General features: G+C 42.3%; 1 pseudogene; it reads left to right on the top strand.

The window, feature by feature from the left end:
* Window positions 1-48,789: 48,789 nt before the first annotated feature.
* On the top strand, window positions 48,790-59,659 carry LOC103219906 (bifunctional phosphoribosylaminoimidazole carboxylase/phosphoribosylaminoimidazole succinocarboxamide synthetase pseudogene; annotated as a pseudogene).
* Window positions 59,660-72,089: the final 12,430 nt, after the last annotated feature.

The raw sequence follows: 72,089 nt of genomic DNA, 5'->3' as shown, positions 1-72,089 counted from the left end.
TGCAGATGGTTCATGCTGATGGCATCCTTGCGTCTTGGAGTTCTCTCCAGCTGCCAGAAAATGCTCAACCTGTGGGCAGGGCAGGCTGAAAACACCATACAGTTAACACTCACAGGAGTGTCTCCACCAATAAGAAAAGAAAATCAGGAATCAATGTCCCACTTTCCTTATGCCCGGTGTCCCTCTGCTGAAATGTTTTCTGCAGAGTTGCTCAAAGGGTCCTAGTGGGATTGAGCCCTATTACCCACAACAGTAACCACTCAACAATGAGTCCTTTGACAACTTTCCTGTGTCCCCATCTCACTTTCCTATGTCCTCTGGGCTTCCTGCCTTTACCGCCCGGGGAAACCCAAACCAAGACAGATCAGAATCAAGAAAAAAATGCTCGCAGCTTCGCCTCAGGCTATCCACAACATTTCCAAATGCCCTTTCATTTCCTTCCTCCTTCCTTCCTTCCTTCCTTCCTTCCTTCCTTCCTTCCTTCCTTCCTTCCTCTCTCTTTTTTCTTTCTTTTTGACAGAGTCCCTTTCTTTCTTTCTCTTTCTGTCTGTCTGTCTGTCTGTCTGTCTTCTTTCTTTTTGACAGAGTCTTGCTCTGTCACCCAGGCTGGAGTGCAGTGGTATGATCTCGGCTCACTGCAGTCTCCACTTCCCAGGTTCCAGTGATTTTCCTTCCTCAGCCTCGTGAGTAGCTGGGATTACAGACACTCGCCACCATGCCCGCTAATTTTTGTACTTTTAGGAGAGATGGGGTTTCACCATGTTGGCCAGGCTGGTCTCGAACTCCTGACCTCAGGTGACCCGTCCACTTTGGACTCCCAAAGTGCTAGGAATACAGGCATGAGCCACCGTGCCTGACTTCATTTCTTTTCTAATTGCATGTGATTTTCACAAGAACCAACCTCAGAAATAAGATAATTTAAAAAAAATTTTTTTACTGTTTTCCTATTTGAATGACTGATACTGTTGCAGCTTTGTTTTCCACACTTTTCATTGCAGATGTAGTGTTTTAATTATATTATGTATTGAAAAGTTTCTCATGGGCTGGCCTGAGACACAACCAACTTTAACACTGTTTCTATAGGAAAGTGAATTCCAAATGAAAAGGAACAAACTCGGAAACCAGGTTTCGGAATGTGTAAACTGAGTGATGCCTGTGTGCCAAAAAGTTCAGGTGAAAGCAGACTGGCCCGCCATGTCTGCCAACTTTATCTTAAGGTTTTGTTTAGGTTTTTTGTTTGTTTTTGTTTTTTGATTTTTACTTCTTTTAAATTTATTTTGATTGCTTGATAATAGCCACATTCAGAAGCTTCTATCAGTTTCCCTACATCTGCCAGCAACTGGCGTCATTCCATTTTGCTTGGATAATTCAGTAGCATAGCCTCCTGTGGAAATAGCTGCTTCTGGCAAAACTGTTGAGTTTATCATTTAATCAAAACATTTGCATAGTTCCACTCAGTTGGAACGCAAAAATGAGGCTGATCGTTTTTGCATAAAGACAAGTCATAAAGTCATAAAGCAAAGGAATGCTTTAAGCCATGAAATGAAATTTAATTAAATATTGGAAAGACAAACATTTCACCATGAGCAGACACTCTTAAATAATGGTTAAATAATGCACAAAAGAAATTACAGTTTTACATATAAAGAGTACTTAGTGGTGACTTTATAAATGTTTCCAAAAAACCATTTAGAAATGCTGGGCTGTTGTGTCTTGCTGCACCCAAGCCATTGCTCTCCTACCTTTCAGCACGCAGTTGGCTGTACCTCATACGTATTTGACTTAGACGTGTTCTCATGTACAGTAACAGTGTGCCCTGAAAACACGACACCGCGTAGTCTGTGCGATCAGCAACTCATAGGGTCGCCTAAAAACATACCGCCCCCTGCAGGTTGACGAGAAAGGCTTGGGGAAAATTGAAGAATCCAAGCATCACTCAACACGGAGGGGCTCAGAGGCACTGAATGTCACTTGAGATGTGGAGAGCACTTGGAAGGCTGACTGGGTGCTATGGACCAACAGGTTTAAGAAAGGATCTATCCTAAGGGAAAGGGCAATGTTTCTGAAGTCAGCATCCTCAAGGGGGAAAGAGCTGCACAGGAAGCCCTTTGGGATTCAGGAAACATCCAGCAGGGAAGCCAAACTGCTTTAGACAAAAACCACAAACTTGAGAATCTGATCAGGACTCTGGGACCTCTACAGTTTTCTTCTCAGCAGCCTCATTAAGATATAATTCAATATTATGTAGTTCATTCAATTAAAGCTTACAACTCCATAATTTTTAATATGTTGTCAAGGTTGTGCAACCATCATCACAATCTAATCTAATTAGAATATTTTCAGTTTCCACCCCCAAAGACCAGGCACCCATTAGCACTCACTCCTCATAACCCTCCTACCCAGCCCTGCCCTAATCAACACCTAAACTACTTTCTGTCTCTATAAACTTGCTTATCCTGGATATCTCGTATATACAGAATCACAAAATAGGCAGCTTGTGTGACTGGCTTCTTTTCACTTAGCATCATGTTTTAAATTCATTATATTGTAGCATGCATAAGTAATTCATTTCTTTTCATGCCAAGAATATTCCCTTATAAGAATATACCACATGTTATTTATCCATTCATCAGTTGATGGAGAGTTGGACTGTTTCCACTTTTTCACTATTATAAATAATGCTGCTGTGAACATTCATGTCAAGTTCTTGTATACGTGTATGTTTTTAATTCCCTTAGGTATAAATACCTGGAAGTAGAATTGCTGGAACATGTAGTTTAATATTTTGAGTAACTACTAAACTGTTTTCTACAGCATTCCCAACAGAAACAGAGGAGGATTCCAATTCACCAATCTTTTTTTTTTTTTTAATTATACTTTATGTTCTAGGGTACATGTGCACAACGTGCAGGTTTGTTACATATGTGTACATGTGCCATGTTAGTGTGCTGCACCCATTAACTTGTCATTTACATTAGGTATATCTCCTAATGCTATCCCTCCCCCCTGCCCCCACGCCACGACAGGCCCTGGTGTGTGATGCTCCCCATCCTGTGTCCAAGTGTTCTCATTGTTCAGTTCCCACCTATGAGCGAGAACATGCCGTGTTTGGTTTTCTGTCCTTGCAACGGTTTGTTTAGAATGATGGTTTCCAGCTTCATCCATGTCCCTACAAAGGACATGAACTCATCCTTTTTCATGGCTGTCTAGTATTCCACGGTGTATATGTGCCACATTTTCTTAATCCAGTCTGTCATTGATGGACATTTGGGTTGGTTCCAAGTCTTCGCTATTGTGAATAGTGCCTCAGTAAACATACGTGTACCCAAGTCACCAATCTTGTTCACACTGTTATTGTCTGTCTTTTATATTGTAGCCATGTAGTGGGTAAGAAATGGTATCTCATTGTTATTTTGATTTGCATTTCCCTAAGGACTAAAAATGTTGAACAACTTTTCGTGTGTTTATTGGTCATTTGTATATTTCTTTGGAGAAATATCTGCTGAAGTCATTTGTACTTTTGAAAATTGGGCTGTCTTTTTATTATTGAGTTGTAAGAGTTCTTCATATATTCTGGATACAAGTCCCTTACCAGATGTATGGTTTGCAAATGTCTTTTCCCATTCTGTGGGTTCTATTTTTGCTTTCTCAATAGCATCATTTGCAGTGCAAAAGTTTTTAGTTTTGATGTAGAGCAATAATCTTTTATTTTCTTTCGTTGCTTGTGCTTTGGGTATCATATGTAAGATGTCCTTGTTTAATTTAAAGTCATGAAGATTTACTCCTATATTTTCTTCCAGGAGTTTTATAGTTTTAATGTTTCCATTTGGGTCTATGATCCATTTTTAGTTCATGTGTGTGTATGATGTAACATAGGGGTCCTTGTCATTCTTTTTTTTTTTTTTTTTTTTTTTTCTTTTTAAAATTTCTTTTTTTTTTTTTTTTTTAATTTATTTATTATTATTAAACTTCAAGTTGTAGGGTACATGTGCACAACGTGCAGGTTTGCTACATATGTATACTTGTGCCATGTTGGTGTGCTGCACCCATCAACTCGTCATTTACATCAGGTATAACTCCCAATGCAATCCCTCCCCCCTCCCCCCTCCCCATGATAGGCCCCGGTGTGTGATGTTCCCCTTCCCGAGTCCAAGTGATCTCATTGTTCAGTTCCCTCCTACGAGTGAGAACATGCGGTGTTTGGTTTTCTGTTCTTGTGATAGTTTGCTGAGAATGATGGTTTCCAGCTGCATCCATGTCCCTACAAAGGACACAAACTCATCCTTTTTTATGGCTGCATAGTATTCCATGGTGTATATGTGCCACATTTTCTTAATCCAATCTGTCACTGATGGACATTTGGGTTGATTCCAAGTCTTTGCTATTGTGAATAGTGCTGCAATAAACATACGTGTGCATGTGTCCTTATAGCAGCATAATTTATAATCCTTTGGGTATATACCCAGTAATGGGATGGCTGGGTCATATGGTACATCTAGTTCTAGATCCTTGAGGAATCGCCATACTGTTTTCCATAATGGTTGAACTAGTTTACAATCCCACCAACAGTGTAAAAGTGTTCCTATTTCTCCACATCCTCTCCAGCACCTGTTGTTTCCTGACTTTTGAATGATCGCCATTCTAACTGGTGTGAGATGGTATCTCATTGTGGTTTTGATTTGCATTTCTCTGATGGCCAGTGATGATGAGCATTTTTTCATGTGTCTGTTGGCTGTATGAATGTCTTCTTTTGAGAAATGTCTGTTCATATCCTTTGCCCACTTTTGGATGGGGTTGTTTGTTTTTTTCTTGTAAATTTGTTTGAGTTCTTTGTAGGTTCTGGATATTAGCCCTTTGTCAGATGAGTAGATTGCAAAAATTTTCTCCCATTCTGTAGGTTGCCTGCTCACTCTGATGGTAGTTTCTTTTGCTGTGCAGAAGCTCTTTAGTTTGATGAGATCCCATTTGTCAATTTTGGCTTTTGCTGCCGTTGCTTTTGGTGTTTTAGACATGAAGTCTTTGCCCATGCCTATGTCCTGAATGGTACTACCTAGGTTTTCCTCTAGGATTTTTATGGTATTAGGTCTAACATTTAAGTCCCTAATCCATCTTGAATTAATTTTCGTATAAGGAGTAAGGAAAGGATCCAGTTTCAGCTTTCTACTTATGGCTAGCCAGTTTTCCCAGCACCATTTATTAAATAGGGAATCCTTTCCCCATTTCTTGTTTCTCTCAGGTTTGTCAAAGATCAGATGGCTGTAGATGTGTGGTATTATTTCTGAGGACTCTGTTCTGTTCCATTGGTCTATATCTCTGTTTTGGTACCAGTACCATGCTGTTTTGGTTACTGTAGCCTTGTAGTATAGTTTGAAGTCAGGTAGCGTGATGCCTCCAGCTTTGTTCTTTTGACTTAGGATTGTCTTGGAGATGCGGGCTCTTTTTTGGTTCCATATGAACTTTAAAGCAGTTTTTTCCAATTCTGTGAAGAAGCTCATTGGTAGCTTGATGGGGATGGCATTGAATCTATAAATTACCTTGGGCAGTATGGCCATTTTCACGATATTGATTCTTCCTATCCATGAGCATGGTATGTTCTTCCATTTGTTTGTGTCCTCTTTGATTTCACTGAGCAGTGGTTTGTAGTTCTCCTTGAAGAGGTCCTTTACATCCCTTGTAAGTTGGATTCCTAGGTATTTTATTCTCTTTGAAGCAATTGTGAATGGAAGTTCATTCCTGATTTGGCTCTCTGTTTGACTGTCACTGGTGTATAAGAATGCTTGTGATTTTTGCACATTAATTTTGTATCCTGAGACTTTGCTGAAGTTGCTGATCAGCTTAAGGAGATTTTGGGCTGAGACAATGGGGTTTTCTAAATATACAATCATGTCATCTGCAACAGGGACAATTTGGCTTCTTTTTTCCTAACTGAATCCCCTTGATTTCTTTCTCTTGCCTGATTGCCCTAGCCAGAACTTCCAACACTATGTTGAATAGGAGTGGTGAGAGAGGGCATCCCTGTCTTGTGCCAGTTTTCAAAGAGAATTTTTCCAGTTTTTGCCCATTCAGTATGATATTGGCTGTGGGTTTGTCATAAATAGCTATTATTTTGAGGTACGTTCCATCAATACCGAATTTATTGAGTGTTTTTAGCATTAAGGGCTGTTGAATTTTGTCAAAAGCCTTTTCTGCATCTATTGAGATAATGATGTGGTTCTTGTCTTTGGTTCTGTTTATATGCTGGATTATGTTTATTGATTTGCGAATGTTGAACCAGCCTTGCATCCCAGGGATGAAGCCCACTTGATCATGGTGGATAAGCTTTTTGATGTGTTGCTGAATCTGGTTTGCCAGTATTTTATTGAGGATTTTTGCATCAATGTTCATCAGGGATATTGGTCTAAAATTCTCTTTTTTTGTTGTGTCTCTGCCAGGCTTTGGTATCAGGATGATGTTGGCCTCATAAAATGAGTTAGGGAGGATTCCCTCTTTTTCTATTGATTGGAATAGTTTCAGAAGGAATAGTACCAACTCCTCCTTGTACCTCTGGTAGAATTCAGCTGTGAATCCATCTGGTCCTGGACTTTTTTTGGTTGGTAGGCTATTAATTATTGCCTCAATTTCAGAGCCTGCTATTGGTCTATTCAGGGATTCAACTTCTTCCTGGTTTAGTCTTGGAAGAGTGTAAGTGTCCAGGAAATTATCCATTTCTTCTAGATTTTCCAGTTTATTTGCGTAGAGGTGTTTATAGTATTCTCTGATGGTAGTTTGTATTTCTGTGGGGTCGGTGGTGATATCCCCTTTATCATTTTTAATTGCGTCGATTTGATTCTTCTCTCTTTTCTTCTTTATTAGTCTTGCTAGTGGTCTGTCAATTTTGTTGATCTTTTCAAAAAACCAACTCCTGGATTCATTGATTTTTTGGAGGGTTTTCTGTGTCTCTATCTCCTTCAGTTCTGCTGTGATCTTAGTTATTTCTTGCCTTCTGCTAGCTTTTGAATGTGTTTGCTCTTGCTTCTCTAGTTCTTTTAATTGCGATGTTAGAGTGTCAATTTTAGATCTTTCCTGCTTTCTCTTGTGGGCATTTAGTGCTATAAATTTCCCTCTACACACTGCTTTAAATGTGTCCCAGAGATTCTGGTATGTTGTATCTTTGTTCTCATTGGTTTCAAAGAACATCTTTATTTCTGCCTTCATTTCGTTATGTACCCAGTAGTCATTCAGGAGCAGGTTGTTCAGTTTCCATGTAGTTGAGTGGTTTTGATTGAGTTTCTTAGTCCTGAGTTCTAGTTTGATTGCACTGTGGTCTGAGAGACAGTTTGTTATAATTTCTGTTCTTGTACATTTGCTGAGGAGTGCTTTACTTCCAATTACGTGGCCAATTTTGGAGTAAGTACGATGTGGTGCTGAGAAGAATGTATATTCTGTTGATTTGGGGTGGAGAGTTCTATAGATGTCTATTAGGTCTGCTTGCTGCAGAGATGAGTTCAATTCCTGGATATCCTTGTTAACTTTCTGTCTCGTTGATCTGTCTAATGTTGACAGTGGAGTGTTGAAGTCTCCCATTATTATTGTATGGGAGTCTAAGTCTCTTTGTAAGTCTCTAAGGACTTGCTTTATGAATCTGGGTGCTCCTGTATTGGGTGCATATATATTTAGGATAGTTAGCTCTTCCTGTTGAATTGATCCCTTTACCATTATGTAATGGCCTTCTTTGTCTCTTTTGATCTTTGATGGTTTAAAGTCTGTTTTATCAGAGACTAGTATTGCAACCCCCGCTTTTTTGTGTTCTCCATTTGCTTGGTAAATCTTCCTCCATCCCTTTATTTTGAGCCTATGTATGTCTCTGCGTGTGAGATGGGTCTCCTGAATACAGCAGACTGATGGGTCTTGACTCTTTATCCAGTTTGCCAGTCTGTGTCTTTTAATTGGAGCATTTAGTCCATTTACATTTAAGGTTAAGATTGTTATGTGTGAACTTGATCCTGCCATGATGATATTAACTGGTTATTTTGCTCGTTAGTTGATGCAGTTTCTTCCTAGCCTTGATGGTCTTTACATTTTGGCATGTTTTTGCAATGGCTGGTACCGGTTGTTCCTTTCCATGTTTAGTGCTTCCTTCAGGGTCTCTTGTAAGGCAGGCCTAGTGGTGACAAAATCTCTAAGCATTTGCTTATCTGTAAAGGATTTTATTTCTCCTTCACTTATGAAACTTAGTTTGGCTGGATATAAAATTCTGGGTTTAAAATTCTTTTCTTTAAGAATGTTGAATATTGGCCCCCACTCTCTTCTGGCTTGAAGAGTTTCTGCCGAGAGATCTGCTGTTAGTCTGATGGGCTTCCCTTTGTGGGTAACCCGACCTTTCTCTCTGGCTGCCCTTAAGATTTTTTCCTTCATTTCAACTTTGGTGAATCTGGCAATTATGTGTCTTGGAGTTGCTCTTCTCGAGGAGTATCTTTGTGGCGTTCTCTGTATTTCCTGGATTTGAATGTTGGCCTGCCCTACTAGGTTGGGGAAGTTCTCCTGGATGATATCCTGAAGAGTGTTTTCCAACTTGGTTCCATTTTCCCCCTCACTTTCAGGCACCCCAATCAGACGTAGATTTGGTCTTTTTACATAATCCCATACTTCTTGCAGGCTTTGTTCATTTCTTTTTCTTCTTTTTTCTTTTGGTTTCTCTTCTCGCTTCATTTCATTCATTTGATCCTCCATCGCTGACATTCTTTCTTCCAGTTGATCGAGACGGTTACTGAAGCTTGTGCATTTGTCACGTATTTCTCGTGCCATGGTTTTCGTCTCTTTCATTTCGTTTGTGAGCTTCTCTGCATTAATTACTCTAGCCATCAATTCTTCCACTTTTTTTTCAAGATTTTTAGTTTCTTTGCGCTGGGTACGTAATTCCTCCTTTAGCTCTGAGAAATTTGATGGACTGAAGCCTTCTTCTCTCATCTCGTCGAAGTCATTCTCCGTCCAGCTTTGATCCGTTGCTGGCGATGAGCTGCGCTCCTTTGCCGGGGGAGATGCGCTCTTATTTTTTGAATTTCCAGCTTTTCTGCCCTGCTTTTTCCCCATCTTTGTGGTTTTATCTGCCTCTGGTCTTTGATGATGGTGATGTACTGATGGGGTTTTGGTGTAGGTGTCCTTCCTGTTTGATAGCTTTCCTTCTAACAGTCAGGATCCTCAGCTGTAGGTTGTAGCTGTAGGAGATTGCTTGAGGACCACTCCAGACCCTGTTTGCCTGGGTATCAGCAGCAGAGGCTGCAGAAGATAGAATATTTCTGAACAGCGAGTGTACCTGTCTGATTCTTGCTTTGGAATCTTCCTCTCAGGGGTGTACTCCACCCTGTGAGGTGTGGGGTGTCAGACTGCCCCTAGTGGGGGATGTCTCCCAGTTAGGCTACTCAGGGGTCAGGGACCCACTTGAGCAGGGAGTCTGTCCCTTCTCAGATCTCAACCTCCGTGTTGGGAGATCCACTGCTCTCTTCAAAGCTGTCAGACAGAGTTGTTTGCGTCTGCAGAGCTGCTGCGTTTGTTATTATTTACTGTGCCCTGTCCCCAGAGGTGGAGTCTACAGAGACAGGCAGGTTTCCTTGAGCTGCTGTGAGCTCCACCCAGTTTGAGCTTCCCAGCAGCTTTGTTTACCTACTTAAGCCTCAGCAATGGCGGGCGCCCCTCCCCCAGCCTCGCTGCTGCCTTGCCGGTAGATCACAGACTGCTGTGCTAGCAATGAGGGAGGCTCCGTGGGTGTGGGACACTCCCGGCCAGGTGTGGGATATGATCTCCTGGTGTGCCTGTCTGCTTAAAGCGCAGTATTGTGGTGGGAGTTACCCGATTTTCCAGGTGTTGTGTGTCTCAGTTCCCCTGGCTAGGAAAAGGGATTCCCTTCCCCCTTGCGCTTTCCAGGTGAGGCAATGCCTCGCCCTGCGTCAGCTCTCGCTGGTCGGGCTGCAGCAGCTGACCAGCACCGATCGTCTGGCACTCCCCAGTGAGATGAACCCAGTACCTCAGTTGAAAATGCAGAAATCGCCGGTCTTCTGTGTCGCTCGCGCAGGGAGTTGGAGACTGGAGCTGTTCCTATTCGGCCATCTTGCTCCGCCCTCCCCTTGTCATTCTTTTGTGTGTGACCATCCAGTTGTTCCTGCATCTTTTGTTGAAAAGAATATTCTTTCTTTATCGAATTGTCTTGGCACCCTTGTTGAAAAACAGTTGACTATAAATCTAAGGGTTTATTTCTGGACACTCAATTCTATTCCCTTGACCTATGTATTTATCCTTCTGCTGGCACAATACTATCTGTTGTAGTGTATGCAACTACAAACACTACCTTTATAGTAAGTTTTGCAGTCAAGAACAATGACTCCTCCAACTTTTTTTTTTTTTCAAGATTATTTTTACTATTCTGGGTCCTTTGCATTTCCATATAAATTTTAAGACTAGTTTGTCAATTTCTGAAAAAAGCTACCTAGGATTTTGCTAGGAATTATGTTGACTCCGTAGATCAATCTGGAGAGTACTGCCATTTTAACAGCAACAAATCCAAAACAGTGGGATGTGTTTCCATTTATTTAGATTGCTTTTAATTTCTTTTAACAATATTTTATAGTTTTCATTATACAAATCTTTGTACTTATTTTGATAAATTTATACCTAAATATTTTATTCTTTTTGATGCTATTTTAAATGGAACTGTTTTCTTAATTTTATTTTTAGAATGTTCATTGCAAAATAATAAAAATAGAATTGACTTTTGCATATTGATCTTTCATCCTGCAATCTTACTCAACTCATCTCTTATTTCTAATAGTTTTTTGTAGATTTTATTAGGATTTTGTGTCTATAAAGTCATATCTTCTGATAATTTACTTCTTCCTTTTTTAGCTGGATTTTTTCTCTCTACTTCTTTCTTTCTTTTGTTCTTTTTTCCCCTGATGCCTCTAGTACAATGTTAAATAGAAGTGGTAAGAGCAGATATCCTTATCTTGTTTCTGATCTTAGAAGGAAAGCATTCCTTCTTTCATCCTTAAATATGATGCTAGCTGCAGGCTTTTTGTAGCATTCCTGTCTAGAACATTGTATAAGTTTTCCCCTATTGCTCACCAGCATTCTTCTGTTTTCTGAAGCTGAGTGTGCTAGTAATGTGTTAGTAAATGTGTAACAACTGGTTCTTCAAAAACATTTTTTGTTGCATTTGGGGATTTCTGTGGTGTAAATACTCCCACCATGATGTAATCAAGCTACAAACCTGACATCACTGAATACAGAGTTGGGAGAGATACTCAGTATCACATCAGTGTATAGTATTTCCACTACACAGATATAATAAACATACGTAATTTTAAGAACATAAATGGATTGGGTTCCCCTCTATTTCTAGTTTGTTGAGTTTTTATCATGAAAGGGTATTGGATTTCTGTGAAAACCTTTTTATGTCTATTATGCTTTATTCTACCAATATAGTTTATTGTATTGATTGAGCCCTCACAATGGCTGTATGCTCCTACATTTGCTGCTACATGAGTGTGCTTATTTGTAGAAAACCCTGTATAATTTTGCTAAGGAATCGAAGAAGGAAGTTAGAGGCTGAACTTTAGTTGAGGTGTGTTCCAGCTGGGCTCCGTGGCTCAGGCCTGTAATCCCAGCACTTTGGGAGGCTGTGGTGGGCGGATCACCTGAGGTCAGGAGTTTGAGACCAGCCTGACCAACATGGTGCAACCCTGTCTCTACTAAAAATACAAAAAGTAGCCAGGTGTGGTGATGCGTGTCTGTAGTCCCAGCTACTTGGGAGGCTGAGGCAGAAGAATGGCTTGAACCTGGGAGGTGGAGGTTGCAGTGAACCAAGATCGCATCATTGCACTCCAGTTTAGCTAATAGAGGGAGACTCAGTCAAAAAAGAAAAAGAAATAAAGAAAAAGAAAATAGAAGAGGGATGCAGGTGAGCAACAGGAAAACATTTATACAATTTTCTAAACAGGAATGTTAAAAAGAAGTATATAGCTCTTTCTTACTGTTTTTCCCTGGGAAGGATTAACAGTAAGATAAATTCAATTCACGAAAGGTTTACTGAAGGCAACTTCCTGTGTGTTCAGCAATGTGGTAGAAATCCAGCATAAATGCTTAGAATGATTTATGCAAAGGGTGCCTCTTTGTGGAGACGGAATTAAATGATCCACGGAAGGTTCTTTTATTTGAAAGAATCTATTCATCTATAAAGAAATGCATAATACAAGGCCTAGTAGCCAAGATAATTGTTTTTCTCCAGACTGTTGAATTGCAACATCATTTTCTTCTATTTACATTTAAAGCATTCGGGTCATTCAACGTTTGAGCTCCTTCTAAGATTTATATAAACAGATTTTTGAAATGTAGATAATTGTTATTTGATGTAGCTCTTCCTTATTGCTTTAAAAATGACTTAGAGAACTCAAATAAATTAATCTGGAGTAATCTTCTTTCTGGTGATCCAAAGCAATTGTCTTTCACTAAACCCTGTGCTTGCGAGAGCTGCATAATCCAGTCGGTGTCCCTGTGTCCTCTTGCTTTTGCCTCAGCTACTGATGTGTATAGCAGGACACAGGAAGAGAATCACAGTCATCCTAAAAAAAATTATTCCCTTCGTTTTAATCTGTCATATTTGCTGAACAATATCATTTTAAGAGCTTAATCTTGAAAACAGAGCCGCATTTAATTTTTATTCTATTAGAAAAATTCTTTCTCTCTACACAACCATAAATAGTGTTTAGAGATCCCAAATTAAATCTGCTATTGATGTGAAGTGGCCAAGCCCCTGGTGGTGTTGATAGGCACTCAACAGCACTGGGGCATCCGTAAAAATATTCATGGGGCTTCCTCCTCCATCCATATGAAGCCAGAACAGACATGAGACTTTTTCCCATTTCACATAGGGGAATGCTGAATCCAGTAGAGAAAAAAATGAATTAAAAAAATAAAAGATTGGATGGGTGCAGTCCTTCACACCTGTAATCTTAGCACTTTGGGAGACCCAGGCAGGTGGATCGCTTGAGGCCAGGAGTTCCAGACCAGCCTGGGCAACATAGCAAGGCCCTGTCTCTACAAAAAATTTTAAAATGTGCCTGTGTCCCAAGTACCTGGGAGGCTGAGATGGGAGGATTGTTGGAGCCCAGGAATTTGAGGCTGCAGTGAGCTATAATCGCACCATTGCACTCCAGCTGGGTAACAGAGTGAGATGAAGAAAGAGAGAGAGAGAGAGAGAGAGAGAGAGAGAGAGAGAGAGAGAGAGAAAGAGAAAGAGAAAGAGAGAAAGAGAGAGAAGAGAGAAAGAGAGAAAGAGAGAAAGAAAGAAAGAAAGAAAGAAAGAAAGAAAGAAAGAAAGAAAGAAAGAAAGAAGGGAGGGAGGGAGGGAGAGGGGAGGGAGGGAGGGAAGGAAGGAAAGAAAGAAAGAAAGAGAGAGAAAGAGAAAGACGAAAGAAAGAGAGAGAGAGAAAGAGAGAAAGAGAGAGAGGGAGGGAGGGAAGGAAGGAAGGAGGGAAGGAAGGAAGGAAGGAAGGAAAAGAAAGAAGAAAAGAAAGAAAGGAGGAAGAAAAGTTCGACTATACAATTTATTTCACAGGAAAGAAAACGCCGGACACAAAGAACAAACAGAGAGTGGGAGTGTCAACCATGCACCATCTTGCTATAGCATCCTGGGGAATGAGAATGGTATCAGATGAAGTTGTAAGTCAAACAGCCAGACTTGGATGTTAACACCCACAGAAAGACAAGATATGAGGTGGTGGGTCCAAGTGTTTAGACCTTGGTATAAATTGGGGGTTTCTAAAGGTTATAATATCAGTTAAGAGGTGATAAAAATTTCCTCCCACCAGCCAGGGTAACGACAAAGATGCTTCTTCCTTCGAAGGATCAGGAAAGAAAACAAAATATCTTTCATTAGGAATAAAAATGCCAAGCCAGAGCCACATGTGAGTCTGGAATTTATACTGTCCTCATGCTGTAAGACGCTTCAAGGCAAGAAACTCGGAAAACTGGAATAGATTAAGAACTACCCCAGAAGAAATAAGCATGCATCTCCTTTGGAGAAACAGCTTCACAATGCGTGAAATGTGGGGTTGCCACAGAAAAAAACCAATCTCCAACGAAGGAAAGATATATATTTTTTTAAGCAAGAAAAAAAAAAGTACAGATCACAAATTGAAATACTTTTTAAAATCCACTACATAAAAATTAACACTGTGAAAGACATTATGGAGTAAAAGGAAAAGGGAAATCTTTCACTGAGAGAAGATATTTTCATGTGCTTAGCTTGTAGTATATTAAAATCTGAAGATGTAAAGAAACACCACAGATAAAGAAAAACACAAAAACCCAATTAGAAAAACAGACAGAGGTTATTGTAGGAGCCATGGGAAGTTGCCTGCCTAATGCCCTTTCTCTCCTCTTCCCTGCAACTTTGAATCAGATTTGATTATGGTAACAGCGAACCTCCTCCTGGATAAGGGTCTTGCTTTTCTAGTCTTTCTCAGGTCCATGGGTAGCCAGCCATGTGGCATGGTGTAGGTCTGGCTAATGAGACACAAAGAAAGAATCTGCTGAGACGGCTTATAGGAAAATCATTTCTCTCCAAATAGAAAGGGGGGTGGATCTCAGTAGAGCCATGCCTCCTTCTGCCTTGAATGCTAATGTGATATCTAAAATGATCATGTAGACACAGGCAAGAGAGAAAGGCCCAGAGATGGCCCAAGGCAGAGGTTCTGCCATCAAGAGCCGTTGACACAGAAGTGCTAAGTGGATTCAACATTTGAAAATCAATCAGTGTAATTCACCATGTTAACATATTAAAAAAGAAAAGCAATACAAACATGTCAACAAATGCAGAAAAACCATTTGACAATAAAAAAAGAATTAGTAAACAGGCTTATTAACTGGTCAGTCAGACTCACTGAGGTCAGTCAGACTCAAACTGTTCTTCCTCTGCTCACACCACAACAATAACCAGAAGACTTTCGTGCCTGAAGGGGCATGGGGTTTCCCACACATACAAAGCAAGCAAGCATCAGTTCTGCAGCAGACACCAACTGGGTATCCTCCAACTCAATTCTGACTCTGTCCACATGGTGATAGCACCAGATCCTGCAGGCTGAGGGCTCAGTCTCCCACACTAGTCCCTCTTCAGACACCACTCACAAGTCTGGGCCTCCAGAACTTCTAACTGGTCAACTTCAAGTTGGGCTTCCTACAACTGCCGCTTCAGGTTTGATAATTTACTAGAGTGGCTCACAGAACTCAGGGAAACACCTGTGTTTACTGGTTTATTATAAATGATATTAAGGCCGGGCAGGGTGGCTCGTGCCCGTAATCCCAGCACTTTGGGAGGCCAAGGTGGGCAGATCACCTGAGGTCAGGAGTTCAAGACCAGCCTGGACGACGTGGTGAAACCCCATTTCTACTAAAAACACAAAATTAACTGGACGTGGTGGCACACGCCTGTAATACCAGCTACTCGGGAGGCTGAGACAGGAGAATTGCTTGAACCTGGGAGGCAGAGGTTGCAGTGAGCCGAGATCATGCCATTGCACTCCAGCCTGGGGGACAAGAGCGAAACTCCATCTCTAAATAAATAAATAAATAATATTAAAAGGTTACAGATAAAGAGATGCACATGGTGAGGTATGTGGGATGGGTGCAGAGCTCCCATTCCCTCCCCAAGCATGGCACCCTCCAGGAACCTCCACATGTTCAGCTATGCAGAAGTTCTTCAAATCCTGTCCTCTTGGGTTTTTAGGGATGTTTCATTTTGTAGACATGATTGATTAGATCATCGGCCATGCTTCTCTGCCTTACCTGGAGTTTGAGGAGTAGGCTGGAAGTCCCAACCCTGTAATCCTGCCTTAGAGGTCATGGGCCCAGTTGTTTCTCATATATATGTCTTTGCAGTGACCAGGCCCCATTTTGAAGCTGCCTAAGGGCTGCCAACCATCAGTCAACTCATTGGGATACAAACAGACGTCACTTTAACAGAGAGTCTAAGGATTTTAGGAGTTCTCTGCCAGGAAACAGGGATTGAAGACTAAATATATGTTTTATTTGGCCTGTTGCTCAGGCTGGCCTCAAACTCCTGGCCTCCAGTGGTCCTCCTATCTCGACCTCCCAAAGTGCTGGGACTACAGGTGTGAGCCGCCATTCCCACTCACCCTTTATCTTTTAATATGGTATTTTACATTAATTGATTTTCAGATGTTAAACCAACGTCGCATTGCTGGTAAATACTCCCACTTTATCATAGTGTATAATGCTCATTATTTGTTGCTGGATTAGGTGCATTAATATTTTTAAAGGCTTTTTATGTGTATGTTCATAAGTGATATTGATCTGTGGCTTTCTATACTTGCAGTATTTTTGTTTTGGCTTTGTTATTACGGTAATACTGGTCTCATGAAATGAGTTGGGATATGTTCCTTGCTCCTCTATGTTCTGAAGTTTTTGTATAATTCTTTTTTTTTTCCCTCCTTAAATGTTTGAAGGTCTTCACTAGTAAATCCATCTGAGCCTGAGTTTTTCTTTCTTTTTTTTTCTTTTTTTTTTTTTTTTTTTGAGACTGAGTTTTGCTCTTGTTGCCCAGGCTGGAGTGCAATGACGCAATCTCGGCTCACTGCAACCTCTGCCTCCTGAGTTCAAGCGATTCTCCTGCCTCAGCCTCCTAGGTAGCTGGGATTACAGGTGAATGCCACCATACCCAGCTAATTTTTGTATTTTTAGTAGAGATGGGGTTTCACCATGTTGGCCAGGCTGGTCTCGAACTCCTGACCTTAGGTGATCCTCTCACCTTGGCCTCCCAAAGTGCTGGGATTACAGGCGTGAGCCACTGTGCTCGGCCGGATTTTTATTTATGGGGCAATTTAATCACTAATTAAATCTCCTTACTTGATTTTCTATTTCTTCTTGAAACAGTTTCAGTTATGTTTTTCTACGAATTTGTCCATTCCATTCTGGTTCTTGGGTTTGTTTGCATGCAATTATTTATAATATCTTTCTAATCCATTTAATCTCTTGAGTCTGAGTGATGTTCCCTACTCTGTTTCTGATTTTGGAATTGGTGTCTTCTCTCTTTTCTTCTTAATCAGTCTGCCTAATGGTTTATCAATTCTGTTGATCTTTTCAAAGAATGAATGTTTTATTTCATTGATTTTTCTGTATTGGTCTTTTAAAAAATCGATTCTTTTCTGTTCTGATTTTCATTATTGCCTCTTTCCTTTTTTTACTTACTCTTGCTTTAATTCACTCCTTTTTCTAGGGTTTTGGTTTTTTTTGTTTTGTTTTGGTCTGGACACTGCCATGAAGCAGGATATTTCCCTGACCTCTTTGTGGGTGGGAACTGGAGTGCACGGGCACTGGAACTAGCCAGCTACCTCAGCACCAGCAGGGCAAACTCCACTTGCTCAAACCTTCTGCGTTCCACCCCTCACGGGTGGGGGAGTTCAGGTGAGCAGGTGCAGGAGCCAGGATGAACACTTTTGGGCTCCAGGAGGAGCAAAACTCTATGCGGGCCTGCCTCAACATCTGCAACAGGTACCCACAACCCCTGAAGCCCCAGAGGGAATGTTACAGTACTCTTTCAGCTCTGCTGTCCGCGGGCAGCTCAAGTGTTAACAACTCAGTGGACCTTCTGCCTTTTCACGTGAGGCAGCTGCCTCCTGCCAGCGAGGGCAAAGGGTCAGTGTGACACCCAAGCTCTTGTCCAGCATCCAGGAAAAATAAGGTCGCATGAACAAACTGAAGGATGGTATATGTAGGGGATTTATTGCTGATGAAAGTGGCTCTCAGCAGGAAGGGGATCTGGAAAAGGGACAGAGAGGGGAGGTAATCTTCTCCTGATGTCCAGACTTCTCCAGCCAGATTCTTCCCCAAAATTACACTATCAAGCTGTCCCTCTGAAGTCAAGCTGCTTCTCTCCAAAGTCCAGCCATGGTCTTTGATGTACAGTAGCTTCTCCTCTCTCTGCTGGCTGAGCCTGGGGTTTTTATAGACACAGGATGAGACAGAGTGGGGGTATGGGTGGTTTTGGAAAAGGCAACATTTGATGGGAAAAACAGGGATGTAAGTTCTCACTTTGGGCTATGGTTTCAGGCTTTTTGGCTTGAGGGTGGGACCCTGGCTGAGTGCTCACCCTCTTCTGCCCAGAATTTACCTGCATCCTGTCCCTATAAGTCACTACTAGCACATGTCAAGCATAGAACCCCTAACTTAAGGTCCAAGTCCTGAGGCCAGGCTCAGTTAGGAAGGTAGCGAGCGCATTGTGATAAAATCCTACCTCCTGCCTTCAGAGTCAAAGGCTCTGCATCCGAATAGTTGAGAATCTTGCCTGTTGTTCTGCCACAGTCAATAGAGGATTCACAGCCCTGTGTGGCCCTCTCCCTTCTGTGCTCACAACCCTTCAAGGTACCCTGCTGCGGAGTTAAGCCCAACTTTTCTTTCTGACCTTGGGGAGCTGGCAGCCCCCTACCCCATGCCCTCACAGAAGCCTAGGGGCTCCATCTCCAAGATCAGGCATTCCTTCCATCCCCCACCCTCCTAAATTTAGGACAGGGATGCTTTAGTGCCACTGTCTGTGTTCCGCGACTGACCACACTTCATTCCAAATAGGAAAAGATAGAGGGGAAAAGATGGAGGGGCAGGAGACCTGGATGCTGGAGAGTCACTCCCCACAAGCTGCCCTCAGGAACCAGGTGCCCCATCCCCCATGGACTGCAGTGAACCCAGAGGGAGCCCTCAGCACCCATCTTTGCTCAGACCCCCGCTTTGCTTGTCCCCTGGGCTCCACACCCTTGATTCTCAGGCTAGAGAGGAAAGGGTTCCTTCCCTCTCACTCTGGCAGCTGGTGGAGGGTAGGATGCAGCGTTGAGCCCTTTTTCTAGCTTCTTGATGAGGAAGCTTGTTATTCTTTTTTAAAACTTTCTTTTTTCAAATATAGGAGTTTAAACCTATAAATTTCTCCCTAAGCACTGATGGCATCCTATAAATTTTGAAATGTGGTACTTTCATTTTCATTCAATTTGAGATATTTTTAATTTTGTTTGTGATTCCTTCTTTGATCCATGAATACTTGGAAACTGGTAGTTTAGTTTCCAAATGTGTAACTGTTTTCCATATTTATTTCTCTTGTTGATTGCTAATTTAATTTTTAGTCACAGAGCATTTGCATTATTGTAAGCCTTTTAAATTTTTTGAAACTTGGATGATAAGATGCAAAAGAAAAGGTCCCCCCAAAGGTATTCATTTCCTAATCCCTGAAACCTGTGAATGTGACACTATGTGGAAATAGGGTCTTTGTAGGTATGATTAAATTAAGGATCTCAAGATTTAAGTCATGCAGCCACAAGCCAAGGTATGCTGCCAGCCTCCAGAAGCCAGAATTTGCCAGGAACAGATCCTCCTCTAGAGCCTCTGCAGGAAATGCAGCCCTGCTGACTTCTGGATTTCAGCCCAGTAATACTGATTTCAGACTGGAAGTTTGAAATTCCGGAGTCCGGACTTGGGAGAGAATAAATTTCTGTTGTTTTAGGGCACCACATTTGTGGCAACTTGTTACAACAGCCGCAAGAAACTAATGCACCTGGTTTCATGGCCTAGAATAGGGTCTAAGGTCTATCCTGTAGCACAGCAGTCCCCAGCCTTTTTGGTACCAGCGACTGGTTTCATGGAAGACAACTTTCCTACAAAAAGGGGCGGAGTGGGTATTGAGGGGTGGAGGTGGTGGATGGTTTCAGGATGAAACTATTCCACCTCAGATCATCAGATATTAGATCCTCATAAGGAACACACAACCCAGATCCCTCGCATATGCAGTTCACAATAGGGTTCATGCTCCCACGAGAATCTAATGCCGCCACTGATCTGAGAGTAGGTGGAGCTCAGGCAGTAAAGCACACTCGCCGCTTACCTCCTGCTGTGCGGCCTGGTTCCTAACAGACTGCAGACTGGGACTGGTTCCTGCCAGGAGTTGGGAACCCCTGCTGTAGGATGTTCCTTGAAGTCCCGGAAAGAATGGGCATTCTGTTTTTGGGTGGAGTGTTCCATATATGTCCCTTAGGTCAAGTTGGTTGATAGTGGTGTTCGAGTCTTCTATACCCTTCTTGACTTTATGGATTGTTGTTCTATCAATATTTGGGAGAACATAATTAAAATCTCCGACTTTAAATGTTGTTTATTTCTCCTCTCAATTCTACCAGTCCTTGTTTCATGTATATTTGAGACCCAGTGTTAGGTGCATTTACATTTATAATTGCTATATCTTTCTGATATGTTTACCCTTTTATAATTGTGAAATGCCCTCTCTTCTCTTGTGATTTTTCTTCTTTCAAAATTCGTTTCATCTGATACTAGTATAGCTAATCCAGCTCTCTTTGCCTACTGTCTGCCTAGTGTATATTGTGTCATCCTTTTATTATCAACCTACTTGTTTCTATGAATCTAAAATGTGTCTCTTATAGATAGCCTATAGTGGATGGTTTCAGGAGGAAACTGTTCCACCTCAGATGAAAGTCTGTGACACCTGCTAAAGATGTCCTAGTAGAGAAAGTGGGAGAGAGAGAAGGCAGAGACCCAATTGTTTCTCATACAGACATTTCTGTAATTTCCACAATTACTGCCCTACCCTGCAATTCAATTGGTTTCCCAACATCCAGCAGTTCTCCTGCTTAGCTTCTCCAGTGAATAATACTCATCTCATCTGTAGGGGAAGTGGTTGGAGGACCTGGAGGAGTGACTTGCCTGAGTGTGGAGGGTGAAGGCGTCCTACAGTCTGACTCTTCCAGTCTCCAACCAGCCCCTCATTAATCTAGCTGACCACTGTATGTAGTGCCTCAAATTCCTGAGCATTTCACAAGTTCTGCAAGGCGGAACACTCTCTTCCCATTAGCCTCACTCTCTACAGGCACCATAAATTGTAAATTTCTTCCCCCTTCTAAACCAGTTGTATTATCTGATTTTTCCCTCCCAAAAATCTGTCGAAATTCCTTTTTTTCCCCATCATCTTCTGCACATTGCTTCCACCTCATGGTCAAAGCAGCTGCTCAAATTCTGGCTACTACATCTGCATTTTATTCAGCAGGAAAGAGAAGGAAATAAGGACATTCCCTCCTCTTAAAGACTCTTCCTGGAAGTTACTTGCTACATTCTTCTCCCTTCTCCTTGACCAAGTCCTACCCACATGGCCACACTAAACGCAGTGGAGGCTGAGAAATGTGGTCTTCATTCAAGATAGCGTATGTCTAACTAAAAGTTGGGAGTCTGTAGCCAAAGGAAAAGGGAAGACAGAGATTGGTGGATGTTTCTGTCACACTCAAGACAACACAATGTTTCAAAGAAAATTAAATAAGCTCATAAAAAGAAGGGCTGTTCATTGAAATTATGCACATTAGGCCATCGCAGGTGAGTAGCAACTAAATAGTGCCTATTAAGTGTCTAACAAATATTTGTCAGGTATTTATTTGTCATAGTGGATGAACCTGAATAAACCATCAGCCTGAGAGAGGGGTGGCTTTCTGTTTGACCCACAGCAGGTGACAAAATCCATTTTTTTCTTTTACTGAGTTTATCAACAAACAGAAAACCTCAACCTGCTTCTGACATCATATGCTAGCTTTGCATCTTGCTGCTATATTACATCTGGTCTTAAACCTCCAGGGACACTAACCGGTGCCAAGTAGAAAGACTGGAGAGAACAAAGAGAAAAATCAGGAAACAGTGAGAAGTCTTTGACTCACACGTACCAACAAAGGCTCTCCCAACACAGAGAAATGGTGATAGCGTAATCACAGGCATACTAGCCATTGTTCCAGTGGACTGGAAGGCCAAAGCCGGGATTAAATAAATGCCTGGCATTTTCCAAAGAACCAGAGGCAGCACTGTTTAAAAGAGCTGACAGCTGTGAAATAGAGTCTTCTTATTACAGAGACTTAGCGGGGAGACGGAAAGTAAACTTTTCCACCAGCGGAGCACTCTCAAGTGGGAGACAAAGTAGAAAAGCTCCCTCTATGAGAGTAGAAAAGTGCACGAGGGTAAAGGCATGGTTCTTGGGTTGTCGTAAAGCTATGAGAAGACCTTAGTAAACTACCTTCAGTGTTATTAAAACCTTACTCTTTAGAGGTAAGACGAAATACGGGGGGGTGGGCAAAAGTAAAGAGGGAACAAAAAGGAACAGTGTTTTATTTAACCCATGGAGATGCAAGTTAAAATTTGGATGAGTCTGTGTAGCTTTTCTTTATACTTCCCATAAGGATCAAAATAAAGGTTCTTTGTTCATCCTGAAAATATGCACTGAACAGGAATATTGATAGGACCCTACATTCTAGTCATGGCAAGCAAGGTAACTAGCCCACAGACAGTTTCAGTAGTAATGGTGGCTAGAAAAAGGCACCAACTGGGCAGTGGGAGACAGAGGGGTGATTAGTGGGGTGAGCTGCTTTAGACAGTGGGGCCAAGACAAGATCCTCTGGGGAAACACCTTTCGAGCAGACACTTGAAGTGTGAGAAGAAGCTGGTCTCGTGCCCAGGAAGTATGAATGGGGTGGAGTGGGTATGGAGTGAATTTCAGACCACAGAGTGAGCAAGGCACAGGGGGTGGGGCCGGGAAAGCTCCCTGCTGTTGGTGAGCCGAGGCCCCAGTGCTGTGGCGTGTGTGTGACCCATGTGAGACAGGAGAAGGAGGCAGGAGGCACATCCAGGACAGATGTGCTGGCCGTGGGAAGGAATCTGGGTTGTATGCTGGGAGCGATGGAAGCCATCAGAGGGAATGAGGTCAGGCAGTGTTGTTAATATTTACATTGCACACAGGTCACTGTGGCTACTGAGTGCAGGATGAGCAGAGGAGGCAGATCAGGGAGATGAGCTTGGGGACTGTTACAATAGCTGAGGTCAGAGGGAGTACGGCTTTGCTGAGTAGTTGTAAAATGGAAAGATGGAGAAAGAATTGAGAGATATTAGAGGAAGTACAAGAGGACTTGGTGGTTGATATGGTTTGGCTCTGTGTCCCCACCCAAATCTCATCTTGTAGTTCCCATCATTCCCACATATTGTGGGAGGGACCCAGTGGGAGATAATTGAATCGTGGGGGCAGGCCTTTGCTGTGCTCTTCTCATGATAGTGAATAAGTGTCATGAGATCTGATGGTTTTTAAAACGGGAGTTTCCCTGCACAAGCTCTCTCTCTTTGCCTACCACCATCCACATAAGAGGTGACTTGCTCCTCCTTGCCTTCTGCCATGATTGTGAGGCCTCCCCAGCCATGTGGAACTGTAAGTCCATTAAATCTCTTTCTTTTGTAAATTGCCCAGTCTCTGTTATGTCTTTATCAGCAGCATGAAAACAGACTAACACAGTGGTGGAGATGAAAAACTTTATTATAGAGCTGCCATTTAAAATACTAGATTTAAGGCCAGGCATGATGGCTCATGCCTGTAATCCCAGCACTTTGGGAAGCCGAGGCGCATGGATTGCTTGAGCTCAGGAGTTTGAGACCAGCCTGGGCAACATGGTGAAACCCTGTCTTTACTTTAAAAAATACAAAAATTAGCCAACATGGTGGGGCGTGCCCGTAGTCCCAGTTACTCAGCGGGACTGAAGCAGGAGGATCACCTGAGCCTTGGGAGGTCAAGGCTTCAGTGAGCCGTGATTGTGCCACTGCACTCCAGCATGGGCAACAGAGTGAAACCCTGTCTCAGGAAACAAAACAAAACAAACAAAACCTAGTTTTATTATCCTGTTTGATACCTGAAAACACCTGTGTGAAACCACAATATAAAAAAAAAGAGAAGTCCCACAGGCAATAATAACCTCCTATGTTAGTGGGGAACTGGCATCAGCAGTTCAGAGTCAAGTCTCATACTTAACCAAATGAGGAAAAATTGTAATTTAATGAGTATGATTTATCATGATTTGGTAGACCTGTTACAGAAAATAACAATCTTAAGTGAGAAGTGTTGTTACCAGGCACAGGAGCCCAGGTGTTCTTGTGTGTGTGTGTGTGTGTGTGTGTGTGTGTGTCTGAGTGTGTGTCTGAGAGACTTATAGTTCTCTAGAATATGAGGCCTACGGCAGGGGCCCTTTAGATCTGGATCTAAAGGCAATACTATTTATAGATGCCCCCAAAAAGCAGATGGGAGGCAGATAGAGACTCCTGGTTTTCTGATGTCTTTGCCCCTCAAATGGCAAAAAGAAAAGTATAACAAAGATTATCTTCCTTGACCACATTTGTCAGGTCCCTCAAGCCTGACTAGGCCCTGTTCTTGGCCATGTATGCTCGATTTTAGCAAGAATCCTTCTAAATTCGTTTAACCAGAAACTCCCAGCTTCAAGAACTGATGGCCCTTGACATCTTATCAAATTTCTCATCCTCTACCACCCAGGGGATGTCTGGTCACCCTGAGTTGCCTTTAGTAAGAATCCTGTTTGGTTGATTTAGCCAGAATCCGCATCACCCCTGATGTTTCTTCTTAGGAACTTTTCACTCACTGATCCCCATCTTTTTTCTTGGCTATAAATTCTCACTTTTCCTTATGTATGTTCAGAATTAAGGTCTCTTTTCCCCTACTGCAATAGTTCCCGAGTAAAATCTGTTTTTACTCTTTTAACTTCTGTCAGGCTCTGAGCTTTGGGTTTGCTTGTTTTCTGGCTTTAGGGTTTGTTGGTTTGTTTGTTTTGACATGGGGTCTCACTATATTGCCCAGGCTGGCCTCAAATTCCTGGGCTCAAGTGATCTTCCCAGCTTGGCCTCCCAAGCAACAGAGATTACAGTCACGTTCCACCATGCCAAACAGGCTCTGGGTGTTTTTGGTTTTTGTTTTTTTGGACAAATGCGTACAATGAATCCTGTCAAAAAAAATGAGAGTGACAAATCACAAACATGCATTGAACACCTACTATTTATCTAACACTGCCCTTGGAGGAGGGGAACATAATACAAGCAGTTTTGTGATGTAACTGGAGACAAAGGATGAGTCTTTTTTTTTTTTTTTTTTTTTTTGAGACACAGTTTCACTCTTGTTGCCCAGGCTGGAGTGCGATGGCATGCAATCTTGGCTCACCGCAAGCTCTGCCTCCCAGGTTCAAGCGAGTCTCCTGCCTCAGCCTCCCGAGTAGCTGGGATGACAGGCATGTGCCACCACACCCGGCTAATTTTGTATTTTTAGTAGAGATGGGGTTTCTCCATGTTGGTCAGGCAGGTCTCAAACTCCTGACCTCAGGTGATCCATCTACCTTGGCCTCCCAAAGTGCTGGGATTACAGACGTGAGCCACCGCACCCGGCCGGGATGAGTTTTAAAGTGAGGGACTACTTCCTAGCTCCATGTCGCCATCAGACTCTCCGCAATAATTGCACCTACTGTGTACATAAAAGAAAATTGGCAACCAAGAAAGTGCCAAGTTGTACGGAATAGAGAAAAACCCAATTATGTGATTCAAACACTGCGTGCAGAGGCTTAAAGAAAGGAAGAATTGCACAGGCGATAGGAGTTCCTTGGCTGCCTTCAAGGAAAAAGATGTAGAAAAGGATGCTGACTTGGATGAGATGCGGCTAACCGTGAAAAGACATAGGAAGGGGTCATTTTTTCAAAGAAAAATGTTATTAATAGAAATGTATGAAAATAAACACTAAGGAGACTGCTTAGCCATGTTATCCTTACAACCATAAACTTCCACCCGTGTACTTCGCATTTAAATCCAAATCTCCCCAAGAAGGTGGAACTCTGATTCCTTTGTTATTCCAACAGCTGTGCTTATCAAGCACGGACAGCAGGAATTCTCATCCTGCAGACTGACTTTGCATCCTGTAAGGTAACTGCTATGTGTACCCCCCAAATTAATATGCTGTGGCCCCCTACAAATTTATATGTTGAAGTCCTACCCTCCAGAACTGAAGAATGAGACCTTACTTGGAAAGAGGATCTTTACAAAGTTATTTATAAGGTTAACTGGAGTTATTAGGTTGGCCCTAATCCCGTGTGACTGGTATCCTGGTAAGAGGAGGAAACCAGGACACACACACACGCAGAACGACAATCATGTGAGGACGGAGAAGGTGGCTGTTTACAAGACAAGGAGAGAGGCCTGGAACAGATTCTCCCTCACGGCCTCAGCAGGAACCAACTAGGATGACACCTTGAACCCCAACTTCAGGCCTCCAGAAGTGTGACACATAATCCATTTCTGTCATTTAAGATGCCTAGTCTGTGGTACTTTGTTATAGAAGCCCTAGGACACCAACATAGAAACCAACACTTCCAATCTGATTTTTATTTAATTAATTAATTAATTAATTTATGTTAGAGACAGGGTCTTGCTCTGTTGCCCAGGCTGGAGTGCAGGGGTGTGATCACAGCTCACTGCAGCTTCCAACTCCTGGGCTCAAGTGATCTTCCCACCTCAGCCCCCTGAGTAGTTGGGACAACAGGCACATGCTATCACCTCTGTAATTTTTGCATTTTTCTTTTTTTAAAAATTTTTGAGGAGACAGGGTCTCACTATGTTTCACAGACTGGTCTTAAACTCCTGCCCTCAAGCGATCCTTCCACCCTGGCCTCCAAAATGCTGGGAGTACAGGCGTGAGCCATCTTGGCCAGCCCAGTCCTGAAGACCAGTCTGTCTGCAGTGGAAAAGGGTCAGGACTAGTAGAACTTTGCTATCTATTATTTCTCATATTTATCAAAAATGTCCTCCAACTATAGAATTAAGAATTGGTTTTCTCCAGAGGACCACTGGAAATGTTTCAAAAACCCATATTTTACTCTTCTTTTTTTGTTGTTGTTGTTGAGACAGAGTCTCGCTTTGTCGCCCAGGCTGGAGTGCAGTGGCACAATCTCAGCTCGCTGCAAGCTCCGCCTCCCGGGTTTACGTCATTCTCCTGCCTCAGGCTCCTGAGTAGCTGGGACTACAGACGCCCGCCACCTCGCCTGGCTAGGTTTTTGTATTTTTTAGTAGAGACGGGGTTTCACCATGTTAGCCAGGATGGTCTCGATCTCCTGACCTTGTGATCCGCCCGTCTCGGCCTCCCAAAGTGCTGGGATTACAGGCTTGAGCCACCGCGCCTGGCCTACTCTTCTTTTGTGAAATACATTGCAAGATAATGAAATCCTTTCCTGGACACCCAGCTGGCTTGTGTGTGAAGTGATTGTGTCTGCCCTTCACCTCATCTTTCCCTCACCAAAGGCGAGAAAAAGGGTGGATGGAGGAGAGAGAAACAACGAAGTCACTTTTAATGAAATGCTTGAAATAGGCCCATTCTGAATAAGGCTGTTCAAATGTAGACACTATTTTCTGTAGTTATATTTCACATTGTCCTGAGTTCCCTGATGGCACTTCTTGCTCAAAGTTCAAGACTTGGCCATCAAATGTGAGCCTGTTGAGCCTGGGCTTCACAAACAGTCAAATTTGAGCAGAGTGTTAAAATATTGTAATTATCCAGAAAATAATTCTTGGTGGAAAACATTCTCTCTTTTAAAATGGGAGGGCTCTGGACTGCTGAATAGGACATTCTGGTCTCAGTGGTGTGAAACTAACTGGCCTGGGGCTACCCCTTACCTTGAGTCGCTGCAGAATGAATGCACCCTGGCTGAGGAGTGCTATCTCTGCAACATCCAGCCAGTCTCAGCCAGTCTCCGGCAGCTGACTAATTAGACTACACCCAAATAAGGCAAACGCTGAGCGTAGCCAATCCGGCTATTTCTGTGCCTCACTTCTCTTTCTCTGAACCTCTTCAGGTTCTGAGGGCTGCCCAATTTGCCAGTCTTCTTTGCTCAGATAAACTCTGTTAAATTGAATTTGTCTAAAGTGTTTATGTTAACAATGGTGAAGGAGGGCTAGATGGTAGCTCCCTGCCTTCCCTGCAGATAACAGGCAGATGGCTTCCCAGTTTGGGATGCGTGCCTAATGAGAGACAATAGGGCCTGGGAAGACAGTTTGGCCCCACGAGGAATCTTTTCACTAAAATTGCAGGAGTTCATGCCAGGCACCCGGGAGTTCATGCCAGTTATTAGGGTGGCCCTAATCCAGTGTGACTGGTGTCCCTATACCAAGAGGAAATTAGGACACACACAGGGATAACGACATGAAATACACGACTTGAATGCTATTACTGTGTTTATTCTCATAAAGAAAAAAAGTAAGTTCTATTCCTTGCTGCCACCAGAACTTAAGCATTATAGCTTTCAGAGAAAAAGGGATGGGGAAAACCAGGAGCTAGGACGCAAGACAGTTAAAGAACTGTCTGTGGCAACCTTTTTCCCAAGCAAGGGGACCCGCTGTGCCTCTGCAGGCCAGAACAAAGCTCTGCAAAGCACAAAAGCAACGGAGTCAGGGGTGGATGCAAACACCCTCCTTGGCAGTGTGGCTGGAAAATTCACCACCATCATCCCCTTGACTAGCTGCACGAGAGCTCCAAATCTTGGGGGCAAGTTCCAACACTCGCTTACCATCTAGGAGACGTCAGAGACCTACTTTGCCTGAAATCACTCACTGGGCAATTAATGGTGCTCCTAAGGATTCATTTATGCACTCATCATTCCTGGCAGTGCTTGTTTGGCAAAAGCTGCTTGTTCCCAGGAGCCAGAGACAGCTCTCAGTAGCCAGGGCTGATTCAAAATTGCATCCTAGGAAGTTCCCGTTCATAAAATGGGGTTCCCCAGAGAACAGACCAAAGGAAACCCGGAACTCCCACAGGGTGGAGAGTTCTCTGGAATCCTCAGGTTGCCTTTATATGACTTTCTGGCTTTGCTCTATCCTGGTAAGGAAAAGCTGATGGGCTACTCCAAGCAAGTAAGGGGCTGGGAGACAGAGTGTGGCAGAGCCCTGGGGGTCCTCCTCCTGTACAGAGCCTGGGCAGTCTCCTCAGAAGGGGCCAGGACATCAGGAAACCTGAATTTATTTTATTCTAATCTGTATGATACTACAAGGTGATTGCATCAGTACACATTCGTCAAAACCCATTGAATCTACAATACCAAGGCTGAACTCTCATGTAAACTGTGGACTTTGGGTGATAATAATGTGTCAATGTAGGTTCATCAATTTTACAAGTGTGCCACTCTGGTGTGGCATGTCCATAGTCAGGGAGGTTGTGCCTCTGTGAGCGCAGCAGGGTACATGGGAACTCTCTGGACTTGCCACTCAATATTCCTGGAAACCTAAATCTACTCTAGAAATAAAGTTTATTGATTTAAAAAGCTCATATACTAATTTCTGCTCTGGGCTTTATATGACTTTTTCTGTCTAATTTCTTTACAGTGTTTTATTCTTTTTTACAAACCTTAATTTGAACTAATATCTATTTTCAATCTTAGTAGTGCATTTCAAGTTTATAAATATTCTTTTTATGTAGCACTTTAGCTGCAAGGCACACATTTTTATTTTCGGTACCTTCTTGTTATAAATATTTGAGAATCTCTATTGTTATTTTCTCTTTAGTATGTGACTTATATTTAGGTGTATATTTTTAATTCTTAATATGTTCCCTTTAGTCACATTGAAGTTGGAGCACATGATTTCTATGACACATACTCTGAATTCGGTTTTTGGGGGGGAAATAGCATATGATTGGTTTTTATAAATATGCTACATAACCTTAAAAAGAATATAGATTCTCTAGTTACTGAGTGCAACAGTCTATCCTGAGTCTATCTACTCAGGAGGCTGTGGTAGGAGGATCACTTGAGCCAGGAGTTGGAAGCTGCAGTGAGCTGTGATCACACACATTGCTTGGGTGTTTGTATCAAATCAAGCTTATTAATTGTATAGCCCAAATCTTCTATTGCCTGACTAATCATTTATCTGATAGAGTAGTTTGTGATATAATTTTATCAAAATATCCCACTTTTCCATTTCTTCTTGTAATTATGTCAATTTTTACTTCATATATTTCAAAGCTATGTTGATGAGTGCATATAAATTCATGACTGTTATTACATCTTGGTATGTTATTCCTCTTTTCATAATACATCATCTATTTTAATCCCTATTTATGCTGTCTGCCAAATTCTATTTTGCCTGTTAGAAATATTGCTGCATAAGCTTTCTTTTAATTGCGACTTGTCTGGTATATCTGGAAACCTGAATTTAAATTCTGGCTCTGATTTTAACTCGTTATGCATTAGGTGGAAGGCTGAGACAAGCCACTCAACCGCAATTTCCTTATTGGTGAGATTAAAATACCGGGCTGGACAGATCCCAACACCTCCAGCTCTGATATCCGGTTTGCAGCCTGTTTAGCAGTCACCGCAGGGGCTGGTTAGCACCTCCTCCCTGGCCCTTCTCAGCCCTGCAGCACCAACCTCCTACCAGAGATGACTGCATGGGGTGGTGTAGTCATATATTCTTTTCTTTGCAAGGTTAAACTCCTCTGAAATGGAACTTGGGGAAACTGCATTCTACAGCAGGCTCAGGAATCTCCTCTTTGACATTATCTAGTCCTCAGTTTCAACATATTTTATTTTCTAACTAATCTCGTCTTGATATGGGGGGAAATCAAATTTACCATTAAGCTTCCCAATTTCTGTGAGCTAAGTTTGAACCCTTCCTTTGGGTTTGACGGGGCTTTTTAAGGCACACACTGAGTCTTCTGCAGACACTGTAGCTATCAGAGAGGCTCCTGTCTTCTGAGCAGCCAGCTCACCCATTTCTCTGTCCCAAATGGCATCCAGGTGCAGGGAGGCACATCCCAGCCTCCGGGCATCTGAGGAGCTCATTCTCTGGGTTAGCTGCCCACTGCCCAGCTGTCTCGCTCTGGTCTCTGGCTCCCCTTGCTCTGCAGCTGCCTCTACTCCCTGATGCTGCACAAATGGGGCTCAGGGGTTGCTCCTGGGAGGTCCTCATCTCAGCCCCTGGGGACACAAATCCTTCGGGGTCCATGTGCAAGTCCCACTGGATCCCACCCTCAGCTCCTACTCTGGGGTCCCTGTGCACCTTGTTCTGGTGCCCTTGAAAGCTCCAACCAGCAATCTCAGGCACAGTCCTTGTCCTGTGGCTTCCACAGAGAAAGGGCCCCAGGCTAGGCCATCAACTGAAGCTTCACTCTCAGCCATTGCTGCTTGGCCATGGCTGTCTTGGGAAATTCCAAATAGGAACAGGGACAAGCCCACACTACATTGCACTCCACGTCACTCCATTTTCTCACAGAGGGCGGATAACATCCTCACCTTGGCCCTGTCCTTCCCTACAAACCTCCCTCTCCAGTCCATCCCCCTGCCCACCTGGAGGCATGAGACCCCTCCTCTGGCTCCCTATGGAGGGATTCCCCTGTGCAAAGCCTCAGGTCTCTCTGCCTTGGCTGAGAGGGCATGTATGGTCAGAGCTGCTCATCTTCACTCTTTATATATGATGGTAAGTTCGGGAATTCCAAACTCTCTCCCTGCAAATCTGGGCTTGCTTTCTCACCCAGTGCTTCAAGAGTTTATCTTAGAAGTCGAAAGCTAGACATTGTCTCTTTCTCTTTGTTTTCATCCATAAAACGTCTAATCTTCCCCAGATAACATAAGGCCCTGGCTGAAGAAGGAGATCACATTGAAGAAGGTAGAAAGCACAGGTACATCAATATTTTTTCAAACATGTGCTATCCTGCCATCTAGAAGAGGGAGTTTTACCTTTTTTTTTTTTTTTTTTTTTTTTTTTTTGACAGTCTCACTCCGTCACCAGGCTGGAGTGCAGTGGCATGATCTTGGCTCACCACAACCTCCGCCTCCCTGATTCAAGCAATTCTCCTGCCTCAGCCTCCCAAGTTGCTGGGATGACAGGTGTGTGCCACCATGCCCAGCTAATTTGTGTATTCTTAGTAGAAATGGGGTTTCACCATGTTGGCCAGGATGGTCTTGATCTCTCGACCTCATAATCCACCCACCTCAGCCTTCCACAGTGCTGGGATTACAGGCGTGAGCCACCACACTCGGCCGCTTTTACTTCTTTAAGGGGTTCGAAAGCCTCATTCTGTTGATTGGCAGAGAGGGACATTGAAGTGTTCTGGGAAAAGACCCCCTCCCTCATGCCTTATTTCACAGGTTTAGACACATGGAGAAGAGACCATATTATAGGACATCATCTGTGGTCCTTAAATAGGTGTGTTCTTTCAGGAAAGAACACCTTCGTGGAAATATTTTTACCATTTTGGCACTTTATATCATGCTGTATTGCCAAATACTTTCTACCCCTACAGTAATTATGATTATCCACACATTAAGGGGAAACCAGAGCTAGTTTTTAATACCGATAAAGGATAATGTTAGCATTAACAGCGCTGGCTTGGAAAAAAGCCTAGCTGTGCTTGGATCTTGAGGGTTCCAACGAGACCTTCTTCTCCCTTTATTTCAGATAGCTGGGGCTCCCCAACTCTGATGCCCCTGAAGCTGGGCTTGTGGATTACCCAACTGGCTTGCTTTTCAAGACCGTGCACTAGGAAATCGGTAGAATTTCTCTGTGCCCTGGTCTCAGTCCAATAAGAGATTATGAGTGTAAAATACCCAGCACTTACTAGAGGTGGGTAAATAGGAAAACACCGACATTTGCCCTTTGAATTTGGCAAAACAGGAAAGTTCATTCTCCTGACCCACGGAAACTGTAAGATAATAAATGCTTGTTTTAAGCTGCTATGTTTGTGGTCGTTTTTTCAGCAACAGAAAGCGAATCCACTGAATTTTGGAATTCTAGCACTTTTTGAACTCTTTTTACCCCCGCCCTCTATTTTTTAATGGATAGGAAAGGTGGAAACACTCACCACATGTATCTTGTGTACACACTAGGGAAAGTTTAACAGTTGCTATAAGAACTTGCTTGGACCCCTGCCTTTCCAGCCTTCCTCTATGTAGTTATCAAAATATAATAGACAGGACCTGGACAGACCCAGTAAGGCAGACCCTTACTGCTTTCATGGAGAGGCAAGAGGTGGGAGTCACCCGACATATGGGGAATATTTCCTTGGCTCGAATAACTCGGCATTGTCCTCCCATTTAAGGTCCACGAAGAGGAATTACATATATTTTAATATTTTTCTTTCATCACTAGTACCAAATGATAAAAAGAATGAGATGGATGGATGGATGGATGGATGACTGGGTGAATGGACAGGTGGATGACTGGGTAGATGGGTGGGAGTATATGACTGGGTGGAGGATGGATGGATGGATGACTGGGTGAATGGACAGGTGGATGACTGGGTAGATGGGTGGGAGTATATGAGTGGGTGGAGGATGGATGGATGGATGGATGACTGGGTGAATGGACAGGTGGATGACTGGGTAGATGGGTGGGAGTATATGACTGGGTGGAGGATGGATGGATGGATGGATGACTGGGTGAATGGATAGGTGGATGACTGAGTAGATGGGTGGGAGTGGATGAGTGGGTGGAGGATGGATGGATGGATGGATGGATGGATGGATGAATGGATGGATGGATGGGTGGGTGGATGAGTGGATGGGTGGATGAGTGAATTGAGTAGATGGGTGGATGGTTGGATAGATGGGTGGATGGTTGAATAGACGGGTGGGTGGGTGAATGGATAGATGGACAGATAATGAATGATGAATGGATATATGAAAGTCAAGCTTTCATGCTTGACTCTTCTGTCATGCTGTTAGTCTCTTCTGAGCTTGAGCCTATTCTAGGACCTGGACTTACATTTTGTTTCTGTAATGGAAATGTGTCCCTGTCTTTGCCCTTACCAGCCTCCTCACCTATACCCCAAAAGGTGCAAGGCTGCCAGTCAGCCTGTCTTGATTACTGCACCTTCCCTATTCCTGGACCCTGGATCCCAATCTGAGCTGAACAGCCATGTCCTGGAACCTTGGCTGCCACTAACTGTGGTCTTACAAATTTCCTCCATGAATGGCCTTGGGGTTAAACCTAGTTTCTGCCTCCGCTCCACGCTCATGGCTCTACAGTCCTCAGGAATCCCTCTCCCCTGACCTGGCCTGTCTAACTGTTGCCCACCCACTCCCCTCCCTGACAGGTGCTGTAAAACGTAGTCTCAGCAGGCACGCACCACGCCATATGGGATATTGTAGAATACCGTGTGGTTACTATTTCGGGGAATACGCTCACATACTATTTTGGGGAATACACTTGCAGAAACATGATGATGGCAGCCACCTCCGTGTGGCTTGCATGGAAGCAGGAAAAAGTGTTTCCAGCTCCTACGCTTGGCTCCTACGTGCTCCATTGCATAGGCAAGGTCGGGGGACTGTGAGCTCACCAGGGAAACTGCTGTAGAATGGGATTAGCCCCTCAGGCTTTATTGAGGTGGGTACACTGAGCTACCTGACTTGCTCTTTTGGCAAGGTTAAGGTCTCGTGGGGGCCATGTTGGACAGCGGAGCTGTGGAAGTGGACAGTGCCCTGGTCTCAGGGGAGGAGGGTGTCGTGAGCTGCTTCAGCCCAGCTCTCCCCTCACTGCCACCTGGCAAGGTGGGAGCGTTAAGCAGACCCTCAGGAGCACCCACCAAAGCCAAGCAGAAGCACATGGGTTCATCAAGGCCACATAAAAATCAAAGAGGCCGGAGGTGGGTTTCCTTCCCAATCCCACATGAAGCATGATGCTGGAAAAGTCATTGTGAGGAGCTTTACAGTTTTTTTTGAAAAATTCATGAAGATTATATAATTTTCAGTTAAAATATCATTTTAAACCCCAGATTAATGTGCTTCTTAGGACAGGGCCACTTCTTAAAGGCCTAGCACTAAAAAATGCCTCCTTTTTTTGTCCACCGGATTCTGCTTTAGACGCATTTTTTCAACTGTCCCTAATAACAGTTCTGTGCGTGGGTTATTAATATTACTCCAATTTACCAGTGGAAACAAATGAGCGAGGCCACACAGCTAGTTAACAGCAGAACCAGGGTTCAAGGTGTGCTCAGCTAGCTCCACAGGGCAAGACACTGGCAGTGCAATACCCTGCAGGTCAAACGAAGGAGGCAAGAGGCTCGTCGGGACCTGGTGACTTTACATGGAAGTCGCTGTTGGAAGAGTTTTCTTGCCTGTTTCAGTTCCATTCTCAGCCCCACACCCTGGCCAGGGAGGTGCCAGAGGCCCCCAGGTTTGGGTGTTCTCAGAGCTGGCACCCAAGGCCAACTCCAGCACTTGGCTTTGTGAATGTGTGGATGCCATTTAGCCTCTCTGACCTCTGCTTCTCACATGTAACATGGGAAAGCTAACAGTACCCACATCTCATACCGTGGTTGTGAAGAAGACACTTTTGTAAAGTACCTAAGCCAGTGCCTGACACAAAATAAGCACTAAATAATTGTTAGCTGTGGTTATGAATCATGCAACAGATGTTGGTTTCATTGAAGAAAAGGTGTCCTTGATGGTTAGTACCTACAGGAAAGAGCCCTGGACACCTGATCTGAACAGGAACTTGTTACGATTGATGTTCCACGGCAGAGCATGGGGTCGGAGGCGATGACATGGGTGCCGTGGATGCTGTGGACGAAGGTGAGGATGCAGGAAATGCTGTGCTGCCTCGACTTGGGGCTTGAGATACTACTCAACAGCCCTCTCAGAGAGGTCAGTGAGCACATCAGTCTTCTTCTTTTCTTCTTCTTCTTTTTTTTAAAGACAGGATCTCATTGTTGCCCAGGCTGGAGTGTAATGGTGAGGTCATAACTCACCGCAGCCTTGAACTTCTGGTCTCAAGCGATCCTCCCGCCTCAGCCTCTCAAATAGCTGGGGTTACAGGCATGTGCTACCACTCCTTATTTATTTGTTTGTTTGTTTGTTTTTGAGATGGAGTCTTGCTCTGTCGCCCAGGCTGGAGTGCAGTGGCACCATCTCAGCTCACTGCAACCTCCACTTCCCGGGTTCAAGCAATTCTCCTACCTCAGCCTCCGTAGTAGCTGAAATTACAGGCGCTTGCCACCACAATTGGAATTTTTCTATTTTTAGTAGAGACGAGGTTTTGCCATGTTGGCCAGGCTGGCTTCAAACTCCTGACCTCAAGTGATCTCTCTGCCTCAGCCTCCCGAAGTGCTGGGATTATAGGCGTGAGCCACCATGCCCAGCCTAATTTTTAAAAAATTTTGTAGAGATGGGGTCTCGTTATGTTGCCCAGGCTGATCTTGAACTCCTGGCCTCAAATAATCCTCCCACCTCACCTCTCAAAGTGCTGGGATTATAAGCATGAGCCACCATGTCTGACCCAAACAAGTCTTCCTGATGACAAACCTGGAATTTATCAGCCCAAAACAACCTTCTGCTAGGTGGGGGCACTCCTGACTACAATATCCGTCACGATGAAATGTGCATTTCCATTCCCCCAGCCAGCGCAGAAGCACGCACAGCTTGTTTTCTGTGTGTGAATGTTAATGGTGTCTGTGCTGGATGAAACACAGGTTGCAGAGTGTGAAGCAAGCCCCTGCAGAACCTGGAGCCACTACTCAGCACGGGGTGGTGCTTTACAAAGAGCGCTTTGATGTGGTCGGCCACAGTCAGAGCTGCCCAGCAGCCTCTCCTGCAGCGTCTCCAGTGGCATCGCACACTCAAGCCCAAGGTGTCATTCTCATCTTTGGAACGAATCGTAGCTTATAGAACGCTCTGGAAGTGTTGCCAGAGAATGATGAAAGGTGTTAATTTGACAATTTAAACTCAATAAAAGGGCCTCCTTGTTAGTAAAGGACAATTTCAGACAGGAAAAAAGCTAAAACAACATTGAAACTGCTATTGAAGTCATCCAACTTTACAGTGTCTAGAGGGAGTCGCGTTTCTTAAACAGAATCAATACTAAAAATAGCAACAAAAACAAATTGGTGCCTTCTTCAAACTACACACAGTAACTTGAGGATACCAGTTCTTTGGGTCTGAAAGTCCCAACCAGCACTACGGCAAGGCTATAAGTCAGTGCCTTGTTCACTCAGTATCCCACAAAATGCTCCTTCATCCACACTTTTGGTTTTTCAAATCACTTGAACCCGGGAGGTGGAGCTTTCAGTGAGCTGAGATCGCACCACTGTACTCCAGCCTGGGTGACAGAGCCAGACTCTGTCTCAAAAAAAAAAAAAGTGTGTGTATGTGTGTGTGTGTGTGTGTGTGTGTGTGTGTGTGTGTGTATCTCCATGTTTGTACTTTCCTCCCGCATAGCAAATAGCGTATGTACAGGGATAGAGAAATGAAGATAAAATGACACTTGTTTAGCTGTCGAGTGCATTTTTCTTTTTTCTTTTTGACTCGGCCTTCCTTTCTTCTTATTTTCCTTCATTTGTTATATTGTTTTTCCCTCCCACAGGTTTTTCATTAACCAGCCCAGGAGTTCTTAACTTTTGTTTTTAACTGTCTTTAGGCCACAGACTATTTTGAAATCGCATGCAAGGAATGGAGTCTCTCCCCAGAAGTGAACAAACGCAAGACGCGGACCTGCTGGAACCTCTGCGCACTCAGATACATAGACAGATGGTAGGTAGGTAGATATACAGACAGGTAGAGGACAGGTAAGTAAGTGGAGAGACAGATAGTGGGTCGGTAGATAGAAGACAGATAGGTAGAGGATAGGAGGATAGGTAGGTAGATAGATATGCATATGATAGGTAGGTAGACAGATACATAGGTAGATAGGGGATAGGTAGACAGAGCGATAGACAGATGATAGGTACGTGGGTAGATTTATTTCAAGGAATGGCTCATGCGGTTATGGAAGCTGACAATCCCAAAATCTGCAGAGTAGGCCAGCAAGCAAGAGACTCAGGGAAGAGCCGATGGTGCAGTTCATGTCCAAAGGCTCTTACAGAGCACCCTGAACAATGTGTGACCACTCATTCGGGCACTGTGGTTCAGACAGGTCCACACGTAACGTGAACCATCATAAGGGGACAGGCCCTGGGATCAGAGGACCAGGAATCAGTCCAGCCAGGGCCGGCATCCTTGATAGCTCTTTTCCGCCCCTAGACCCCTCATCCCTCGCTCACTGTCTCCCGGCCGTACTAACTGGTTTCCCGTTGCGTTCTCTCCCCCACGTGAGTGGGAGTCTTGCCAAGAGAAAGTCCCTGATGCAGGGGTTTCCCTACACATGATGAAGCCATCTTCAGGAAAGCAGGTCAGGCACTAGCATGAGTATTGTTTGTTATTCGTGTATTGTTTTTGGCAAACAACAGAGCAGTCCTATCCTGGGTGTAGAACTGGCCTGGCCCCCACATCCCCCACCCTCACCATCATGGCAGTAGCCCAGGTGCCTACACCAGAGGGAGCACAGAGCCCTGACGGGGCTCCCTGCAGCCTGCTTTAGAGGCAGCGGCTTCCCCCAGGCTTGGTTTCTAACAGCACATCGCCCATTCCACCAAGAACCGGGAGTGCTGGGGGGACACTGGACCTCAATTGATGTATGTGTGAGTGGCAAGGGGGTGTTGTCATGGCCTCGCGGAGATGACAGATTCCTGGAGGAGACAGCCATTCCTGTGGCTGCCAGGTCAGGAGGCGATCCTCACAATTGCTTGGCGCTGTGGAGGGAGCAGGAGGCAGTACCAGCTCGTTCCACCTGTGTGGTTGTGGTGACTTGTCCCTGATGGTTGTTTGAGTGGGGAGGGGTCTCCCTGCCTCCACCCATCAGTGCCTCTGACCACAGGTCCTTCCTGTGGCCAGACACTCATTGCAGCCCTGGCAAAGGACAGCCGAGTCAGGGTATTGGTTCATATCGAACCGATGCTGTCACGGACTCTGTTCACTCTCAGTATTTCCAGGGGTCCCCAAGGGCCCACCCCAGCCTCTTGGTGAAGAGGGACCACCCCCGGACTCCTGGACATCTCCTGGCTCCTGCCTGCCCACATCAACATGAGATTCCACAGGGATAAAATGCAACAGAGGTCTCATTGCATTTTCTATAATCCTCTGCAGATCTTTGGGGGCAGTTGTTAAATGGAAATGGAAATCAAAACAAAATAAAACAAAAAGTGCCCCACACTTCCTAACAGACAACTTTGCCAGGGTACACCTACTTGGGAAATAAGATTCTTTTTTTCTTTTTCTTTTTTCTTTAATCCTTCTTTTTCACTTGGACACTGTGTCCCTCAAGCCTATGGGAGATCTCCCAACTTCCCAAGAGAGAATGTTGAGCCAGAATTATAGAGATTCAGAAGCACGAGGGGAAGAAACACAACACACTCAGGTATCTCAGTGAAGGCTGCAAAGGTTAGGAACTCCGTCCCCTCCACACCAGAGCGCTCTGAGGTGTCAGCCCACAGCATCACCGCATAGCCACAGAAGGGAACGCCAGGCAGAGCCCCCTCCCCAGCCATGCTGGATTCACAGTCCCCACCAGCCCATGCCTGCAGCAGGGATGGACACTGTCCAATATAGAGGTACCCAGTACCACAAGGCCCTGTCCTTTGTCTTACCCTAGCCTGACCCTGCAAAAATGGTGAAGGAGCAGCATAGATGTGTCTTGACTCTCAGTGATGATGGGACATTCTACAGCCCCATCAATTCCTCAGCCTCAGGGGACCATGGACACAGCCTAACCCTGCCTGCATCTTCCCACAGCTCCACGCCTGCTCCTGGTGTGCTTCCAGAACAGCAGTTTTTTGTTTGTTTTGTTTTGTTTTGTTTACAGGGTCTTGCTCTATCGCCCAAGCTGGAGCACAATGACACAATCATAGCTCACTGCAGCCTCGACCTCCTGGGCTCAAGAGATCCTCCCACCTCAGCCTCCCAAGTAGCTGGGACTACAGGTGCGCACCACCACGTCCAGCTAATATATATAGAGATGGGCCTTTGCCACATTGCCCAGTCTGGTCTCGAACTCCTGGACTGAAGTGACCCTACCTGCCTTAGCCTCAGAATAGCAGCTTTGGCATTAGGAGAGCCAGGGTTCTCAAGATGTATACGCCCTGGCCCAGCAGCTTCCACATCTCAGGGAGCACAGGTTAGAAAAGCACGCTGTGGGGTCCTCCCCAGGCTCGCTAAGTCAGGACCTCCAGGTGGACCAGTCTCTGTGCTCCCACAGCCCCCTCACCCACTACCCCCACCCACAGAGCGTTCTGCTGCTGCTCAAGCCAGAGCCTTCCTTGGGGGTGAGCTTCAGGGATTCCTGATGGGGAGCTTTGGCTCTGGGAACCTCCCCTCAGGAAGACCTTAGAAAGGGCTGCCCACACCAGCCAGGTATTGGTTTAATTTTTTTCTTAGAGAGACTGTGCAAGGCCTAGGTCTCCCCAACAGGGCTGCTTGAACTTGAGGGCTCAGCCTCACTCCCTAGATGGCAAGTGGAGCCTTGGCCCAGGCAGCCCCTGTGAGCACTGCCTGGGTCTACACCTGAGCCAGCTCCACTCCGTCTCACTCAGCCTGCTCTTGAGGGTGGTTGGATTTAGGATGCAAGGAGCTTGCAGAGCACACCTGCTGACTTGGAGGTTCCCAGAGGGAACACGCTGGCAGAAGAGGCACAGAAACCCGATCCCCACACCACGAGGATTCCTCCCTCCTTCCCTTCTCATCCTCCCCTTCTCCCTTTCTTCCTTCCTCCCCTTTCTTCCTTCCTTCCCTCTCTCCTTCCTTCCTTCTTTCCTTCCTTCCTTTTTCCTTCCTTCCTTCCCTCTTTTCTTCCTTCTCTCCTTCCTTCTTTCCTTCCTTCTCTCCTTCCTTCCTTCTTCTTCCTTCTCTCCTTCCTTCTTCCTTCTCTCCTTCCTTTTCTTCCTTCCTTCTTTCCCTCTCTCCTTCTTTCCTCCCTTCCTCCCTTCCTTCCTTTTCTCCTTCCTTCCTTCCTTCTCTCCTTCTTTCCTCCCTTCCTTCCTTTCCTCCTTCCTTCCTTCCTTTTTTGACAGAAAATAAATCAAGCAAAAAGTGCACAGCTCCTGCACACTGCTGAGAGCACATTAACCTGCTGCGGTTGCTTCTGCTTCTTATGTCGAGCTTCATAAGCAGGGCTGAAAATCCCGCACCACATGCCCGGCCTGGAGTCCTTCTCCTGAAGTTTGTGTGGATTTATCAGATCCATGTTTTTATACCTTTCCCTCACTATTATGTTTCCAAAGCCAAGGTATAGCGTTCTGTTGTGTGTTTTGAATTTTTACACAGGTGTGCATTCCCTTGCAATGGTTTACTTTTCTTTCTTTTCTTTCTTTCTTCTTTACTTTTTTTTTTTTTTTTTTTTGAGACAGAGTCTTGCTCTTTCGCCCAGGCTGGAGTGCAATGGCACGATCTTGGCTCACTGCAACCTCTGCCCTACAGGTTCAAGCAATTCTTGTGCCTCGGCCTCCCGAGTAACTGGGAGGACTGTCACTCTGTCGAGTTATTTTGCAATGTTTAGGGAGAGACTCAGCAAATTCAGTACGGAGTACTGAATTTTCCGTGCCAACTGGGGCATGTGCCACCACACCCAGCTAATCTTCGTATTTTTAGTAGGGATGGGGCTTCGCCACATTGCCCAGGCTGGTCTCAAACTCCTGGTATCAAGTGATACACTTGCCTCGGCCTCCCAAAGTGCTGGGATTACAGGCGTGAGCCACCACAGCCAGGCTATTTTTTTTATTTAACAACTTTTTTCAAGATTAGTGTATGTTGTTACATTCATTTTCACTGATTAACATTATTTTATTGTATGAATATACAACAATTTGTCTGTCCAAGTCCCTACAGATGGACAACTAATCGGCTTTCAGATTTTTGCTGTTACAAATACAATCATGCACCACATAACCTTTTGGTCAACAATGGATTGCACGTACGACAGTGGTCCTATAAGATTATAATACCATGTTTTTACTGCACCTTTTCTATGTTTAGATACACAAATACTTATTGTGCTACAGCTGCCTACAGTGTTCAGTGCAGGAACATGCTGTATAGGTCTGTATCCCAGGAGCAATAGGCTCTACCACATAGCCTAGGTATGCGGTAGGTTCCACTAGTTAGGTTTGTGTAAATGTGTTCTGTGATGGTTGCACAATGATGAAATTACCTAACAAGGCCAAGTTCGGTGGCTCACGCCTATAATCCCAAGGCAGGCAGATCACGAGGTCAAGATATCGAGACCATCCTGGCCAACATGGTGAAACCCCATCTCTACTAAAAATACAAAACTTAGCCAGGCGTGGTGGTACATACCTGTAGTCCCAGCTACTCAGGAGGCTGAGGCAGAAGAACCGCTTGAAACAGGGAGGCAGAGGTTGCAGTAAGTTGAGATTGTGCCACTGCACTCCAGCCTGGTGACAGAGTGAGACTCAGTCTCAAAAAAAAAAAAAAAATTACCTAACAACACATTTCTCTTAATGTATCCCTGTCCTTAAGTAATGACTGTTATTTTCCATCATATATTGTCATTAGGTCTCTAACAATTACCTAACACAATTAACATTGTCGTGTTTAAGAGAAATCATTTACCGATTTCTCTAAAATACTTCTAGTACTGAGTTTGCTGAGTCTCTCCCTAAACATTGAAAATGACTCTACAGAGCGACGGTTCTCACTATCCCATATCTTACCAGCTCTGAGAATTATCAGACCTAATGATTTTTTCAATCTGATGGGTGTGAACTATTTCATTTATTATTTGCATTTCCTGATTTTTGTGAAGCTAAGCCTCTCAAACGCATTTATTAACCAATCAGATTTTTGGGTGAATTATCCCTTCTTTTGCCCATATTGTACTTTTTCTTTTTGATTTGCATAAATGTTCTCATATTATGAAAACACCAATCTTCTGTTAGTGTGTGTCTGTCTCTATTTTCTCTTCCATTTCCTGTATTGGCAATGCTATTGTCTGCAAATGACAAAATTTTGTCTTGTTCTTTTCTGCAATTGTTACTTCTATCTTTTCCATCTCATCTCATTGTCCTGGTTGGGACCTTCAGGAACACGCTCGCTGGACACTGTGGTAGTCCCAGTCTCACTGCATACCTGCTTTTAAAGGGACTGTTTCTCATCTTTGCCTGTTAAATGTTAATATTTGCTGTAGGTTTCTAGTAGATAGTATTCACCTGGCATGGGAGTCCCATTCTAATATTATATTAGTTTGCTGATGTATTTCTGGGGTTTGTTTCTTTCTTTGTGTGTGTGTGTGTGTGTTGTTTTGCTGTTGTTGTTGTTTTTAGACAGTCTTATTCTGTCACCCAGGCTGAAGTGCAGTGGCGTTATCTCAGCTTACTGCAACTTCCACCTCCCGGGTTTAAGTGATTCTTGTGCCTCAACCTCCCAAGGAGCTGGGATTACAGGTGTGCAATGCCATGCATGGCTAATTTTTGTATTTTAGTAGAGACAGAGTTTTGCCATGTTGGCCAGCCTGGTCTCTAACTCTTGACCTCAGGTAATCCACCCTCCTCAGACTCCCAAAGTTCTGGGATTACAGGTGTGAGCCACCACGCCTGGCCTTCTAATGTATTTCATAATGAGTAAATGCAGAATGTCATCAAATGCTTTTTTCCCTGAGCCTTTTGAGGACAGCATGCTTTTTCTTCTTTAACCTGTAACTCAGTGAATTATATTAATATATTTCCTAAGTTTAATAATCTCGTAATCCTCAGGTGAGGTGTGCTGATGTATGATATGCACAGAAGCATTTCATTTGTAAATTTTTAAAGGATGTTTGTGTTTATGTCCACAAGTGAGATTTTCTTCTCTCCCCTTGTTTTGTCTGGTTCTCTCATGCTGTTCTGTGGAACAGTCTTGAGAAGTTATCTTTTCCTGGGAAATTTGGTAAATTTCACTTATAAAATCATCTAAGCTTGGTACTTTTCAGTTTATTGATTTTTGACTACTGATTTAATTTCTCTCATGGTCATTTTTAAACCTATAACTTCTATGGCTATGGTTATATAGTTAAATGTCTATTCAGGTTTTAAATCTGTACTTGAGTCAGTTTTGACAGGGCACCCTTTTCTAGAAAAATAACCATTTTATCTGGGTTTTCAGATTTATTGGAGTAAAGTTGTCCATTGTGTTTGGTTATGAGTTTTAATCTTTGGGACAGCTGCGTTGAAGTCTCTTTTTTCTTCCTTCTTTGTTTTCTTTCCTTCTTTAATGTTTTCTCTTTTTTCTCTAATCAAACCTTCCAGAGATTGTAGACTTTACTTTTTTCCCAAAATTAGCTTCTGCTTTTGTTAATTCTCACAGATACTTTTGGTTGTCTAATTTGTTAGTATCTCCTCATTTATTTCTTATTTCCTTACTTGATTTTGGTTTAACTCTTTTTTCCAAAAATAACTTCTTGAGTTGAACACTTATTCATTTTTAATCTTTTTTCTTTTCTTATATATTTATTTAATGTTATAATTTTCTGTAGGCTGTGTTTTTACACGTGTGTGTATGTAGTGTTCTTGTCATTCAATTCTATATATTTTACAATTTTTATAAAGGCATTTTTCTTTCTAACTTTTTCAAGTTCAGGGGTACATATGCAGGATGCACAGGTTTGTTTCACAGATAAACGTGTGCCATGGTGGTTTGCTGCACAGATCATCCCGTCCCCCTAGTATCAAGCCCAGCATCCACCAGCTACTCTTCCTGATGCTCTCCATCTCCCAACCCCCTGCCCTCCGACAGGCCCCAGGATGTTTTGTTCCCCACCATGTGTCCATGTGTTCTCAGCATTTAGCTTCCCCACTTGTAAGTGAGAACACATGGTATTTGGCTTTCTGTTCCTGGGTTAGTTTGCTAGGGATAATGGCTTCCAACTTTAACCACGTCCCTGCAAAAGACATGATCTCATTCTAAAGGCTATTTTTTGAACCCAAAGTATCTAGGATTGTTTTTGCAGGCAAAACATTATTACTAATTATAACTATTTTACATTTTGAACAGAGAATATCATCTATAGCACAAGCCAGCAAATATTTTTCTGTAAAGGGTCATTATTGTAAATATTTTAGGCTTCGCAGGTTTCATTGAATCTCTGCTACAACTACAGCAAAGCTGAAAAGTGATAGGAACGTTTGACTGACATACTCAGGGGTGTGACCTGACCATTAAGCCAAGTGAAAACGCAGCTACTAGAAGATTCTTGAGGCAGAGCTAGAAATTACACCAAGAGTAGATGTGTTTTCTTTTTGATTTGTACCTAGCAGAATGGTGTGGCAACAGTTTCTCAAGCATTCCATTCATTTCATGTCCAAGGTAGAAATAACCTAGAATGAGAAAAAAGGCAACAAAAATCAAGGGTCCATGCCTACATAAAACAGAAAAAGAAGATTGTTCAAATATCTGTAACCAGGCCTAGGCAAATAAAGGCAGCTTACAAAAATACAAACACTGTTAAGGTGTTTTGTTTTGTTTTTTGAGGAAAACTGGGGAGAATAAATAGGAGGGACATCAGGGGCAAGATTAGTTCCAAAAATGCACCTGCAGAGTTCTGCAGCTTGTCGGAAGGCAGGGAGCAGCTCGAGTCGGCCTTCAGCAGCCAACCCCCAGAGCCAAGTGCAATCGTCAAGCGGTGTCCACAGGGAACAACAAGCGAGGGGCTCCAGCAGAAGAAAGGAAGGTGCTGGTTGGTGTTGCAGGTCATCTAAGGAGGACAAAGTTCATATCCACGAAACTCATGGGCCGCTCCTGCGCCCCCAGAGTCCAGTTGCAAGGCCATGGGCACCGAGACGTGCTCTTCGTCTTTTCCAGCTCTAACCTAGACAGTCTTCTCTTTTTATGCAATACTCTTCTGAGAAACACCCCAAATACACTGCTGAATGATGCTTTGATGAGATCCTTGAGGACCGTCAAAAGAAACCACCCTCCGAAGACAACCAGATCTACAGGTGTGCCCCTGAGTCTGGCAGTGCCTCATCTTTTTCTAAAGCAAGTGCAGACCTGGGACCCAGCGTGAGGTCTGAGTTCCAGCTCCTTTACCACTCGCTGTGGAACTCTGGGTAAGTCAGTGGCCCTGCCTGGGCTTGCTTTCCTCATCTGTGAAATGGGATGCTACTTGAACTTCCCTCATACGGTTCTTGTAAGGATTAGTGAGCTCCTTTATGAAACTCTATCGGACAGTGCTCAGAGCACAGTAACTACTGCACTCTATCTTCTCAAACAGACGTTTTTTACAGCAGTTTTAGGTTCACAGAAAAATTGATCAGAAGGCACAGAGGTTTCCTGTATGCCTCCTGTTCCTGCACAAGCATAGCTTCCCCAACTACCGATATCCACCCCCCTCACAGTTGTGCATCTGTTCCAATCGATAAACCTACATTGATACGTTATTACCACCCAAAGTCTACATCCAATTTTTATTGGAATGATTTTTTTTTTGGATTTTTATGTTTTTTTTCATGGGGCAATACAAACATATCTTGGCACAAACTTATTCTCAAGCTTGTACACTCTGTTTTCTTGGGATAAAGGTGGTTCAAGGTGTAGAATTTTGGTTTTTAGTAAGACCCACTGAGAAATGTTATGATCTGAATGTGTGTGTTTCCTCAAAATGTATGTTGAAATTCTAGGCTCCACGGTGATGGTATAAGAAGTGGGGCCTTTGGGAGGTGATGAGGCCATGAGAGTAGAGCCCTAATGAGTGGGACTGAGAAGCAACAGAGAGACCCTTGCCCTTCCCCTATATGAGGTCACAGCAAGAACTGTGCAGTCTGCAATCCTCCCCAGGCGACCCTCACCAGAACCCAACCGTGTTGGCACCCTGATCTTGGACTCCCAGCCACCAGAACAGGGAGAAATAAATTTCTATTGTTTACCAGCCACCTGACCTATGACATATTTTTTATAGCAGCCTTAATGGACTAAGACAGTAAGGGAGTCAGTTAGCAGAGAAAATAGTAGGCATTGGAGATAGAGGACCTGGGTTTGGCTCCAAATTCTGCTGCTAAGAGCTCTGAGACCCCAGTTCTCTGAAGCTCAAGGGTAAATAAATGCAGGCATCCACCCAGGGACGGTGACCAGGTTACAGTGGAGTTCACAACAACTATTAATATCCTGATGGTGCAATGGCAGGGTGGGGCATAGTAACCTCACCCTTATCCTCTTCCATGTCTTCCCTCAGCATTTCTTTCCCTTCTTAAAAGAAAAGATACATCATGTATAATGTTGGTTTGGTGCAGGGAACGTTATCAGGGTAGGTGGCAATTTACCTGAGGAGTCTCGACGCTTGAGTAAATACTCTTTCCTTTGCCGCAGTATTACGGAAGTCCATAATACAACGGGATATTCTTTTCTTGTAGTCAAAAGCAGTTGTACATTATTTTTGCTTGTCTCTGATGGCATCAAGTCTAAATCACAGCCGTCAGCTGACTCCTGATGCGTGGGTAGAAAAGGTCCTGACAAGCCCCATCTTTTCCTGCCCAAGAATGGTAAACATGTTGCTCCCTCTAGCATCGATACACTCTCTGAAGGTGGCTTCCTAAGACTGTGTGTACCCTCACAGGCTATTTCTTTGTGCAAATGACTGCACGTTAACATTTTTATTATTAAAAATGAGAACGAGTTGGTAGGAAAACAAGCCCTTTGTGTGTGTCCCAAATAAATTAATCTGATTGTAAAGTTGAGATATATAGGGTAGTCATTAACCTTTGGTAGCTTCTTATGAAAATAGTTTCTCTAGAGTGTCTATACTGTGAAATGTATTTTTATTTTCCAAGTAGAACATGCCACTGGGATTTTGAGAAAAAATAAAAAAATATGTAAGTTCAGCAACATGAATATTGACATTTGTTTTTGAAGACAATAAAGCTCGGCTTTCAAAAATGATGTCGGCTTTTTGGAACCCACAATCTATAGACGATTCCATCTAATCTTTATTGAATGCCTGCTGTGTACAGACACTAGTATGTGAAACCTTTTTATGGGGTAGGCTTTACTTTATTTATTCTCTTTTTATAGATGAAGAAACTGAACACAGAGGGAGGGATTATTCACCAAGTTTGCACGGTTACTACGGAGCAAGGCAAGATTCAAACCGAGCCTTGGCCATCTGCAAAGCCCACGCACTTCCCAGGTGGCTGCACTGCCCTTCTCGGGACCCAAGGGAGGTTCCAGACCTGTGCTAAGCAGTAGAATATCTGCCAGCCACATGAGGCTATTGAGACTAACTATAGAGTATTTAAAATTAAATTGAATCAAACGTTTAATCCTTTGACTGCGCCAGCCCCAATTCAAGTGCTCAAAGTCTTATGGCGGCCAGTGCTTTCCCCTGCACAGCATGTCCAGTAGACCCTTTTACAGCAGACGGCTGTCTTAGACATGACCGTTTGGTTGCTCTCCACCTCTCAGCCCCTCGGCTTCCGCTGGAAAATCACCAGATGTCTCTGTGGAAAAACAACACCCAAAGCTGAGTTTCCAGGTCCTGGCTTACCTTCTGTCTGGGCTCTGTGACCCCAAGTCCTTGCTCTTTTGCTAGCTTTCTGGTTCCTTCCTACAGTTTTGTCCATGTTTTCTAGCTCTCGGTGGGAGCACTGGCCTGAAACAAGTCAGGTCACTTTCTCCAGCATTTCGTTTTCCCTGTGCATCTGTCCACATGCCTTTCCTTCGCTCTAATCCACAGAGTCTTCTGTTGCCTGGTGGACAGTACACCTAACCATGCCTAAAATTTAAAATGTGTTGTTTATAAACCTCTTCTAGCGATTGTCTCAATGGATGCTAGCCCCATGTCATGCATCCAGAAAACCCCATTATGCCCAAATGCTACCAGCCTCATGGGCATCTACACACACATGACCCCACATGGACAGCCAAGGCCAGGTCCTCTCTTGGCACTCACATATAATCTCCCCTCAGCCAACTCTTTCAGGGCTTCCCCAAAACGTGCCTTGCTTACCCATCCAGGGCATCAACCTCCGTCCCCACTCAGCTTCACCTGCTCCCCCCTGCAGCTTTACTCGACCTATCAATCAATACACCCACAGTCCTGAAGACACTAAAGGACGCTCCTCCATCACTGCCTATGGGACTCGCCATGACGATACTATTAGTATGCCTCTTGAGGCTGGCTGAGTTTCCAAATTCCAAGAAGCCAGCGTAAATGTGTATTCCAATGTAATTACATTTATTTTTATTTATTTTATATTATTTTTGTTTATTACAAATAAGCATGTAATGCAATGTGGGAAGAACAGTTTCCCAACTCTTTGCTGCAGCTTATGACCTGGTTCCCAAGTGCCACTGCTTGTTCCCAGAGTATCCCAGGAAAGCAGCCTCTCTCTTTTATTCTTCCTCCGTTCCTTCTTCCTTTCCTTCCTTCGTTCTTTCCTGTCTTTTCTTTCTCTCTCTCTCCCTCTCTCCTTCCTTCCTTCTTCTCTCTATCTTCTATCCTGTCTTTCTTTTCCTTTCTTTCTCTTTTTCTTGCTTGTTTGCTTGCTTGCTTGCTTTCAAGAGTCTCACTCTGTTGCCCAGGCTGAAGTGCAATGGCATGATCACAGCTCACTACAGCTTCAACCTCATGGGCTCAAACAACTCTCCCACCACAGCCTCCCAGGTAACTAGGATCACAGGTGTGCACCACCATGCTCAGCTAACTTTGGTATTTTTTGTAGAGATGGAGTTTTACCATATTGCCCAAGCTGGTTGCAAACTCCTGGGCTCAAGCAATCTGTGGGCCTCAGCTTCCCAAAGTGCTGGGATTACAGGCCTGAGCCACCACACCGGGCCACAACTTTATTTTTTAAAGCATGTTTAGGGTCACAGCAAAATTCAGAGGCAGGCATAAGGTTTCCCATATACTTCCTACCTCCACACATTCATAACCTCCCTCATTATCAACATCCCCCACCAGAGTGATACCCTGGTTCCAACTGATGAACTTATACTGACACATCATCGTCACCCAAAATTCATAGTTTACACTGGGGTTCACTCTTAGTGTTGTAAATCCTGAGTTTAAACAAATGTATAATGACACATATCCATCATTATAGTATCACACAGCGTATCCTCACTGCCTTAAAACTCCTCTGTGCTATTTATCTCCCTATCCCCAACCCCTTGCAACCAACCACAGATCTTGCAACCACTATAGGAATGTCTTATAGTTAGAATCATACAATATGCAGACTTTTTCAGATTGGTTCCTTTTATTTAGTAATGTGCGTTTAAAGTTCCTCCATATCTTTTCACAGATTGCGAGCTCATTTCTTTGGATGTCTCATGGTTTATCTATCCGTTTACCTACTGAAGGACATCTTCGTTGCTTCTGAGTTTTGGCAGGTATGAACTAAACTGCTGTAAAGCTGCTATCTGTGTGCAGGTTTTTGTGTGTATGTGGATGAACATGTTTTCAACTCCTTTGGGTAAATAGTAAGGAGCACGATTGCTGGATCCTATGGTAGAGGGTTCTTAGTTTCGTAAGAAACCACCAAGTTGTCCTTCAAAGTGGCTGTACCAATCTGCATTCCCACCAGCAACGTTCCTGTTGTCCCATATCCTCACCAGTGTTTGGTGTTGTCAGTGTTACAGATTTGGTCATTCTAAAAGATGTGTAGTAGTGTCTCATTGCTGTTTTAATTTGCACTCTCTGGTGACATGTGATACACAGCATTTTTTTCATATATTTTTTCCCATCCATATATCTTCTTTGGTGTGTTTGTTAAGGTCTTTGGACCACTTTTTAATTGGCTTGTTTGTTTTCTTACTGCTGAGTTTTAAGAGTTCTTTGCGTGTGTATATATATTTGTTTGTTTGTTTTTCAAATTTTATATTAGACTCAGGGGGTACCTGTGAGGGTTCATTACCTGGGCATATTAGGTGATGCTGAGGTTTGGGGTATGAATGGTCCCATCACTCAGGTTCTAAGCATAGTACTCAACAGCTTTTCAGGAAGGTGTTTTCTCCATGCTCAGTAGGTAAGCCTAAAGAAATTGTGTACGGCCTGGCCAATCACCCTTTCTCATTCAGAATGACTTTCTGTGCTTTACCCAGATGTATATACGAGGTCTGTCTTTTAGCCAGTTTCAAAGATTTTTATTTTACCTTTAATTCTGACAGCAATTGGTATATTGCAGTTCAATTCTAACCACCTGGAGTTAGCATGAACCTCACGGGTGAAGAGCACGGTCAGTCCTGAGTGTATGTGTATGAATATTCACATAGACAGCCCCCTCCAGACAGCAGCCACAAGTTCAGTGTGTCCCGGGTCACTCACACTTTTGACCAACTGGCTAGTAATTGAAGGACTTCCACAATCCTGTCACGTTTGATCATTGGCTATAACGATGCATAGAACTCAAGAAAGTGCTACACTTTTGATTATAGCTTTACAATAAAGAGAACAGCTCAGGGCCACCCAGATGAAGAGACACAGAGGGAAGGCCTGGGAGGATCCCCAACACAGAGCTTCCTTGTGCTTTCTGTGAAAATAAGGTGCACCTCCCTCCCGGCAAACCCATGTGTTCATCAACCAAATCACTCCTGATGCTCAATGTGTGGAGTTTTGACGGGTTCATTATGTAGGTATGATTGACCACTGGGCTGAACTCAGTCTCCAGCCTCCCCTCCCTTCTCTGGAGCTTGGGCTGGGTCAAAGTCCCAATCCTAGTATCTCGTGGATTGTCTTTCTTGTGTCCAGCCCCCACTCCTGAAGCTAAGGGCTCACTGGGAGTCACCTTATTAGCATAAACTCAAGAGTGAGCCAAGAGTCTCATGAATAACAAAGACAGTTCTACCACTCAGAAAAATCCAAGGGCTTTAGAAGCCCTGTGCCAGGAACTCAGAACAAACACCAGACAAATCCCTTATTATAGAAAACCTTTATAGTTTGTTCACAGGTATATGATGAGACTCATATTCACGAACGGAAGGATGTCAGAATCTTATTTTCCTACTCAATAATAAATCAAATACCGTCTACTCCTTTGTATGACTTCCTCAAAATCTGTCCAAGAGAACAATTTAAATTGCAAGATGGCAATGGATCAAATTTTTTCACTTGGAAAAGATAATATTGCTACTGCTACCTCTCCTACCATGATGACTAATGACAACCGCTGATCTTGCTTTTGGAGCCTATACTGTACACTACTTAAAAGGCAATGAGTTAGGTGAAGGCAGCAAATATAACAGAATTAGGCTTCAGAAAATCGTTTTAAAAGTTTGCTTCTTGAAACTGATTTCCACCAAAAGCAAACAAACAATTTATAAAGGCTATACATGTATGTTCAGCCCGAATCATGTGCACAGAGACATGAGAAAGTTTAGAAAGCCGGGTTTGCAAAACCCTTAGGGTCAGGCTTGAGTGAAAATGCAAGCCTCAGAGTCAAAACCAATTTACAATATAAGATGCAGTTGGTTGGCATAAAGAATACAGTAAGTCTTGAAAAAAAAAACTTAATTAAGAAAAGTTTGGGGGAAAAAAAAAGAGAAATGTTGCCTGGAGCTTTCATTGAAATCAGAGACGTCCTAAAAAGCCCATGGCCAGTTCTGGCCCCGCACAGCTGAAGGACCTGGCAAAACCCCAGCCTTCAGTAATAATTAACACTCATAAAGTTAAAATGAAGTTATCAAGGGGCCATATTGGCCATGCTTAAACGACTAAACACATCTGCCAAAACAATGACATTTCCAAACTCTTAATTTTTGCAACATGTATATATGTGTTCTTAGTTTTCAGTGTATGCATTACTGAGAGGAAAACAACCAGAGAGAAAGAAAAATGTTTTCTCATTAATCAAAAGGAGATTAGACTGCTGTGTCTGCATACTGTGCACAGCAAGATTCAGAGTTAAACATCGCCACTCAAAGAGTTGACGTTGAACAAAAAATAACAGTTGAACTTATTCCTACTTTACACCAAAAAGTGTTATTAATTTTTAATTTCCTGGGCATACAGTATGCATCAGTATTTTCTGAATTAGATCCTGAGAGAGTGATTTTGACCATGGGACCACTAGTAAAATATCAGCTCACATTCTACAGTTATCAACATCCAGACAAATAAGCGAATGTTAGGGAATGCCAGCAGAAACTAAAACAAAACACTCAAGAAACTGTGATTCTGAAACAGAATACAAAGTAACAATGTGTGAAATATTCGAAGAAATAAAAGGCAGAACTAGTAAAAACGTGTATGAAAGGTCAATGAGACAGATTATTTTTGGAGTGTTTTTTAAAAAAAAAACAAAAACTGTGTGTGTGTGTGTGTGTGTTTGTCCAAAGTCTTGCAAGTTTCATGACAAAAAAGAGGTAGAATGGGAGTACATTCAACTTTGTTCAGTGGATAAATGGATAAACTCTAGGTTGAGAGACAAAGTCAAAAGTTGACCTTGCCCAGATGTTTTGAATCCAGGGCTGCTGAGTTCATGAACAAGATAATGGGGTTCCATTACTAACTAAAAACCCTTGACGCAAAGGCCCAGGACTTCCCCACACCCTGGTTTTCCTCAGCCATCTCTCTTCTTATATATCTCATGTATTCTCCTAGGAGAAACCATGTACTTTGCAAGAATTCTAATACAGTACTTCTGAGTTGTAACTTTCTTTTATTTACTCAATAAATATCTAATGAGTGACTACTATCTGCCAGAACTTCTTAGCACTGGGATTCAACAGAATTTGTGGTCCTGGAATTATATCCTAGAAAGGAGGCAAAAATAAACAGAGGAAATGCAAAAACAATTACGATCATTTTAAATGATGATAAATGTTTTGAAGGAAACAGGTAATCCAGAGTGACTGGTGATGAGGGTGGCTGCGTTAGGTGGAAGGAAACAGGTAATCCAGAGCGACTGGTGATAAGGGTGGCTGCGTTAGGTGGAATGGCACTGAGAAACCAGGCTGGAGCATGGCTACTGCTGAGATCCTACTGACAAGGATCCCGGCATGCCAAGGCTGGCCAAAGAGAGGATGGATGCTTGCGGGAAACAGGCAGAATTTCAAACAGAGGGTCTATAACTGTGTCATGGGAACGGCTGTCTGTGGAAAGAATCTGAAAATGTCCTTCTGGACCATGCGTGCAGCGGTAGGAAACAGAGTCCAAGAAACAGGCACGAACTAGATTCTGCAGGCCTGAGATGCCAAGATAAGGTATTTGGGTTTTGTTCTCAGTGTGCTGAGAGGTGCATTTGAGAGTTTGCAACCACGGAGGAGTGTAATCTGATTTACGTCTTGTTAAAAAGTCCCTTTGGCTGTTGTGATCTACAACCACATGTAGATACTTATGAGAGGTATCAAGGGCTTTTGATATTACAGGGCTTGAGGTGCCCTGAAGGGCTCCCTCACTACAATATACCTGGTAGGATCCCAGGAAAGCAACGGAAATTTTCAAGGAGGAGTGAGGAGAAAGGTTGAGCTGAAACCTGAATAGAGCAGGTGTATAAAAACAAACTCTGAAGGCAAATTCTTAGAACTGCACTGCAAAGACAAAGTCAAACTTTGGACCCACTGCAGGACTGGATATCTGAACTCAAGCTCCTAAAGAAGCAGTGTGGTTGTAGTCTGGTAGTATCCTTGAGCTCCCAGCAGAAGCAACAAAAATGCTCTGTATTGCAAAGTAACCTATTTTAATCCCAAGGATTTTCTCAGGTTAAGTTAAAAAAAATATGAGCTCACAATCTACAGTTATTAACATCCAGACAAATAAGCTAGCATTAGGGAATACCAGCAGACATGAAAACACTCAAGAAATTGTAATTATAAAATAGTATATAAAGTAACAGTGTGTGAAATATTTGAAGAAATAAAAGGCAGATCTTAAAAATCATTATGGAGGCTGCGCGCAGTGGCTCATGGCTGTAATCCCAGCACTTTGGGAGGCCAAGGCGGGTGGATCACCTGAGGTCAGGAGGTCGAGACCAGCCTGGCCAACATGTTGAAACCTCATCTCTACTAAAAATACAAAAATTAGCTGGGCGTGGTGGCAGGCACCTGTAATCCCAGCTATTTGGGAGACTGAGGCAGGAGAATCACTCAAACCCGGGAGGCAGAGGTTGCAGTGAGCCGAGATGCAGACACTGAGACACTACACTCCAGCCTGAGTGACAGAGTGAGATTCCATCTCAAAAAAAAAAAAAAAAAAGAAATCATTATGGAGTAAAATACTGTACAAAATTACAAGACATATTTGAAAATGATCAAATGAAACATTAATAAATAAAAATGTAATTATTAAAATTAAAATTTTAATGATAAGCTAACTCATGGATTAAGTAGAGATTGAGAGAATTGGGGAACTGAAAGATGGGCTTAAAGAAATTGAACAAAGTCTAATACAGGGATAAGGAGATAGGAAATATAAAAGAGAATAAAGACACAGAGGATAGAATAAAATATTTAAGTTATATCTATCAAAGTCCCAGAAGGAGAGAATAGAGAGAAAAGAAAAGAGGTGATTTTTAGGAATTTCCAGCGTTAGTTGATTTCATGGTGCACAGAAGCAGGAAACATAACAAATACCCAACAAAATAAATAAAAAGCAACATATATACAGACAGATTTTGCAGTATGGTTGTAGAATCCCAAGTCAAAGAGAAGATCTTGAAAGCAGGCAAAGAGAAAAATAGAGCAGCTACAAACAAGCAATCATTATCCTGACAGAGACTTCTCAACAGTGAGCATGGAAACCAGAAGACAATGAAGTCACATCTGACCACAAAATTATTGCCAGCTTAGAACTGTAAAGCTATCAAAAGTATCTTTCATAAAAAGTATCTTTCAAAAAGAAAGGCAGCATAAATACATTTTCGTTTGAATAAAAATGGAGTTACTTTTAGACATCTTCTGATCTAAAATATTCTAAAAGATGCATTTCATTAAAGGAAATTCTAAAATATGTATGTGTTTCAGTAGGAAGTCCAGAAAAAGTACCTAGAATGAAAGCCTGGGATATTTAAAGGAATTATGACCAAAAGAACACTTGTAAATAAAAACAAATATTAGCAGTGTTAAACAAAAATGTCTCCTGTGGGGTTTTAAAAAAAGAAAGAAGAGAGCTAGAGTACTAGACATCAATGGCATGTGAATAAGTGGGGAGGAGATGATAGGAGGATTTTTTTGTTTGTTCTGTTTTGTTTTGCTTTGTTTTGAGACAGAGCCTCGCTTTGGAGTGCAGTGCCACGATCTCAGCTCACTGCAACCTCCGCCTCTCAGGATCAAGGGATTCTTGTGCTTCACCCTCCGGAGTAGCTGGGATTACAGGCACGTGCCACCATGCCCGGCTAATTTTTGTATTTTTAGTAGACACAGGGTTTCACCATATTGGCCAGGCTGATCTCAAACTCCTGACCTCAAGTAATCCACCTGCCTCGGACTCCCAAAGTGCTGGGATTACAGGCATGAGCCACCATGCCTGGCCTATAGATAGGAGTTTTATGCTCTAAGGTTCATGTACAGATAAAGAGATAATTAAGATATTTATCAACTTTACATTCTGTTAAATCGTCACAGTGACATTTCAAACGTAGTTGCTCAAAGAGGAAAAGAGATCAATAACTTCCAAATTATTATACAGGGAAAGTATGGAATAAGACAAAATTAAAAATATACCAAACTCAACCTACTCCCCTTTCAAAGAAAGCAAGACAAAAGAAGGATAATAGGAGCAAGAAAAAAATTAACAGTTAGATAATTGAAATAAATCTAAAAACATCAATAATAACAATTACTATAAAGTGACTCACCTTGCTCTTCAAAAAAACCAGATTGAATATTTTAAAAGTAATAAAATACTTTTTACAAGCAACATACCTAAAACAAAAGAGTGGCTGGAAGATTGAAAGGAAAAGGTTGGAAAATATAAACCAGGCAAATAATCAATAAAAGGCTGGTTATCACATCAAATAGAAGAGTCAAGTCTTGAAGCATTATTAGAGTAAAGATGGTAATCAAAGAAGAATAGAAGAATCAATTCACCAGAAAGCAAAATAATGTATAACTTATATGCATCTAATGAAATAAGCTAAAAACATATAAAGCAAAACTTAATAGAACTATAGGAAGAAACAGCATATCTATAATTGCAGTGGGAAATGTTAATACACTTCTCTCAATTGTCAATGCATGAAACAATCTAAACAACTGTAAAATGGTAAATACAAGCAGTTATTCAAACAGTTACTAACAAGTTTGAACTCATAAAAATATATAGAATTCAGCCAGATACAGTGGCTCTCGCCTGTAATCCCAGCACTTTGGAAGGCGAAGGAGGGAGGATCATTTGACCCCAGGAATTCGGGGCCAGCCTCAGCATGGTGAAACCTGGTGTTACTAAAAAATACAAAAATTAGCTGGGCAAGGTGGCATGTATCTGTAGTACCAGCTACTTAAGAAGCTGAGGTGGGAAAACAGATTGAGCCCAGGAGGTCAAGGCTGCAGTGAGCCATGACTGTACCACTGCACTTCAGCCTGGGCAACAGAACGAGACCCCGTCTCAGAAATACACACACACACACACACACGTATACATGTGTACATGTGTGTATACATACACTATACATGTGTATATATACACATATACACATATATGTACACATATATACACGTGTGTATATATGTTGCATATATACATATACATGTGTGTATATAGGTGTATATATACATATATATACACCTATATATAAATATACATAGATGTGTGTAAATATATGTATACATACATCTGCATATAGAATCCCATACATCTCAAAGAATGTACATTAGAATAAACAAAATTTGATAACCACATGCTATAAAATAATGCTCCATAAATTTTTTAAAAATGTAGGTGGTTATAACCAAAATGTTTCTCTAAAATAAACCAGATTGGAAAAGAATAGAAAATATCAGAGCACATCATACTGAAGAAGAAAAGTATCATTTCTAGAAACTTGCTTTAGATATAAACATCCTAATATATATATATTTGTGTGCGATGAGTCTCAATATAAATGTATTTCTTATATAGTCACAGTCAAAAATGTTTCAAAACCACTACCTAAGAAACTTTTGTACATAGGCCTCTAGAGAAATGTACAGATATATTCACAGCAAGATTATTCATATCGGAAACCAACAAATTGTTCTCTCTTCCTGGGATGGAGCATGGACAGCACTGCAGAGCAGTAGGAATGAACCATAGATCTAAGCCCAGCAACACAGACGAGCCATAAAACTAATGCTGAATTTGTAAAAAGCAAGAAAGCACATATGAACCTCAAAAACAAAGTTAAATAACATTTTTAAGTGATATACAACATATAAATATGTGTTTAAAATATTTAAGTATCAGGGAAATGATCACTTAATTTCAGGTTGGAGGAGAGCTATTGCTGGGGAAAAGGCAGGATAACAGGATCAGGGAAAACACACAAGTGTGAGATGAAATCATATGAAATTGCCTCTATTCAAAAATTTTTTAATCTTAAAAAATGGCATTTCACATGGTTCAACCTGATAGCTCCAAGTGTACTGGTAACATCCTGTCACTTAAGATGAGTTGTGAGTTTACAAATATTAGGTTTATGATCATGACACCTAACTTGAATTTGTTTATGCGTTACATTATGTGTATAAAGTATTACAACATTTAAAAAAAAAAACCAAAAACCTTTCTTAAAAGAGTGCAACAAGGTCCCTGGGGTCCATGTGAGAGAGTATTGCACAAGGCTGGAAACCAGATAAAGGAGAGATGTTAAAGGGTGGAGGATTTATTATACTTAGTTGAAGGCAAACTCAGTTAGGCTCTCTGATGTGCTGGTTACTGGGAGTGAGGGAAACGACAGCAAATCTATGTCAATTTCCTCTGAGCTAAATGAAACAATACAAGATGATGCTTTGATTTGGGGAAGAGGAGTTAGGGTTTGATGTGGGTTTGTTTTACGGTATAAAATATACCACCATAGAACTGATAGATGTTCAGGACAGAAATTTTAGGAAATACAGAAAGTATAAAAAATAAAATAGGTTGCCACCCCCAACCCACTCAGGCTAACGGCAACAGCTAAGGTACTGAACACTGGTTAAAAAAAAGAAAAAATACATGAGAAAAAAAAAAAGTCTATGAATTGTTTGGTAGTTCATGGAAAGCCCTCTTGTAGTCCAAGGACCATATTATAGCAGGAAATGCAGCTAGAAAGAATCGCCTGGAAGGAAAAGCTGCAATCACAAATAAAATCATCAGTTGTATAATATTTTTCAGTCATTACAGGAAACAGGTATCAAAACTGCTTTCACCAAAAAATATGGGGATATGGCTTTCATTGTGCCCCAGTGTGAAATTATTCCAGTTAAAGGAGTTTGCAGAACAGCAACTGGTTGTTTTCTTAAAAGAAATCCTGGTGTCATCGACAGATGTAAGTTTTACTCACCTAACATGGAGATGTTTTCAAGGATGCTGCCAGTAATGAGAAATAGTGAATTGTTATGAAATTTTGCTATGCTGGACTTGGTAAAGGCCAAAGTGAAGTGGCTAGCATGAGTCATGCTGTACAGGTTATTTTTTAAATACTGGAGAAATCCTGGTTGCCACAGAACTGTGTACAAGTTGATACGAAGTTGAATTTGGTGTTGATGTAATCACCAGAGAAGTTGTTGTTGTTGACGTTACTGATAATGATACCCAGAGACTCTGGTCATCAAGAGATCAAAGCCAACAGAAAGACAAACAGTCTTATTGTGACCTCAAAGAAGCAACTCTGGAAGGGCTCCAGATGGTTAAAAAAAAAAAAACAAAAAAACTTTGAGCGGGTTGCAGAGATTGTAGAATTGCTTTGGAAATCAGAAAGTCAGTACGGGGTGTGGTATGCATGGGCTCAATGTCTGATCTAGATCACCATGAAAAAATCAAGAGGGCCTGTGGAAATTTAGGGTTTGGGTAACGTCTGCCCATAAAGGACTAGATGAAACTCTGAGAATTAAAGCTGGGTCTGAAGGGGATGGCATTCTTGCTGTATTTGTGGCAGTGGCAGGCAGAGGCCATGGCTGGGGACCAGTGGTGCCTGTGAACACTGCATAGCCAGGTAGTTATTAGCTGTCCTCCCCTCACACCAGACAGGGAGCTCAGGATGTGTGCACTTCCCTTGACAGGGGTCTCAGGGAGTGGACCATACTTTCTGCAGAAGACTCAGCTCAGTATCATGCCCAGATACTTGGATTAAGCCATCATTTGGTAGGGGGCAAACTGTGAACAAGCATATTGATCCCATGGATTTCATTGAAGAGAAAATCAGAGTTGTAATTTATAAGAAAAACAATGCCATTGCATTTTTTAAGGAAAACACTTCAAATTTCTAATTTAACTGCAGGAACAAAAGCAAGATAAAAAGATGATTTTATTTATTTATTTATTTATTGAAATGGAGTCTCGCTTTGTCACCCAGGCAGGAGTGCAGGGGCACCATCTCGGCTCACTACAACCTCCACCCACTGGGTTCAAGCAATTCTTCTGCCTCAGCCTCCAGAGTAGCTGGGACTACAGGTGTGCGCCACCATGCCTGGCTAATTTTTGTATTTTTAGTAGAGACAGGGCTCAAACTCCTGACCTCAAATGATCTGCTCACCTCAGCCTTCCAAAGTGCTAGGATTACAGGTGTGGGCCACCACACCCAGCCAAAAAGATTATTTTAAATCAGAGAAGACAAAGGTATTGGTAAAATTAAAAAATAAATAAATAAATAAAATAAAACAATAGAAACCAAAAATAAATTAAAAATCACTTATAATTTTACCATTCAGAAACTGTCTTTCAAAAGAAATTCCAATAGCAATGAGCACATCCAGCAACCCATCTTGGTTTCTAAATACCTTTTTCCACTAAAAAGAACCAGAGGCCAGGCACAATGGCTCACGTCTGTAATCCCAGCACTTTGTGAGGCCAGGGTATGTGGATCACCTGAAGTCAGGAGTTCAACACCAGCCTGGCCAACAAGGTGAAACCCCGTCTGGTGAAACCCTGTCTCTACAAAAATACAAAAATTAGCCTGGCATGATGGCGAGGGGAGTATGCCCAGGATAAATACCATCACCCATTGCCCTGTTCTGCAGCAGCAATCGAGGGTCCACGCCCCTTGCTGCCCGCCAGTGCTTCCTGAAGACCCCAGGGAAGTCCTCAGTTGACAGAATCTTCCTTATCCCACTTTCCACCCTTCGCTTCTGACGTGGGCTCTTCCAAGGCCTTCGTTTGGCACAGCCAAAGCAATATTCAGTGACGGGTCAACACAAAATGAATGTCCTCAGAATGCTCTGGGCCTCTCTGGGAACGTCATGTTAATTAGAAAATCTTTCATGACTTTTAATTTGTATGGGTCATTTAAGAAGGCTTTGAATGAGCTGAGGACTCAGCAACATTGAATACTGACTCCTAAGAACCTCGTTTAATTTACTTTGTTGTTTACCAAGCCCAGGTATTGGAATGGGAATGATGAGAGTTTATCTTTGCAAATGCATACAAGAGTTTTTAAACTTACAGTTTAAAAGAGTGTCTGAGGATGTACTGCCCAGGCCAAAAAACATATATATCAAATGCTGTAAGATCTAATATTTGTTTCCTCCAAAGAAAAAGCAATCACTGCTTTTGAAATGGACATTAGCTCTTTTTTAAAATATTTAATTCAGTGCTTATCACAAAGCAGATATGCAATAACAATTTATTGTATGGATAAATTAGTGTTGCTATCAAGAGCTGAGAAAATTGCCATCATCACTCAAATGGTCATGCACTGGCTTGATCAAAAGGAAAGTTCTTTATAATTAAATTTAAAACACAGGATTTTCTTTAGGAAAGTTCCTAAATTAATCCTATGAGTGTCATTTTGCTAACCTTCTTCAACAGTGATATTTAATTTATTGATATTGAAAGCACTTTTCATTAACAAAGGTATTTTGAAGTTGAAAGTGTAAAACTTTCTTCAGGAAAAGAATACATAGAACATTTTAGATCAAATTATAGCTTTCAATGTTGTATTTCTATTTTCAAAATTTTAAATTGTCTTTTTTAGAAATGTTTGTGGGTACATAGGAGATGTACATATTTATGGGGTACATGAGATGTTTTGATGCAGGCATGCAATGTGAAATAAGTACATCATGAAGAATGGGGTAGCCATCCCCTCAAGGGTGGATTTATCCATTGAGTTTCAAACAATCCAATTACAATCTTTAAGTTATTTTAAAACGTACAGTTACTATTGACTATCGTCACCTTGTTGTGCTATTTGTGCTATCAAATAGTAGGTCTTATTCATTATTTCTAATTTTTTTTTTTTTTTGAGATGGAGTCTTGCTCAGTCGCCCAGTCTGGAGTGCAGTGGCGCAATCTCGGCTCACTGCAAGTTCTGCCTCCTGGGGTCACGCCATTCTCCTGCCTCAGCCTCCTGAGTAGCTGGGACTACAGGAGCCCGCTGCCACGCCCGGCTAATTTTTTGCATTTTTAATAGAGATGGGGTTTCATCGTGTTAGTCAGGATGGTCTCGATATCCTGACCTCGTGATCCGCCTGCCTCAGCCTCCCAAAGTGCTGGGATTACAGGCGTGAGCCACCGCGCCTGGCCTCTTTCTATTTTTTAATACTCATCCCCACCTCCCTCTCAGCCCCTAACTACCCTCACTAGCCTCTGATAACCGTTCTTCTACTCTCTATGCCCATGAGTTCAGTCGATTTGATTTTTAGATCCCACAAATAAATGAGGACATGTGATGTTTGTCTTTCTGTGCCTGTCCTATTTCACTTAACATAATGATCTCCAGTTCCATCCATGTTGTTACAAATGACTGGATCTCATTCTTTTTTACAGCTGAGTAGTACTCCATTGTGTGTATGTACCACATTTTCTTTATCCATTCATCTGTTAATAGACACTTAGCTTGCTTCCAAATCATAGCTATTATAAACAGTGCTGCCACAAACATAGGAGTGTAGATATCTCTTCAATATACTGATTTCCTTTCTTTTGGGTATATACCTAGTGGGTAAGACTGCTGGATCATACTGTAGCTCAATTTTTAGTTTTCTGAGGAAACTCCAAACTGTTCTCCATGGTGGTTGTACTAATTTACATTCCTCCAACAATGTACAAGTGTTCCCTTTACTCCATATTCTCACCAGCATTTGTTATTGCCTGTCTTTTGGAATATAAGCCATTTAAACTGGGGTGAGATGATATCTCATTGTAGTTTTGATTTGCATTTCTTTGTTTTTGTTTGTTAGAGACAAGGTCTCACTCTGTTGCCCAGGTTGGAGTGCAGTGGCACCATCTCGGCTAACTGCAACCTCCGCCTCCCCAGGTTCAAGACATTCTCCTGCCTCAGCCTCTCAAGTGGCTGGGCTTACAGGCACATGCCACCATGCCTGGCTAATTTTTGTATTTTAAGTAGAGATGAGGTTTTGCCATGTTGCCCAGGCTGGTCTTGAATTCCTGACCTCAAGCAATCCACCTGCTTCGGCCTCCCAAAGTGCTGGGATCACAGGTGTGAGCCACTGCGCCCAGCCTCATTTGCATTTCTCTAATGATCAGCAATGTTGAGCACCTTTTTCATATGCCTGTTTGCCATTTGCATGTCTTCTGAGATATGTCTATTCAGATCTTTTGCCCATCTTTTGGTTGGATTATTAGATTTTTTTTTTTTTTTCTTATAGGGTTATTTGAGCTCCTTGTGTATTCTGGTTATTCATCCCTTGTCAGGTGGGTTAAATTGTCTTTTGAACTTTTAAAGTTTAAATTAAAATTATTTTTGCCCTGTTCACTCTGGCATTAGAGGCCGTGGGCTCCAGGTCTTTGCTGGTGAGCGGGGGACGCACCAGGCACATGCTCTGCATCTGCGCCGACTGTTCGGCATTTGACTCCCAACCCCTGGCATCCACTTTCCCCGCTTTTCTGCCCTGCCAAGATCTGGAGGTTCACCTCTCTGTTTGGCACCATCCATGCTCCATGCCTTCTAGCTTCCAGGTGAATCCTGTGCACTATCAGCAAAGTAGCTACAGGAGGGAGAAGTTGGATTATTTATTTTTCTTTCTTATTCCTCACCTCTCCAACTGTGTCAGGGGTCCCCAAAACCCCCAGGCTTGATGATTTGCTAGGACGACAGACAGGACTCAGTGTATAGTCTTGTTCATGATTATAATTTATTCCAACGAAAAGATACAAAGCAAAATCAGAAAAGGAAAATGTTTGGAGGAAACCCAGGCACAAAATTCCATGTCCTCTCCTGGTAGAGTCACACAAGATGTGTTCAATTCCCTCAACAAGGAACTCTGGCAACACCTGGAAAATGTTGCAACCCCAGGAAGCTCAGTAGGATTTTTACTGGGGGCTGGTCATGTGACACCCTATTTTTCCATATCAAAATTTCAAACTCCCAGGCTGGGCGTGGCAGCTCATGCCTGTAATCCCAGCACTTTGGGAGGCAGAGGCAGGCGCGTTGCTTGAGGTCAGGAGTTTGAGACCAGCCTGGCCAACGTGTGAATCCCTGTCTCAATTAAAAATACAAAATCTAGCCAGGTGTGGTGGCACATGCCTGTAATCCCAGCCACTTGGGAGGCTGAGGCACGAGAATTGCTTGAACCCAGGAGGTGGAGGTTGCAGCGAGCTTAGATCATGTCGCTGCACCCTAACCTGGGCAACAGAGAGAGACAATGTCTCAAAAAAAAAAAAAAAAAAAAAAAAATCCAAACTCCAAGAAGGAAAGCAAGTGCTCAAGTTAAACCATATTATTTGTACAATTCAGTCAGTGTAGCCACTCTTATCAGTAAAGGTAGTAGGAACTCTCCAGAAATCTTAAGTTTACAGACTCCAGCGAAGGGCCACCCTCGTAAGCTGGCCTTTCAAAGGACAGCGGCCAGGCCTTCTATGCTAACACTTTTCTGCACCGAGGTTCCGGCAGCGGCTATTTTCCCGGCAGTCCCAGATGTTCTTAAGTGCCCTCTTCTGCAGTTAGGCGCTGTCAGATTCCAGAAACTTCTCCCTCCTCCTTGTTTCTTCAGGTTCAGATTGGGGTGAATCTCTGAGAGCATTTCTTGTTGGTTGTCTTAACTCAAGCCACCCAGCTCTGCACAGAGTCTCATCATTACTATCTGAAATGGGCTTGCGTTTCCAGTGAAGGAGGAGGAAAAGGAACCAGATTTACCCTCCAGACTGAAATCACCCTGGAAAACAGACGAAATACAGGCAGACCTCATTTTATTGTGCTCCACAGATACTGCATTTTGTAAACTGAAGGTTTGTGGCAACCCCATGTCCAGTAAGTGTATCAGTGCCATTTCTCCAGCTCCACCTGTTTACTTCATATCTCTGTGTCACAGTTTGGTAATTCTTGCAATACTTCAAACCTTTTCATTATTTTTATATCTGTTATAACATAAAGATCAGTGATCTTTGATATTCTTATTGTAATTGTGGGATAATGTAAGTGTAAGTGGATTTTACTAAGAAGAGAGAATAGGGATCACAAATATATCTTTGAAAAAAATTAAAATTTTCCAAATTTGGTATAAATTATATAGCCACAGATTTAAAAAATCATGAAAGCCCAAGGAAAAGAAACATAAAGAAAAACCATACAGAAGTATGTCATAATTAAAATGCTCAAGACCAGTGACAGACAGAAAATCTTAGAAGCCAGTGGGGAATAAAGACACACAATAGACAAACAGAAGCTAGTGTCTCATGAGACGCTATGAAAGCACGAGGACAGCTTTAAAGTAGTGAAAGAGTAAATCCTTTAATTTATCCAGAATTCTATACTCACTAAAAATATCTTTCAAATATGAAGATGCTTTCAGACACAGAAAATCTGAAAGAATTTATCACAAGCAGGCCTGCATAACAGGAAATATTTAACATCCAAAATTCAATGTAAAATTCACCATATTAACACACTAAAAAAAGAAACAAAAACATATGATGATCTCAATAGATACAGAAAAGGCATTTGAAAATATCAACTATTCCTGACAAAAACTCACAGAAAACTAAGAATAGAAGTAAATTTCGTCAACCTGTTACAGAGAATCTCTTAAAAACCTGCAGCTTACACATACTTAATAATGAATGATTGATTCTTTTTCCCCAAACATAAGAAACAAGATTAAAATGTTTGCTCCACCAATCCCATTCAACTTTTTACAGGAGAGTTGAACCAGTGTTATAAGGAACAAAAGAAATTTTTAAAAAGAGGCTGGGTGCAGTGGCTCATGCCTGTAATCCCAGCACTTTGGGAGACTGAGGCAGGCGGACCACGACGTCAGGAGTTCGAGACCAACCTGGCCAACATGATGAAACCTAATGAAACCTGTCTCTACTAAAAATACAAAAATTAGCCAGCCATGGTGGCACGCATCTGTAATCCCAGCTACTCAGGAGGCTGAGGCAAGAGAATAGCTTGAATGTGGGAGGCAGACATTGCAGTGAGCTGAGATCATGCCACTGCACTCTAGCCTGGGAGACAGAGCAAGACTCTGTCTCAAAAAAAAAAAAAAAAGTGAATTACATTTACATGAGGTCATGAGGGTGAGGCCACCATGATGGATATGCTCTTACAAGAAGAGAAAGAGACACTGGACCTTTCTTTCTCTCTCTCTCCATGCACACACTCCAAGGAAAGACCAAGACCATGTGAAGATACACCAAGAAGACAGCCTTCTGCAAACTAGGAAGAAGCCCCTCACCAGAACCTGAACATGCTGACATCCTGATCTTGGAGTTCACAGCCTCCATAACTGTGAGAAATAAATGTCTATTGTCTAAACCACCCAGTCGATTATGCTAATCTTAAATAAGATCAATTTTAACAAAAAAGTGCTAAGACACACTTTTGTTAAATTTAATCTTAGGTATTTTATGTTTACCTTAATTTCATTTTCATATTGTTCATTGCCACAATATAGAAATACAATTGATTTTTGTACACAGATCTTGTACCACACAACCTTGCTTAACTCAGTTATTAGTTATAATAATTTTTTAGTGGGTTTCTTAGAACTTTCTAGATACAAGATCATGTTATCTACAAATACAGATAGTTTTACATCTTCCTTCCCAATTGGAATGCCTTTTACTTCTTTCCCCTGCCTAATTGCCCTGACTAGACTCTCCAGAACAGTGTTGAATAGAAGTTGCTAGAGCAGACTTATCTTCATGATCTTAGGAGAAAAGCATTAAGTTTTTCACTGTTAAGTATGATATTGTCAGTGGATTTTCAGTTGATGCATTTTAACAAGTTAAGGAAGTTCATTTCTATTCCTAATTTGCTGAGAGGTTTTTTTTTCTCATGGATAGGTGTTGGATTTTATCAAATGCTTTCTCTGTGTCTATTGAGATGGTCATATGAGTTTTGTTTTTTATTCCATTGATACAATGCATTACGTTAATTGATTTTCAGATGTTAAGCCAACCTTGCATTATAAATCACACTTAGTGTGATGTATAATTATTTTTATATGTTGCTGGATTTGGTTTACTATAATTTTGTTGAGGATTTTTGCATTTGTATTCATAAAAGATACTGGTTTATAGTTTTCCTGAGATGTTTGGGCTCACAAAATGAGTTTGGAACTTTTCCCAACTCTTCTATTTTTGGAAGAGTTTGTGGGAAAATCGTATTAATTCTTCACTGAATGCTTGGCAGAGTTGGCAGGGAAGCCATCTGGGCCTGGATTTTCCTTTGTGAATAGATTTTTTATTATTATTAATTCAATCTCCTCCCTTGGTATAGCTCTATTCAGATTGCCATTTCTTTTTTAGTCAGTTTTAGTAGCTTGTGTTTTTCTAACCATTTGTTCGCTTTATCTAAGTTATCTAATTTGTTGGCATACGATTGTTCATAGCATTCCTTTATAATCCTTTTTATTTATGTTAGACTGGTAATAATGTCTCCTCTTTTGTTTCAGTAAGTTTTTGCTCCTTCTTTTTCTTGGCCAATCTAGCTAAAGATTTATCAAACCTGTTGATTTTTCCAAAGAACAAGTTCTATTGCTTTTTTATTTATGCTTTCACTAATTTCCTCTCTAATATTTTTTTATTTCCTCTCTTGTTTTGTTTTAGATTTATTTTGCTTTTTGTCCCAGTGTCTTAGGTGGAGGTTTAGGTTATTCATTTGAGATCTTTCTTCTTTCTTAATATAGGCATTTATAGCTATAAATTTCTCTCTGAACACTGCCTTAGGTGCATCTCATAAATTTTTGTGTGTTATGTCTTTATATTCATTCATCTCTTAGTATTTTCCAATTTCCCTTTTGATTTGTTGTTTGACCCATTGGCTATTTAGAAGTGTGTTGTTTATGTTATATTTATTTTTGGGTTTCCAATTTTTTTTCTGTTATTTATTTCAAATTGCATTTTACTGCAGTCAGAAACCATACTTTGTATTCTTTATACATTTTCAAATTTATTGAGGTTTGTTTTACAGGTTAGTATATGGTCTATCATGGAGAATATTCAATGTGCCCCTGAGAGGAATATATATTCTGTGTTGTTGGGTGGAGTTCTATAGGTGTCTGTTAGTTCTAGTTGGTTTATAGTGTCATTCAAGTCTTCTGTTTCCTTGTTGATCATCTGTCTAGTCATTCTTTTCAGTATTGAAAGTAGGGCACTGAAGTCTTCAGCTGCTTTTCTTGACTTGTCTATTTCTTTTTTCATTTCTGCCAGTTTTGCTTCATGTATTTTAGTGCTCTGTTACTAGATGCTTATGTTTGCATAATTGTTATAACTTATTGATGTGTTGACCCCTTTATCTTTATAAAATATCCCTTTTTATCTCTAGTATCTTGTTACAAAGTCTACTTTGATATAACTATAAGATATTTTAGCTTTCTTGGGGTTTCTGTTTGCATAATGTATCTTTTTTATCTTTTACTTTCAATGTATTTGTATATTTGAATCTAAAATGTGTCTCCTTTAGAAATCCTGCCATTACACTCCAGCCTGGGCAACAGAGCGAGAGTCCATCTCAAATAAATAAATGAATAAATAAATAAAATGTGTCTCCTTTAGGTAGCATATACTTGGATAATTTTTAGACCCAGTCAGACAATCTCCCCCTTTGATGTGGATTGTGTGTTTAGTCATATTTAAACTTATTATTGATACAGTTGAATTTATGTCTGCCATTTTATTTTCTTTTTTATATGTCATGTTATTTTTATTCAATTTCTTGTTTATCACTTTATTTGAATTAGGTAAATATATTTTAATGCTGCATCTTTAATGCTTTTTTCACTATATTTTGAGGGACGTTTTGGTGATTGCTCTAGGGATTGCAATACACATCTCAAAATATAAGAATCAGCTTTAGATTGATAACAGCTTATTTCCAGTAATACAGAGAAATGTTAGTCTATTTTTGTGGTATTATGGTTATGCATATTATTTATCTTAATAAGTCCAACAATAAGTTATTATAATTAGTGCTTTAACATTTGTAGTTGTTTGTTTGTTTGCAGTTTTAAGATTTAATAGAGTGAAAACAGAGCTCCCATACAAAGGGAGGGGACCCAAAGAGGGTAGCCGTTGCTAGCTTGAATGCCTGGGTTTATATCCAGATCATTGTCCCTCCCACTGTGCTCTCAGGCGATAGATGATTGGCTATTTCTTTACCCCCTGTTTTTGCCTAACTAGCATTTTAGTGAGCTCTCTTTACTATCTGATTGGTCAGGTGTGAGCTAAGTTGCAAGCCCCGTGTTTAAAGGTGGAATTGGTCACCTTCCCAGCTAGGCTTAGGGATTTTTAGTCAGCCTAGGAAATCCAGCTAGTCCTGTCTCTCAGTAGCCCCCCTCAACAGGAAAACCCAAGTGCTGTTGGGGAGGCTGGCTGACAACTGCTCTAATTGCCTCCTGCTGAATTGGGGTGTAGTAGGGGTTGTGCAGTTGGGATTTCCTCAGGAGGGGTGACTTCGATGTCATTAACCTCAGTCCATGGGCTAGCAGACCCGGTCCAGGGGTCCACGGCAGATCTTAGTCATGGACTGCACCTGACGCTCCATTTGAAGAATGATTTGTAGTTTTACAGCTTTGATTCTGGAAGAGACAAACTTAACAAGAATGTTAAACTTACAAGGATTGAAATGTATGGCCTGCAGTACAGGGGATTTTGGCACACTTTACAGACCCTGACTATCTGCTTGATAGTTTTGAAAAGGCCTGGTCCAGTAAATAATAATTTGGCCATCTGAGATCTTAGGCTCTCAATGCCTAAGTGGAAGGTTTGGTGAAGGGTTTTAAGTAATTTACATTGGTTAACTGCAGGCAAAAGTATTTTTTCCTTCTTCAGTGGCTAGCCATCCTCAGGGGAGGAAAGTATGTCCTTGTGAGGTTCCCTATTCTATTTCTCCTGCTGAGTACTGGGGCCTGGTTTCCTGGAGAGGATTCCCCATACTAGGGGTCCTTCTATAAGCATTTCTAATGCAGGGTCCTGCCTTGCAGATCTTTTGGCTTCAATGTCCACTTGGTGGTTCTCTTTTCTTTTTCTTTTTTTTTCTTTTTTGATGACCCCGGCTGTGTAAGACTGTCAGCTTTTTAGGTTTCTGTACAACCAAAAATAATCTCCTGATGGCTTCCTGATGTTTGATAGGTGTTCCCTCAGAAGTTAGGAATTCCCTTTCTGTCCATATTGCTGCATGGGCATGGAGGACTAGGTAAGCATACTTAGAGTCTGTATATATATTTACCATTTTCCTTCTCCTAATTCTAGTGCCTGAGTGAGGGCTATTAGTTCTGCCAGCTGAGCACTAGTTCCTGGAGGGAGGGGATTACTTTCAAGTATTCCATTATCACTGACCACTGCATACCCCGCTTTTCAAAGTCCTTTTTCTACAAAGGAACTTCCATCAGTGTACAAGTTGAGGTCGGGATCAGTCAAGGGAACCTCTAGAAGGTCCCCTTGAGCGGTGTAGGTTTGAGCAATTACTTGTTGACAGTTATGTTCTATCTTTTCTTCATTGTCTGGAAGAAATGTGGTTGGGTTAACAGTTGAACAAGTGCGCAGTCACAGCTCTGACCCATCAAGTAATAGAGCCTGATATTTAAGCTTGTCTGACAGCCACAAGTATCCTTTAGCAGTGAGTATGCCATTCACGTCATGAGATGTCCACACAGTAAGATCTCTTCCCCGTATCATTTTAACTGCTTCAGATACTAAGACTGCCACTGCTGCCACTACCTGTAAACAGTGAGGCCAACCCTTTGCCACTACATCAATTTCCTTACTCAGGTATGCCACGGGTTGCAAGCTTGTCCCTCGGACCTGTGTAAGGACTCCCAGAGTGATTCCTGTTTTTTCTGTGACATATAAAGAAAAGTTTTGCCCCATTGGCAAGTTTAACACTGGGGCTTGGGCAGGGCCTTCTTTAGGGCCTGGAAAGCCGCTTCTGCTTCAGGTGTCCATCTTACTAAATGGGTATTGGTTTTCTGAGTTTCCTTAATTAGTGTATGTAATGGTCTGGCTATTTCACCTTACCTGGGAATCCATATTCAGCAGAAACCTGTTATGCCAAGGAATCCTCTTAGTCGCTTTAGGGTTTGGGGATGAGGATAAGCCAGTATAGGCTGGATACATTCCTCACTGAGGGCCGTGGTGCCTTTGGATAATTTTGGCCCTAAGTATTTAACCTGCTGTGAGCAGAGCTGAGCCTTTGGTTTAGAAACCTTGTAGCCACAGGTAGCGAGGAAATTTAAGAGCGTTTGGGTGGCTTGATGGCACAAGGTTTCCGAATGGGCGGCTAAAAGTAAATCATCCATGTACCAAAGGACAAGAATGTCCAAGTATGAGAACTGGCTCAAGTCTTGGGCTAATGCCTGGCCAAATAGATAGGGGCTATCCCTGAGCCATTGGGGTAAAAGAGTCCAGGTGAGTTGAGACATTGAGTTTGAAGGATCTTTAAAGGCAAACAGGAATTGAGAGTAAGGCTGTACACGGATGCAGAAAAAGGCATCCTTAAGGTCCAGGACTATAAACCACTCTGCTTCCTCTGGTATTTGGGAAAGCAGAATGTAAGGGCTAGGCACAGCTGGGTATAGAGGAACAACAGCCTCACTGATAATCCTGAGATCTTGCACTAATCTCCACTGTCCATTGAGTTTCTGTACTCCTAAAACTGGAGTATTGCAGGGGCTATTGCATGGTTTTACTAGGCCTTGGGCTTTTAGGTCCTTAATAATCCTTTGGAGTCCTTGTTGGGCCTCAGGTCTAAGCGGGTACAACCTTTGATAGGGAAAGGAGGTGGAATCCTTTAGTTTAACTTGAACAGGACAGGCATTCTTTGCTTGTCCATTTGTCATTCTGTTGCCCAGACTTCAGGATTAATTCCTTCCTCAAGCAGGAGACAAAAAACGGGTGTTCCTTCTCCTATGTTCGGGTATATAATGGCCCCT

This window comes from Chlorocebus sabaeus, chromosome 12 (assembly GCF_047675955.1).
Source record: "Chlorocebus sabaeus isolate Y175 chromosome 12, mChlSab1.0.hap1, whole genome shotgun sequence".
Lineage (NCBI taxonomy): Eukaryota > Metazoa > Chordata > Mammalia > Primates > Cercopithecidae > Chlorocebus > Chlorocebus sabaeus.
Note: the sequence above shows the minus strand (reverse complement) of the source record. Positions and strands in the feature narration are given on the sequence as shown.